General features: G+C 45.2%; 1 protein-coding gene across 5 annotated transcripts; it reads right to left on the bottom strand.

The window, feature by feature from the left end:
• Positions 1 to 6,842: 6,842 nt before the first annotated feature.
• On the bottom strand, positions 6,843 to 14,128 carry LOC123093391 (polyadenylate-binding protein-interacting protein 7). 5 transcript variants are annotated; one of them, XM_044515343.1, is made up of 7 exons: positions 13,770 to 14,128; positions 11,559 to 12,215; positions 11,401 to 11,480; positions 9,385 to 9,778; positions 9,223 to 9,290; positions 8,099 to 8,223; positions 6,843 to 7,400 (listed from the first exon to the last, which is right to left on the bottom strand). In XM_044515343.1, exons 2-7 carry the CDS (start codon positions 12,139 to 12,141, stop codon positions 7,124 to 7,126), a joined length of 1,527 nt encoding a protein of 508 aa, XP_044371278.1. In that variant the 5' UTR covers positions 12,142 to 12,215; positions 13,770 to 14,128; the 3' UTR covers positions 6,843 to 7,123. The 5 variants fall into 5 exon arrangements, with proteins under 5 accessions (XP_044371278.1, XP_044371277.1, XP_044371280.1 ...); XM_044515342.1 differs by having other exon boundaries at positions 13,932 to 14,128; XM_044515345.1 differs by having other exon boundaries at positions 8,099 to 8,220; positions 13,932 to 14,128.
• Between the last annotated feature and the right edge of the window lie 36,953 nt (positions 14,129 to 51,081).

Here is a 51,081-nt window from a genome sequence, read left to right as displayed (position 1 = left end):
TCAAACCCCGTCAGCAAACTTCCGACGGCCTCACACAACCCGCTTTCGGCGGACGAGATCCCATCAATCACCATACTCATTAATGTGCGGTGATCTTCTGAGATGGACGCCCTCTTAAGCAAATCCTGCAGCTCCACCGGCCGTACTCCAACGGGTGCCGAACTCTCTGGCCCCGCCGGACCCGGGGAGACCCTCCGCGACGACACCTCAGGGTCGTCCTCCCCACACGACGGGGCGGCAGATGGAGGCGTTTCGCTCTCCATCATATCCGGACGAAGGTCTCCCGAAGATGAGCTGTGCTGAGATGGGCTGAGATCCGAACTACAAGGTGAAAGCTTTGGTTACCCTTAGAAATTAAACAGGGATGTTCACTATTATAAAATTCCCCCTTTTTTACTTATGGCTCGCTAGAGGTCTGATTCCTTCGAGGAGACAGTACGGCCGGGGCTCTTCCCGGCACAGGACCTTCCGGTACAGATTTCTTTCCCCGCTTTGAGGCCTTGGCCTCCGGGTCTTCGGAAGTGGTCCTTTTCTCCCCCTGGAAGGAAGGACTCTCGATTCCTTCCTTACTGAAAGCCTCCGTGGCTGAGGTGGTAGATCCCCTGTGCCCTTCTTCGCCCTCCTCCGAAGGTGCAACCTCTAACATTTTGATTAACACGGGATCCTGCGTGGTCTCAGGGAGGGGGGCCGGACACCGTATCAGTTTTGCTTGCGCTATCCACTCCTGTCCAAGGGATAGCTGGTTAAAAGGCAAACCCACAGTAAATAAATGGGCGATGTGTCCGGACACAGGGCAACTTACTTGAGTATCTGGGCGATTGCAGTTTAGGCCAGCATCCTCGGTCAATTCCGGACTCATCTCTTGCGATCCGAAGAACAGTTTGTACATATCCACAGGTGTCAAACCCATGAAGTGTTGAAGAGCTCGTGGCCCCTCTGGATTAAATTCCCACAGGCGGAGGGGGCGACGTTTGCAGGGCAGTAGGCATCGGATCTACATAACCTGTACCACTACGGCCAGATTGATCTCCCTTTCTTGGAGGCCTCGAATCCGGTCCTGCAATAGGGGAACGTCCTTGGACGGCCCCCAGTCGCGCCCCTTGTTGACCCATGACGTCAGCCGTTGTGGAGGGCCCGAGCGGAAGACGGGCGGCAGCCTCTGCCTGCTGCCCCTGGGAGCGGTGATATAGAACCACTCCTGATGCCACAAGCTGAGCTCCTCCTGAAAAGAGCCCTCGGGCCATGGAGCATCGGCCCTCTTGCTTATAACTGCCTCGCCGCACTCTGCCTGACGCCCCTCAATCACCTTCGGCTCCGCATTGAAGGTTTTGAGCCACAAGCCGAAGTGAGGGGTAGTGCGGAGGAAGGCTTCGCAAACGACAATGAATGATGAGATGTGGAGGATAGACTCCGGAGCCAAGTCATGGAATTCCAGCCCATAGTAAAACATGAGCCCCCTCACGAAGGAATCCGTCGGGAAGCCTAAACCCCGACGGAGGTGAGGCACAAACACGATGCTCTTGCCGCGCTCGGGAGTAGGAATAACTTGCCCTCGGGCAGGCAGGCTATGCGAAATCTCGTAGGTTAAGTACCTGGCGTCTCTTAGCTTTAGTACGTCCTCCTCCGGCATCCACCGGCCTCGTAGGTCGGGGCCGGACATTGTCGAAGATCGAAGGTACCCGAATATGGAGCCTTGGGTGTTGGAACTCGGGGCGAGGGGCGGATTCGATAGAGGATTGAAGGAAAAGAACGGGCTTTGGTCTCGTTATAAAGAGGGAGAATACCAAGAGCCGTCCCCGTGACCGTTTGGAACCCGCCTTCGATGGAGGAGGCGTGGCAACGGGCGCTGTTGGGTTACCCACGTCCGTATTGATGGGAATCCCAGAATAAGGGGAACACGATCTCTGCTTCAACAAGACGTGCCAAGGAAACCGCCTCGCTAAAGGCGCTGAGGTGATACAATAAAAACAATTTGAAGGCTTGGTAGTGGAGTGACGTCGCGCCACAAAATACGTCAGCAGATTGGACTTGTGTAATATTATTCTCTCTACGGTGGTATGTGGGATTTATTTTGCAGAGCCGGACACTATCCTGGTGTTCACAATCTTCTATAAATTATTCGGAGGAAGAACCCGCCTTGCAATGCCGAAGAAAACATGCGCGCCGGACTCGTCATCATTGAAGCCTGGTTCAGGGGCTACTGAGGGAGTTCCGGACTAGGGGGTGTCCGGATAGCCAAACTATCATCATCGGCCGGACTCCAAGACTATGAAGATACAAGATTGAAGACTTCGTCACGTGTCCGGATGGGACTTTCCTTGGCGTGGAAGGCAAGCTTGGCGATACGGATATGTAGATCTCCTACCATTGTAACCGACTCTGTGTAACCCTAGCCCTCTCCGGTGTCTATATAAACCGAATGGTTTTAGTCCATAGGACGAACAACAATCATACCATAGGCTAGCTTCTAGGGTTTAGCCTCCTTGATCTCGTGGTAGATGCACTCTTGTAACACACATCATCAATATTAATCAAGCAGGACGTAGGATTTTACCTCCATCAAGAGGGCCCGAACCTGGATAAAACATCGTGTCCCTTGTCTCCTGTTACCATCCGCCTAGACGCACAGTTCGGGACCCCCTACCCGAGATCCGCCGGTTTTGACACCGACACACGTGTATTACGATTTCCGGATAATACAATTATAGCATGAATAAAGACAATTATCATGAACAAGGAAATATAGTAATAATCATTTTATTATTGCGTCTAGGCATATTTCCAACAACCACCTCGTTGAGGTGATATCCTCCGTTGTGTCTTAATACACAAACTATGGTGGCATGGAACAATCCTTGTACATGGGTTGCCAATATCCAATACAGGGACGACGACTAAGACTCATTTAGGTTGAATTTACACCCAGAAAATAGGATGTCGTCCAATAGCTGATCGATGTCACCTCGGGAGGGTAACCCAAGCGAATAAGTGTGCACTCTGGGTGGCTCTCGCGAGGAACATATCATTCCCTCAGAAAACCGCTCCCTTAGAGTGCCACCATTAACCCCTATCCCTCCTTGTCAGCTATCAGACAGAAATTGCTATGCTATGGCAATGTTATCAGCTAGAAAAATGGTCATGTTGCCCCTGTGCAAGGATTGCCATGTTGCAGCATAGAAGAATTGTGGTGCTACCTATTCAGTAATTGTCATGATGTGAGAAGAGCATTGTCATGGTGCGGGGAAAAGGGAGAATTGACATGCTACAAGATAGAGATTTGCCCTCCTACAGTATAGAGAATTGCCATGCTACAGTATATAGAATTCACATGCTACAAGATAGGGATTTGCCATCCTGCTGCTAGAGAATTGTTGGTACACTGTGAAAAGTTGTCATGTCATGTTTTTGAAAACAAAAATGGAGTTGCCATGCTATAAAAATATATAATTGCCATCTCTAAAAAACTATACGCATAATTTGCCATGCTATAGCACTGGCAATGTGTAAAAACTTTAAAACATGGAAACTTTGCCATGCTATAGCTGGCATGGTTGCCATATACAAAAAGCCTAAAAAGTAGAATTTGACATGTTCTATATAACTACTTGCTCATGATAAAGAAAAAATAATAAAAGCATGGAAAAACTTAGGCGTTACTAAGGGTGGTTTTGCAGCGAATCATTCAGTGATTCTTAGTCATTCCCTTGGGAGGGTGATGAGAGCAAACACTTTGAGATTCACGCATAGGATTTGACATACCTAAGAGCATTAGCTCGAAATTGCTCGATATTTGATGACATATCAATAGCATTCAGGAAGAAAAGTAGACAACATTTGGAACTAAAAATTATATTGAAAATGAGGATCTTGCTTTGGTATATGCTTAGGAAGTCATATTTACTAAGGATAACCTCCCTAGATGGAACTAGCTAGGGAGCTCAAACTATAGCTTTTATAATCATGGTGAGTCAATAGGCACTTTCTTCTATTGTCATTGTACAAGAGTTATCTGGCATATAGTTCCGGTGGCGTCCAAATTATACCCGCCCACGAAGAGTTCTAATATGCATGGTAATTGGATTTTTTTTTCAAAACTATGACGTATTTTGTAGCAATTTCGGAAACTATAGCACAGAATGAAAAAAATGCAAAACTATGACCCTGTCGGCCACGTGGAGGCCGAAAAGGTAGTTTTCGGCCAACTGTTGGCCGAAGTAGTGTTTTCGGTCGTGCCATGGCCGAAAAGTGCTTGAGCTGGCCGAAATGGCTGTTTTCGGTTTACACTAGGCCGAAAAGTACTTTTTGATCTACTCTAAGCCGAAAAGTACTTTTTGGTCTACACTAGGCCGAGAAGAACGAGAGAGAGAGAGAGAAAGGAGAGAAAGAAGAACAGCAGCGACACAGGAGGAAGAAGCCACCGCTCGGGCTTATCCAGCCTTTTCGGCCTACGGGTGGCCGAAGTACACTTCGGCCTGGGCTGGGCCGAAAAGGGCCCATTTCGGCCACCAGCTGGCCGAAGCTACTATTTTCGGCCGGGCCACCACCGACAGCAACTCTTCGGTCCACCACAGCTCGTTTTCGGTCAACCGTGGGCCGACGTCCTCTTTTCGGCCGAAGGCTGGCCGAAAAGTCCCTTTTCGGCCCAAGCGAGGCCGACAGGGTCATAGTTTTGCATTTTTTTCATTTTGTGATATAGTTTCCGAATTTGCTTCAAAAAAGGTGATAGTTTTGAAAAAAAATCTGGTAATTGGTAGACAGGGCTGCCTCATAGTTAGAGAGTTTTAGTTCTAGTCGGAGCAGCCACTTTTGTAGAAATAATATCACTTTTGACAAAATGAATAGTCATGTATATATCCGCTATGTTCATTCTCTATTCTTCGGTGAAGAGAGGGCCATGAGCTGGTTATGGTGGTGTGTTTGCAATTGGAGAAGGTGGTCACACGGATCAGTTTATCCAACATGGATGGCACCATAGTCTTCGCATGAAGGCATCATGAGTTTTCTATGCAGCATCTTGAGAGTTTTATTTCCTTGGTATCTCCGGAGACTTCTTTTTCATATCAATTGGTGTCGCTTGTATGATTTTTGTTGTACGCGTCCTGATGCAAAAGACGGGAGCTTGAACGCTTTTATGCAATTTGTATTATCCAGATATGTTGCTAATAATCAATAGAAACTTCCATTTAGAAAGAATAGGTAATACAAGGGGTAATTTGTTTTATTTAGCTACTCCTAGTTGCTTTATTAGAGCATTGACAATTAGTAATGACTAGGACGGATGCATTTAGTAGTGACAGTTTTCTCAAGCTATATAGTTGAAGTTTTTTTTCCTCAAAAAAAATTGTATGGGTTTTTGCCAATAAAATGATGTTTTGTCTTGTTCTACCATTTAATATTGATTTGCTAAAATGAATTTAGCTTAGTTTAAGTGATCAACATGTTGTCCGTATTAAGTGTAGTCCTACTCAATTTGTTTGTGCTGGATCCTAGCTTGCTAGAGTGCCACTTGCCTTACTCTTTTTACATAAATGTCTAGAGATAGCAAATATTTTATACCCAAGACCTTTTCTATCAATGCACATTTTTTAGTTAATTTATTAGTAGTTGGCCTTGTGTGGTGATAACTATTTTGAATGATTTGGATGCAACTTCTTATCAGAGATATTTATATCTCATGTCTGTTGTCTTTAATTTATCGACAAAACCTCACTTGTGTTAACTATCGACCTACGTACATCGTCCTTCGAAATGAACCTCGCATTACTTCTGATCAGATGACTTTTCACTGTCAAACTTGAGTAGGGACATGTTACTCCAAAATTTCAGTCTACAACATTGACTTTTCAATTTTCATTTTACACGCTTGAGACAGAGCAGACACGTGAATAGATTAAAACAGCATTGAACAATTTTATTTGTTATTTTTAGTATAATCTACTTCCTCCATCCCACAATATAAGATGTTTTGCAATATATGTTAGCTTACAAAAACGTCTTATATTATGGGATGGCGAAGTAGTAATTTTCTAACTACTCCCTCCTATCGGGTTTAAAAGTGTCACACATATCCCTAGATCGACAATTTGACTAATTTAATAAGAATTGTATGTCACAGAAGTTATACCATTCAAAAATATAACATTTGAAGCTTCTAAGTATATATTTTATGATAAATTATCCATGTTAGGTTGGTCCAATTATTTATCTAGGGATCGCGTGGGCCTTTTAAAGCGGAGTAGTAGGGCGTTGAGTTTTTTCCTATAGCTAGTTTTGTCCAACGTTAGGCATGTGAAGAGGTTAGAACAGCTTTTGACAATGTTTGTTTCCAGGGACTTTTTGGTGTAGGGACTAGAAAAAGTCCCTAGCAAACCAAACAGGGTGGGACTTTTTTGGGACTTTTTGCTAAAAGTCCTTAGAAGCACCTCCTTGAGAGTCTTTTTTAAAAAGTCCCGGGGACTAGAAAAAGTCCTAGGACTAGAGAAACAAACACCACCTTAGTTTGTTGCTGACTTCTTCCTGTAGATACTTTAGCACGACGTATAGTTTATAAAATAAGCTTAGCATCATGTATCTAATGTGTTGCGTATTTACTGTAAGATGCTGGTACTAGAACCGTATTAATTGAGAAGCCATATGTAGCTAACCAAATTAGCCTAATGCACCTGTCTCTTCGCTTAGTTTAACTGTTGCAGAAATCCCCACAACCATCCAGAAATACCTGTCATTGAAATGGATATATCTAGATGTATTTTAATCTTAGATACATCCATTTTCATCCATTTTAATGACAAGTAATTTCGGACAGAGGGAGTAGCACACAAGCTGGGTGCAACACAAGGAAGGAACCAAACAACATATGTGCCTTTAAACGCAGCAGCATCGACACGTGCATGCGACATTTCCACTACTACTGTTGGACAACATATCGCCTAACTCCGCAAATTTTACAACGTATTTGCCGACAAAAAAGCCCTGATATACCAACATTACAACCAACTATTGTTGCTGTATCATCTCTATTCTGCTACTCATCTCTGCCATATACAGAAGTACAGGTCATTCTTTTTTTTTTGGTTCATTTCATCTGATCGTGTCCACAAACACCTAGGCGGTCCCTGCTAGTTCACTGCAGCAGGACGCGGAAGAGGCCTGGCTGTGCCTGCGTGTACTGAAGGCCGTGCTCCAGGAGGTACTGCTCGATGGCGGCGGTCAACCTCGCAGGGGTACGGGGGTTAGAGATAATGATGGCCTGGAGCCGGCGGCCCGTGGAACGGGCAATCTTCCTCCGGTTGTTGAGTTCGTTGTTCAGGACGTGCATCGCCTCACTTGCATGAAGGCCACAAAGATCGATCGCGGGATTCTGCTCCTGGATGAGGCCTTGCAACTCTGGCATCTGGAATCTGGTGAAGGTAATCAAGAGAATATTAGCCAACAATTCTTTAGCATTTAGTAATCTAGAGCAGATAGATCATGATGTGAGAATCATTTCACAACAGAGCATCGTGGTTGATCCATTAGCGGGGTACTGGACTAGGATATAGTAGATGGGCAGTTACTGGCACTGATTTATTACTCCCTCTGTTCCTAAATATAAGCCTTTTTAGAGATTTTAATATGGACTACATACGGAGCAAAATGAGTAATAATATTAAGCAATAGCACTGACTGACTCAAAAGGAGATATACAGGATACTCCATAATGGTACACAAAAGATCTGTCTGGTACTGTAGAATTTCAAGATCTTAAACTTGAAACTTCAATGCAAGCTACCCATACAAGTTGAATTATAATATGCAGAACATACTATTTTGAAAATATCTGAAAATTTCCTTATCCTAAACATCATTCAAATAAAACAGGTAGGTTTTCAGATAATAATAATGCATGCAAACCAAGTATGTTTAAAGAAAATCTTCTACTGTTCACTCGGATAAAAAGCCCAAGCACTGCATGCTCACCAAGAAGAAAGCCTGGTGTGGCATTTAGAATTATGCAAAATTATAGACAGAACAGTTTGTATGTGCAGATGTGTTCATTCTTACACAAGATAACATTATCGGAACATATAAATGCGACAGGGAGGAAATTAGTGCTGACCTCTGTTGATATATACTTTCTCTAGCCTTCTCCTGAGCTAATCTGCTTTGGATAGAGTACAGCTCCTTAATATTTAGTTCCTTTGCTAAAGGATTGCCACCAGTTAGAAAAGCTTGCCTATCCTGCTAAAAAAAATTGTGGACGGCAGCACTGTGAGCGAACATAACCACAAGTTGGGAAAACAGTGCTCGCAATACAAGAGATATTTTGAGAGGCTGCTATGAAGTGGTGTAAAAATCCGCACCAAAATCAGAGTATTTAAGATTCTGTGCAGTCCTTGAATACCAACAGAAAACATAAAATAAAATGTTCATAGGAAATTAGTCCATATAGCGTAGCTCACTAACAAGAACTCTCTTGCTGTCAAATATTAGTTGACAATGAGATGTAGTTTTACTGGCAGCGAGTTCATTTTAAAAGCCATGAACAACTATAGTTTCCAGGTCTAGGTCCCTGTAATTGTTACTACTCCCTCTGTTCCTAAATACTCCCTCCGTCCCATAATATAAGAACGTTTTTGCCACTACATTAGTGGCAAAAACGTTCTTATATTATGGGACGGAGGGAGTATTTGTCTTTCTAGAGATTTCATCAAGTGACTACATACGGAGCAAAATGAGTGAATCTACACTCTAAAATATGTCTATATACATCCTTATGTGGTAGTCCATTTGAAATCTCTAAAAAGACAAATACTCTCGCCGCAAAATCATGAACATTTTATTATGATACATACAGAGCAAAAGTGGGGTATAACTTCTGCCCCCGCCGCAGTCGGTCTCGTTGGTTAAATTTACGGTCAAACTTGGATCTCGGAAAGCGCGGGCACACTACATTATGGAATGGAGGGAGTATTTGGGAACGGAGGGAGTACATGGTAAGTGATGACCATCACCTCATACAGCAGTAGAATAAAAGATGCTACCAAAAAATATGGTAGTAATTAAATTATGTGTATTATCACAAGTATACAATGGCTACTTTATACAATGGCTACTTTCACTAACATAGAAATTACCATATATACTCTCTTGCGGATTAAAAAGACTACGCTACGGAAAATATCATTCACAATAATTATGGCTCAATTCCAACAATCTGGTTCCTCAGAGTAGTATATCTACCTGTTCAACAAGTGCATGTCTTAGACTTGCAAAATCATGAACTTCATCCTTCTCCAAAAACATGTTAGCTGTCATAAGAAAATTCAAACAATGAGGCAACTAGGCATCCGTGCTGCCACAGGTTCAAGAAGAAAAACATGTATCATAATTCAAGAACACTACCCGTAGCATCTGTGTCGAGCCAAGTTGATCCCGTTTGAACTCCAGCAATGTTTTGCAGTGTGTTGTTTGAGATCATATCATGATTACCGTTGTATGAGCCAGCCAACAGATGAGAGCCTCTGCTTGAACCAAGACTAGTAACAGGCAAATTAGTTGTCTTGTACCTCCCCCTCGGAGAATCTAGGGATAAGCGTTCCCTGCCAGCTGAAGGTGAAATTATATCATCTGTGAGTATGGCTGAATGAGATCTGTATGGACTGTTCGGCAGACCAAAAGCCTCTTTGTTATAGTTGGCAAGACCATTTTGAGCATATGATACTGGTGATGGGGGACTTGAATGTCCAAATGACAGTGACCTGAGATTCTGATTGAGTCGTCCATCAACTTTATTCTGCTATTGAACATATAGTGGTATCAGACAAGTGTTTCAAGTAGATTTCATGCAGGTAAACAGATTGTAGCTATTGCCATCAAATATTCCAAAGTAACCAATAAAAAAATAATCAGAAAATATGGCATATCCAGTTTTGTTAACCCACAGGCAGATCAGATACTTTGTGGATGACAGACATTTGACCACAAAACGTAAGGTCACAAAGTATATTTGTTAACTAAGGTGGTTGGATTGAATAAAATAGCAGATTTTATCAGGAGATTGACCTCATAAGAAAACAATTAAACTATGTTCCGTACATTCTAACGTAATACACTTAACTTGATTGGTTTGAACTAATAGAGCGTGATACCTGAAACGGAGAATTAACACTGCTATATAGTTATTGATACAAAATAGGAGTTATAAGTCAGTTTCTTCTATAATGGAATGGCTCCACAGATAATCAGAGTGATCTGTCATAATCACTGTAAATACAAGTCATCCTAGTTTGTGGGCTTCATAGGAAGTCCAACGAAATGCAAGTAATCCTATGAGACCCACCACAACATGTTTCGTGAGACTGATGCATCAATTGCACAGATAAATAGCTGTCTAACAACATGATATTTTCTTTTTTATCAGTGGCTTGCAGTCTTGTACACCAAGTGAAAGTACCTATTAATTGTTGCAACTGAGAACATAAGAATTCACCAAGTTTTACATTGCGTTCATATCATTACTCAAATAACTCATACGATACGTAGTCTCACAATATATACTCGTACTCGTTTTATATATAGCTCAGTTCGGATACCATGGCAGACTAGTTTCTGTTGTAGGACGGTGTTTAGTTGCTTGCCACAATTTACCACACATGAGTTAGGCATGTTTGACTTTCTTAGGCCAGTGTTCGGATCTTTTCCAACTTGTAGCACACTACACCATTACAGCACCGTACCTCACATGCCATAAATATAATTTCTTGCCAAATCTTGCCACTGGCAGGAGTGGCTAACAGATGGCCATGACACAGATTGTTGGTCGCCAAACAATTTGCATAAAAAGATGGCAACAGATAGAAGAAACCAATAAGGTCAGAGACACATGAGATCCCTATTGCTTGTAATCCATTACAACATCAAATTGAATATGCATTCCTAACTAGGGAGTGAAAGTCCTAGGCTCCTAGCTGTAGAAACCAAAGGTCGAATAAGGAACTAAGAATGGCAATACATGCAAAACTTGACGAGTAAAAGCATAAGCGCGGGCGACATCAACCTGCATGCACGTGGGCGGTGAGTGGGGGGGGGGGGGGTGATCTTGCTAAAAGTTCCATGTTTTTTATAACAGACATCTTAGCTGGTATTAAACCTCTGCATGGTTGATGTAAACTGTAAAACTATACAATGCATGTACCTCATGACCATTTTTAAAACATATCAAGACTTTTGCTGTTCTAACATATGAGAAACACACCAGTTAGCTTACAGATGTGAAAATAGGGACCTGGTTAGTTACATATCATTTATTTTTCTTTTATGTTGGTTGTGTACCTAGGCTTAGGGACAGTTGGTGCCTCGGAAGATTGTAATTTCAAAACAATTTGAGATGTATAGGATGATGCATTAATGAAGACAGACCTCCAGCTGAGTCATGATGTCCATACTTGACCTAAAGCTACGCCGGTTTCTGTAATAAGCATCAGACTGCAGTGGGGATCCTGAAATTGCAAGGGGAAAGATTAGGGTTAACAGAACCACCTTCAGTATAGAATATCACACTCATCAAATAAATGTACCAATGCTAGAATCTCCATTGTAGTGACTAGCATCCCTTCTGTTTGTACCATATTGTCCACCGTTTCTTACTGTCTTTACCCATGGAGCAGCAGTTGGACTCATAGTACTAGCAGTGGGACTCATAATAGTAGCTTGCGGCTGTTCTTGGCCAGGAAATTCAAACTTCCCTCGTGTACTTCGCGTGTCCCTAACAAATGGAGAAGCATGGTGCTGCATTCTTGATGTCTGGTTTGGAGAAAATAGTGAAGCACCAAAGCCATCATTCACTGACAAGCCCGTGAGTGAAAGACTGTCAGGTCCAGGAGTCTCATCTTGGCCAAGAACGTTGAAATCAGGAGTGATATCATCTGGAAGCTGTTGTTGCCAATACCGATGTGCTTCTTCATCAGGGTTGCTTGGTACAGACTCTGGTTGGTCTGCGCTGATTTCCTTGGAGGACTCTGAGACAGGAATCTTGGTTGTGTCCGATCTGTTTGAAGCATCACTCACAGATCTAAGGCATGAAGGAACAAATTCTACCGCATTAGGATTTAACGAAGTCGTCCTGTTTATCAAACTAATTTTCCTTTCTTCAATGGACATCTTGCTAATGAGCAGACGCAGCAATTCTGCAGATTCAGAATTTGACACAAGTGTCTCGGGAGATTCTTCTAGTCCTATCAGATAGAATCGTGAAAGGTAGAGTTAGATTTGAGACACAGCAAAATTAACAAAGACACAAAGTGTTTTGGAAGAAATACAAAATGATCTTAAGGGCCACAATTATGTGGAACTCAAAACGTATCCACCAAATCATGATGAAGAAACCTCAGGGTACCAACTTCTGAGAGTGTGGTTTGCACACACACAAAAAACGCATTGCACATATACGCAACACAATATCTGTTGTCTTTCTAATTAGATATCTCAGTTCAACTGGATAGATGAAGATGGGCTGGTATTCGTATAAAATATGGAAGTCGACATGGAAATCAGACTGTTCTACGAAGTACAATTGGTACACTTTCTAGTATCGACTGAGGATAATAAGTTATGAAACATTTATGACATATCAAACTCTGCCATGTGAGGCTGCAAATGGTTAGCAAAATCAAGCAATCAGAAATTAAACAAAATAACTATCCAATAAGCTGTAAATCCAACATAGCAAGCAAAATGCACGGGCAGGGACTGAGACGTGTACAAAAAGCTCTATTTAACATAGAAATTGGCTCCTTCCCCTTTTGCTGTGGACAAAAAGTGGAAATGCTTGCCTGCGAATGATTCTTAGAAGTTCACACCCGAGACAACGAAGCCGACACACCAAGGTTCCACTTGAGAACAAGCAAAAGGGAACAAAACAACAGACTCGCTGACAACAGAGAGAAACTAAGCTACTGAGCTAAGCATCTCAAACCATTCCTAGTCACTCCGCAATGGATTTCATAATATGCATGGAGAAAGAACAAAATGCACACATTTGATACTTTTGGAAACAGAAGTACCAGAGCACAGAAGCATTTCTCGCGAGGGGTTAAATTACGAGCAACAAGTCCAGTAAAAGGAAAAGGCTAACAATTATAATCACTAAATAGCTGCAAACATTTCTAACCATAAGGCAGATGATAATAAGCAGGATACTTGACGAATCACAATAGAAAAACAATGAAACATCCACAACCAGAAACCAGTGGGATTCCCCACCACCATCGCATCCAGAAGCATCTAGAACTAAGCTAGAAAAGGCTAAGGACATCAGTTCATTCAGTTCCAACCCGCAGCTCAGCGATTCCCATCGAACTGATGTGGTGCTTCCATGAGGAAATCGAAGCAAGCGAGTAACAAATAACAATAGCAAGTCGAGCGCAACAGCAAGCACTGAAGCAACTAAATTCAGCAGGCTTTTAACCCGCAAGCGGGCTGTACCAGACGCACGCACGCACACCTACCGAATCCAATCCAATCATTATAATACCAGCTCGCCGCAGCTTAAAAAAACCTACACGGGCACTTAACAGCTTGAAAACGAACGAAATCGAGCGCGGAAACAGCTGAATTCAGCAGCTCCGTCACTGAGCCCACAAAACCCCACGCGCGAATCGAGCGCTCGAAGCGCAGGTCAATGCAATCGGCGAGCGTCCAGAAGGATCTAGCAGCGCCGGGGGGGCCCTCAGCTCCGACGAGATCGACGGAACTGGCGGCGCGCGGCGGAGGCCCGGCCCGTGACGTACGTACGTGCAGACACGCGACGGCGCTCGTCGTCCACCCCCCGCGTGCTAAGCTGGCGCCGCCACCTAAAACCACCGCGGCGACGCGGCGCGCGCCCGCGGAGAAGGGAATTGCTGGAGGGTCCCGACGAACCCAGAAGCTTCCAGAAGGATTGGAGATCTCACCTTCGCTCGCCTCCCCTTGCTTCTCCGCCTCCTCCCTCTTCCTCTCGCCCTCGCAATAATTTTGCAGTGATTTTTTTTCCGGCCCTCTCTCCCTATCACTCTTGTTCGCTGTGTTGACTCGCAGCCTTATATTATTCGGGGACGCGATAATGTCCCACGGGCGCGCCCCGACCGTCCGATCCGCCTGCGGGCGCGCATCCGGCCGTCCGTCGCCCCCGCGGCCGCAGATCGAGCGCGCCTCCGGAGCCACCGAGCCGGGTCTGGGTGACACGCGGGGCCCGCGCGAGGAATGGCGTCTGCTGTGCCGTGTCTGTTTGTCCCGTGAGGGGAGCCGCGGGCCCGGCCGCCGATTTGACGGGTCCGGGGTTGGTAGCGGGCGTGTGCCGCTGGGCGGTGGGGCCGGGCGGCGGGGCGGCCCGCGTGTCAGCGTGTGGGAAAAGTTGCGCGCGGCCTGGTGTGGTGGCCCTTTGTATTTATTTTTTCTGGTTGGAGTCGCGTCACGTCCCCCTGGAGGTGCGAGGGGCGAAGAGTGCATGCATTTTTTGTACCGAATGATTCTCGAGAGTAGGTTGCATGGGATCCGTGTGGATCCTGGCTGGCACGTCTCGTAGGCCAGCACGAACAGACAGGCCTATTGCGATGCGGTTTTGTATTTCGAGTTTTGTATTTGATCAGCAAATCACGCATTGCTATAATTTTAGTTATTGTAAAATTTTTCTTTGACTGAGAGCTCAGATTATTGATGAGCAGCTCAAGACTATATCTTTATGATTATTAAAATGACGCCTGAAAGACTGATGCAGCCATGATCACAAACCTGACCATCATCTGCATAGATGGAATGCACACAGTTAACACCAATGCACACACAAATACGCTGGCAAATAGATAAGACCAAATCTATGCCTTAGGGTGAGAAAAAAATCTGAAGCGATCAAATCCGCAGTCGACAAACTATAGTTATGCTCATATCCGCATCAACCCTCATGACACCACAAGAACACGAACTTACTTCGACAACAACGCCTTCAGAAAGAATGTGACGGTTATGCGTCGCCGTCACCAAATCCAATCAGTAAAAGTCAAAATCTAGGTTTTCACATCGAAGAACCAGACCGAGCATATCCGAGGAATGCCTTCAACAAGTTGACACCGAAAAAACATCGGCATTGTCAGATACTTATGACCAGCATGGGTCAGACCTAGGGTTTCATCTCGGATCTCGTCAAAGTTAATCAAGTGTTGTCGCCAGAACTTTTTCACGATTCCAACAGCTACATGTGCTAGCATAGAAAACCAAGCGCACTGCTACACAATGATACCCTCTTTGTCAAGCCATTGTCCGTAGATTGCATCACGCCGATGAAGGCAACCACCACATCTCAAGAGAGGAAACCTCACGAAAATCTTTCGGTGGCCACCACAATTCGCATCGGTGCCGTCACCGCAGTTCGGAGTGGTCACCTTTGCCTCTTCGACTCAAAGGACCTTTATAAGGGCTTTGAAGGATTAAAATCTTTAGAAAAATGTCCCTACGTTGGTCATTTCATTTGTAGGATTGAATCATATAGGATTTTTTTGCTAATAATATTTTTTACTATATTTTATAGAAATCTAACATCCACTCCAACCTCTTAGAGAAAATCCTTTGTTTTTATGTGATGCAATTAAGTAAACTCAAATTCTATAGGATTCAAATGAGCATGAGTACCAATTTTTTTTATGTTTCCATATTGTTACAATCCTGCGGATTGAAGATTCTTCAAGGAACAAGGGAGGGAGAGAGGGAGGGAGGAGGGGCAAGTAGGGGGCTCGAACTAATCTTGAGAAAGGTTTGAAAACTACACCATACCTCAACCAAAAATGTATGGATAAACTTGGCAGACCAAACCGAACTAAACCTATTTGATATTCTGATCAACCCAACCAAAACCAAACCTACTTGACTTTTCACCCAAACCGAACTAAAACTGAGTGCTCGTCTGTGGGTTGGAACCCATTCCTGAAATGGTTTGAAAACCATTTGTGCAACATGAGACATTATAATTGGTTTGCTACCAATATTTGGCTTGCCAAATGTTGGCATTGCCAAATATTGGCAATACCAAGACTTGCCAACTATTGACAACTTTATGTGAGATAGGCAAAACAACTCGTAGCCAACCAAGCAGTTGCCAATATTTGGCACAATACCAAATGTTGGCATGCCAATTTTTGGCACCAAACCAATTATGCTCTAAATATGTCTTCCCGCGAACGCGCTCGTGACGGGTGAGCGCATCCGGCGGTGCCACTCGACCTCCTCAGTATAATAGGTCCTAGTCAGCTGGCTATAACATGTTTCATGTCAGCAAAAATTTAGCTGGAAGAGTGAGAAACGAAGAGAGAGAGAGAGAGAGTGCAGCCGATGCTTCGTGTATCGCCCGGCTACAACTCAAGCTACGAGAAACTAAAGTCAGCATGCAGCCGGCGTGCTACCTAAAAGCGGGCTCTTCTATTAGAGCATCTCCAGCCGGCCCCATGAGAGCCCCCCCCCCAAGAGGCCTTTTTCATCGCCGGCACGGATTTTTTCGCCCAGTCACGCCCCCAAACCCTCAGATAGCGCCGGATTTAGCTAAAGTTACGACCGGCGGTCCCAACCCGAACCCAGAGAACCGGGGGGCAGCTGGGGGCGCTGACGCTCTCTTTTGCATGCAAAAGCCCCACAAGTCAGCCTTTCTCCTCCCTCTCTCCTCTTTTCCTCCCAGGGCCACCACGTGCATGGCCTCTCTCCTGCAGCTCCAGCCACGCCGGGAACCCGTCGCCCTCGTTCGTGTCGCCACAGCCGAAGGCCACGCCGGGGAGCATCGACGAGGAGTGTGGTTGTGGTCCAGGCGACCGGCGAGGCCTGCCACGGGCGGCCCCGGCACCGGGCGCACCGAGCATGGGCGGCATCGAGAGCGGAGGCCACGGGCGGCCCCGGCACCGGGCACACCGGCCCCGAGCGTGGAGACCACGGGCGGACCCGAGCGCGGAGGAGGCCACAGGCATCACGGGCGGCCCCGGCCCCGGGCGCGCCGGCCACGGGCGGCCCCGGCGACGATGAGCCACACACCGGCGGACGACCAGGGCGGGAGGCCAGGCGGCGCGTGGAGCGGTTCATGATGGGTATTTCTCCCATGTAGGAACGACGCCGCACGGCCGCTGTGGCGCGCTCCCGTCGGGGCTGCTTCACCGGGCCGGCCAAGGGCCATCTCCACCGCGCCGAAGGGCCACCGCCGGCTGACGCCGCTGCTCAACGCTGTGTGCGCAGCCGCACCACCGTTCACGCAGCGGGAACCGCTCCGCGTCGGTGCTGTCCGCGGCAGCGGGCTCAAGTGTTGGCCCCCTACGGCGCGGCGCGGTCTTCCAGAGAGCAGGGCTGGCGGGGGCGCGGAGCCGGTCGGCTGTTGCGGCCGCGGGCGGAGGCGACTCGGCGGGGGCTCGCAGGGCGGAGGCCGGGCGACGCGCAACCATAGGCCGGAGCGCGCGTGGTGGTGAGGTCGGGCACGACGGAGCGATGAAGCGGGCCGCGATGAAAGCAAGACCGCAGCATCGGGGGCCGACTGAGGCGTGGCGTGGGCGTGGCTGGAGCGGCGCGGAATTGGCCTGGGCGGCGCGCGCTGTTTGGGCAGATGTGCGCGTGGGGGGAACGACGACTGAAATAAATCTCACACCCAAAGCAAAAATATCGTCGGGCCAACCCCAGGAGGCTGAAAAAATGCCTCCTGGGGGGCGCAACGGCCGGAGATACTCTTAGCCATGCTCTCATTCCAGCCAGCCCTGCATCCACCTCGACCAGATCCATGATCCCCACCGCACTATCTCTCTTCTCAACTCGGAGCTCTGCTCCCTCGTGCTCCGGCCATCCGTGCGCACCATGGCTGCTCACCCCCGCACCCGGGCCGTGTTAGCGCTGCAGGTAGCGGCAACAACGGCCGACCCTCTGCCTGTGTTGGCAAATTTGACAATTTTGACCTGTGGACGAAATCAATTCACAGAATGAACTGGTTGTGCAACTATTTCACACCCCTGACCCTTTTGTGTAGCGCCCGCGACGCCGGTGCCACACCCTATGGTGCAGCGCCTAGCTAGCGGGCATTGCATGCCAGTCCATCATGGCAGCCTGATAACCCACAAATGTAGGGGATCGCAACAGCTTTCGAGGGTAAAGTATTCAACCCAAATTTATTGATTCGACACAAGGGGAGCCAAAGAATATTCTTGAGTATTAGCAGTTGAGTTGTCAGTTCAACCACACCTGGATAACTTAGTATCTGCAGCAAGGTATTTAGTGGCAAAGTAGTATGATAATAATGGCAACGATGGTAAAAGGTAAAGATAGTAATAGCAATATTTTTGGTATTTTGTAGTGATTGTAACAGTAGCAATGGAAAAGTAAATAAGCGAAGAACAATATATGAAAGCTCGTAGGCAATGGATCAGTGATGGATAATTATGCCGGATGCGATTCCTCATGTAATAGCTATAACATAGGGTGACACAGAACTAGCTCCAATTCATCAAAGTAATGTAGGCATGTATTCCGTAAATAGTCATACGTGCTTATGGAAAAGAACTTGCATGACATCTTTTGTCCTACCCTCCCGTGGCAGCGGGGTCCTAGTGGAAACTAAGGGATATTAAGGCCTCCTTTTAATAGAGAACCGGACCAAAGCATTAACACATAGTGAATACATGAACTCCTCAAACTACGGTCATCACCGAGAAGTATCCCGATTATTGTCACTTCGGGGTTGTCGGATCATAACACATAATAGGTGACTATAGACTTGCAAGATAGGATCAAGAACACACATCTATTCATGAAAACATAATAGGTTCAGATCTGAAATCATGGCACTCGGGCCCTAGTGACAAGCATTAAGCATAGCAAAGTCATAGCAACATCAATCTCTGAACATAGTGGATACTAGGGATCAAACCCTAACAAAACTAACTTCATTACATGGTAAATCTCATCCAACCCATCACCGTCCAGCAAGCCTACGATGGAATTACTCACACACGACGGTGAGTATCATGAAATTGGTGATGGAGGATGGTTGATGATGATGACGGCGATGAATCCCCCTCTCTGGAGCCCCGAACGGACTCCAGATCAGCCGTCCCAAGAGAGATTAGGGCTTGGCGGTGGCTCCATGTCGTAAAACGCGATGAAACTTTCTCCCCGGTTTTTTCTCTGCGAGACGGAATATATGGAGTTGGAGTTGAGGTCGGTGGAGGTCCAGGGGGCCCACGAGATAGGGGGGTGCCCCCTGTCTTGTGGACAGGCCCTGGGCCCCCTGGTGTATTTCTTTCGCCCATGAATTCTTATTAATTCCAAAAAGTGCCTCCGTCGATTTTCAGGACATTCCGAGAACTTTTCTTTTCTACACATAAAACAACATCATGGCAGTTCTGCTGAAAACAGCGTCAGTCCGGGTTAGTTTCATTCAAATCATGCAAGTTAGAGTCCAAAACAAGGGCAAAAGTGTTTGTAAAAGTAGATACGTTGGAGACGTATCAACTCCCCCAAGCTTAAACATTTGCTTGTCCTCAAGCAATTCAGTTGATAAACTGAAAGTGATAAAGAAAAACTTTTACAAACTCTGTTTGCTCTTGTTGTTGTAAACATGCAAAGCCATCATTCAGGTTTCAACAATATTATAAACTAACCATACTCACAATAACGCTTAGGTCTCACAATTACTCATATCAATAACATAATCAGCTAGTGAGCCATAATAATAAAACTCGGATGACAACACTTTCTCAAAACAATCATAAGATGATATAACAAGATGGTATCTCGCTAGCCCTTTCTGAGACCGCAAAACATAAATGCAGAGCACCTTTAAAGATCAAGGCTAAACATTGTAATTCATGGTAAAAGAGATCCAGTCAAGTCATACCCAATATAAACCAATAGTAATACACGCAAATGACAATGTGCTCTCCAGCGGGTGCTTTTAATAAGAAGGGTGATGACTCAACATAAAAATAAATAGATAGGCCCTTCGCAGCGGGAAACAGGGATTTGTAGAGGTGCTAGAGCTTGATTTTAAAATAGAGATTGAATAACATTTTGAGCGGCATACTTTCGCTGTCAACGCAACAACTATGAGATGGTTGTATCTTCCATACTAAATGCATTATAGGCAGTTCCCACGCAGAATGGTAAAAGTTTTTACTCGCCCAACCACCAACAAGCATCAATCCATGGCTTGCTCGAAACAACGAGTGCCTCCAACAAACAACAGCCCTTGGGGAGTTTTGTTTAATTATTTTGATTTGCTTTGATCTTTTTGGATCATGGGACTGGGCATCCCGGTTACCGGCCCTTTCTCGTGAATGAGGAGCGGAGTCCACTCCTCTGAGAATAACCCACCTAGCATGGAAGATATAGGCAGCCCTAGTTGTAACATGAGCTGCTCGAGCATACAAAACAGAATTTCATTTGAAGGTTTAGAGTTTGGCACATACAAATTTACTTGGAACGGCAGGTAAATACCGCATATAGGAAGGTATAGTGGACTCATATGGAACAACTTTGGGGTTTAAGGAGTTTGGATGCACAAGCAGTATTCCCGCTTAGTACAGGTGAAGGCTAGCAAAAGACTGGGAAGCGACCAACTGAGAGAGCGACAACAGTCATAAACATGCATTAAAACTAATTCACACCGAGTACAAACATGAGTAGGATATAATCCACCATGAACATAAATATCGTGAAGGCTATGTTGATTTTGTTTCAACTACATGCGTGAACATGTGCCAAGTCGAGTCACTCAATTTATTCAAAGGAGGATACCATCCCATCATACCACATCATAATCATTCTAATAGCATGTTGGCACGCAAGGTAAACCATTATAACTCAAAGCTAATCAAGCATGGCACAAGCAACTATAATCTCTAAATGTCATTGCAAATATGTTTACTTCATAATAAGCTGACTCAGAAACGATGAACTCATCATATTTACAAAAACAAGAGAGGTCGAGTTCATACCAGCTTTTCTCATCCCAATAAGTCCATCATATATCGTCATTATTGCCTTTCACTTGCACGACCGAACGATGTGTATAATAATAAGAGTGCACGTGCATTGGACTAAGCTGGAATCTGCAAGCATTCAACTCAAAAGAGAAGACAAGTAATATGGGCTCTAAATTAAATAAACAATCATGCATATGAGAGCCACTAAGCATTTTCAATATGGTCTTCTCGACCCCCAAAGGAAAGAAAAGAAAATAAAACTATTTACACGAGAAAGCTCCCAACAAGTAAGAAGAAGAACTAGAAATCTTTTTGGGTTCTTCATTTTAATTTCTACTACAAGCATGGAAATTAAACTAACTAATTTTTTTTGGTTTTTTCTCAAGGTTTATCAAACACACAAGAAGAAAACTAGAAAAAGAAATTTAAACTAGCATGGATAATACAATGAAAGAGTATGAGCACCGACGACTAGTGTGTGAACATGAATGTAAAGTCGGTGAGAAATACGTACTCCCCCAAGCTTAGGCTTTTGGCCTAAGTTGGTCTAATACCAAGGATCGCCTGGCTGATATCCATAAGTGAAACCGGGGTTGTACTGAGATGCAGCGGCAACCGCCTCCTGAGCTGCAGTGTGTTGGCGAGCTGCCTCCACTCCCCTCTCGTATTCAGCTGCTTCCTCCCTGGTGACAACATATCTTCCTTTTGCCTGATAATCAAAAAGGTAGGGAGCAGGAAGAGTAACAGGAACGACGTTGCTTCTGTCATAGATTAGTCGATAATGGAGGAATTGTTCATTCCTCTCAAGAAAATGATGATTAAACATAGCTTATTTATCCAAATAAACAGGGGGTAAAATCATATCCCCCTCTCGTGGGGCTATATTAAGATAATTAGCCACACGGGTTGCATAAATTCCTCCAAAGAAATTTCCCTTTCTACTATTATTGTGCAACCTTCGTGCAACTATTGTCCCCAAGTTATAACCTTTATAACCTAACACAGCACTCTTGAGGATACTCAGATCAGGGACACACATGTGACATGCTTCATCCTTACCATTAATACATCTACCAATAAAAAGAGCAAAATAATGTATAGCAGGAAAATGAATGCTCCCTATGGTAGCTTGTGCTATGTCCCTAGATTCTCCCACAGTAATACTAGCAAGAAAATCTCTAAATTCAGATTTGTGAGGATCATTAATATTACCCCACTGCGGGAGTTTGCAAGCATTTGTAAAATCCTCTAAGTCCATGGTGTAAGATGTATCATAAATATCAAATAGGACACTAGGAGAATTACGCGTACAGTTATATTTAAACCTCTGCACAAAGGAATCAGTCAATTGATAGTACTGAGGACACTTATCTTGTAAGAAGTCCTCCAGCTCAGCATTACGCACATACGCGTCAAATTCCTCCTTAAAGCCCGCTTTGACCATAAAATCATCGGATGGCCACTCACAAGCTCGTACATCCGCGTTCCTCGGCAATTCAACATCTTGCTCACGTATAGCAATCCTGGGCCCTTTCTTCACCGAGGAACCACCTTGGTACATTCTCCTAAGCATATTTCTTTTTCTGAAAATTTCTGAAATTTTTAGTAACTTCAAAATAAAAGTGCATAAAACTAAACAAGATTGATAGCAACTACTCCTACAAGTGCCTAGAGCCTATATCATGCATTGGAATTGCTTGGGACCTCAAAAATTTAACATGCAAGCTCAAGAACATGGTCACCTATGCAGCAAAAATTTGCAATGAATAAAGCACTAGAACAAAAACTAATTGGACCAATGGAGGAGTCACATACCAAGCAACAATCTCCCAAAGCAGTTTTGTGAATGGAGCTTTGAGCTAAGAGATCGAAAATCGCAGCAAAATGAGCTAGAACTCGGGCTTGAGCTGGATGGGGATTTTTTTGGGTAGAAGATGAAGTGTGTGGGTGCTGGCATAAGTGGAGGGGGCCACCAGGGGCCCACGAGACAGGGGGCGCGCCCTATAGGGGGGGCGCCCTCCTCTCTCGTGGCCTGGTGCTTGCCCCTCTTGCAGTAATTTCAGTGCCTAAAATCCTCAAATATTCCAGAAAAAATAATACTAAATTTGTTGGGAATTCGGAGCACTTTTATTTTCGAACTATTTTTTAATGCACGGATAATTCAGAAAACAGACGGATAATACTATTTTTGCTTTATTTAATCTAAATAACAGAAAGTAAAAAGAGGGTACAGAAGGTTGTGCCTTCTAGTTTCATCCATCTCGTGATCATCAAAATGAACCCACTAACAAGGTTGATCAAGTCTTGTTAACAAACTCATTCCGAATAGCACGGAACCGGAGAAATTTCGAATAACACTAAGTTACCTCAACGGGGATATGAAAATCCCCAACAATAAGAATATCATACTTTTTCTTGACAGTAGGGAGAGGAAATTCAAAACCTCCAAAAATAATAGTTGGAACTTTCTCAATAGTATTTATGCTATGAACTTGGATTTGCTTCCTCGGAAAGTGTACCGTATGCTCATTACCATTAACATGAAAGGTGACATTGCCTTTGTTGCAATCAATAACAGCTCCTGCAGTATTTAAAAAGGGTCTACCAAGAATAATAGACATACTATCGTCCTCGGGAATATCAAGAATAACGAAGTCTGTTAAGATAGTAACATTCGCAACAACAACAGGCACGTCCTCACAAATGCCGACAGGTATAGCAGTTGATTTGTCAGCCATTTGCAAAGATATTTCAGTAGGTGTCAACTTACTTAATTCAAGTCTACGGTACAAGGAAAGAGGCATAACACTAACACTGGCCCCAAGATCACATAAAGCAGTTTTAACATAATTTCTTTTAATAGAGCAAGGTATAGTGGGTACTCCGGGATCACCAAGTTTCTTAGGTATTCCACCCTTAAAGGTATAGTTGGCAAGCATGGTGGAAATCTCAGTTTCAGGTATTTTCCTCTTATTAGTGATGATATCTTTCATATATTTAGCATAAGGGTTTGTTTTAAGCATATCAGTTAAGCGCATGCGTAAGAAAATAGGTCTAATCATTTCAGCAAAACGCTCAAAGTCCTCATCATCCTTTGACTTGGATGGTTTAGGAGGAAAGGGCATGGGTTTCTGAACCCATGGTTCTCTTTCTTTACCGTGCTTCCTAGCAACAAAATCTCTCTTATCATAACGTTGATTCTTTGATTGTGGGTTATCAAGATCAACAGCAGGTTCAATTTCTATATCATTGTTATTACTAGGTTGAGCATCTACATGAACATCATTATTAGCATTATCATCAGGTTCATGTTCATCTCCGGATTGTGTTTCAGCATCAGAGATAGAAGTATTATTAGGATTCTCAGGTGTTTCTACATTAGGTTCACTAGAAGTTTGCAAAGTCCTATCATTCTTCTTTTTCTTCTTCTTAGAAGAACTAGGAACATCTAGATTATTATTCTGAGAATCTTGTTCAATTCTTTTAGGGTGGCCTTCAGGATACAAAGGTTCCTGAGTCATTCTACCAGTTCTAGTAGCCACTCTAACAGCAAAGTCATTTTTATTATTTAATTCAGCAAGCAATTCATTCTGAGCCTTAAGTACTTGTTCAGCTTGAGTAGCAATCATGGAAGCATGTTTACTAGTGAGTTTAAGTTCACCTTTAACTCTAGCTACATAATCATTCAAGCGTACTATCGTATAAGCATTATTCTTCAATTGTCTACCAACATAATCATTGAAATTTGCTTGTCTATTCATGAAATCATCAAATTCATCTAAGCAAGGGCTATGAAATTTAGTAGATGGGATTTCATCTTTATCATATCTATAGAGAGAATTTACCTTTACTACCTGTGTCGGGTTATCAAGACAATGGGGTTCTTCAACAGGCGGTATATTAAGACCATGTATTTCTTCAATAGGAGGTAAATTATTAACATATTCAGCTTTAATACCTTTTTCTTTCATTGATTTCTTTGCCTCTTGCATATCTTCAGGACTGAGAAATAAAACACCTCTCTTCTTCGGAGTGGGTTTAGGAATAGGCTCAGGAGTTGGCTCAATTGGTTCAGGAATTGCCTCAGGAATTGGCTCAGGAAGAGTCCAATTATTTTCATTAGTCAACATATTATTCAATAGTAACTCAGCTTCGTCGACTGTTCTTTCCCTGAAAACACAACCAACACAACTATCCAAGTAGTCCTTGGAAGCATCGGTTAGTCCATTATAAAAGATATCAAGTATTTCATTTTTCTTAAGAGGATGATCAGGCAAAGCATTAAGTAACCGGAGAAGCCTCCCCCAAGCTTGTGGGAGACTCTCTTCTTTGGTTTGCACAAAATTATATATTTCCCGCAAGGCAGCTTGTTTCTTATGAGCAGGGAAATATTTAGCAGAGAAGTAATAAATCATATCCTGGGGACTACGCACACAACCAGGAGCAAGAGAATTATACCAAGTCTTAGCATCACCCTTTAATGAGAACGGAAATATCTTAAGGATATAAAAATAGCGAGACTTCTCATCATGAGTAAACAGGGTAGCTATATCATTCAACTTGGTAAGATGTGCCACAACAGTTTCAGATTCAAGGCCATAAAAAGGATCAGATTCAACTAAAGTAATAATCTCAGGATCAACAGAGAATTCATAATCCTTATCAGTAACACAGATAGGTGAAGTAGCAAAAGCAGGGTCAGGTTTCATTCTAGCATTAAGAGACTGCTGCTTCCATTTAGCTAATAATTTCTTAAGATCATATCTATCATTGCAAGCAAAGATTTCCTAGCAGCTTCTTCATTCATAACATAACCCTTAGGAACAACAGGCAATACATAATCATTGGGAGAACCTTCATCATCACTATCATCAATAATAGCATCTTCAATATTTTCATTCCCCCTAACTCTAGCAAGTTGTTCATCAAGAAATTCACCTAATGGCAAAGTAGTATCACGCACAGAAGTAGTTTCATCATGCATAGCAGAAGTGGCATCATCAATAACATGCGACATATCAGAATTCATAGCAGTAGCAGGTTTAGGTGTCGCAAGCCTACTAATAACGGAAGGAGAATCTAGTGCAGAGCTAGATGGCAGTTCCTTACCTCCCCTCGTAGTTGAGGGCAAAATCTTGGTTTTAGCGTCTTTCAAGTTCTTCATAGTGATCAACAGATATAAATCCCAAGTGACTCAGAGAATAGAGCTATGCTCCCCGGCAACGGCGCCAGAAATTAGTCTTGATAACCCACAAGTGTAGGGGATCGCAACAGCTTTTGAGGGTAAAGTATTCAACGCAAATTTATTGATTCAACACAAGGGGAGCCAAAGAATATTCTTGAGTATTAGCAGTTGAGTTGTCAATTCAACCACACCTGGATAACTTAGTATCTGCAGCAAGGTATTTAGTAGCAAAGTAGTATGATAGTAATGGTAACAATGGTAAAAGGTAAAGATAAATGTTTTTGGGTTTTTGTAGTAGTTGTAACAGTAGCAACGGAAAAGTAAATAAGCGAAGAACAATATGTGAAAAGCTCGTAGGCAATGGATCAGTGATGGATAATTATGCCGGATGCGATTCCTCATGTAATAGCTATAACATAGGGTGACACAGAACTAGCTCCAATTCATCAATGTAATGTAGGCATGTATTCCGTAAATAGTCATACGTGCTTATGGAAAAGAACTTGCATGACATCTTTTGTCCTACCCTCCCGTGGCAGCGGGGTCCTAGTGGAAACTAAGGGATATTAAGGCCTCGTTTTAATAGAGAACCGGACCAAAGCATTAACACATAGTGAATACATGAACTCCTCAAACTACGGTCATCACCGAGAAGTATCCCGATTATTGTCACTTTGGGGTTGTCGGATCATAACACATAATGGGTGACTATAGACTTGCAAGATAGGATCAATAACACACATATATTCATGAAAACATAATAGGTTCAGATCTGAAATCATGGTACTCGGGCCCTAGTGACAAGCATTAAGCATAGCAAAGTCATTGCAACATCAATCTCTGAACATAGTGGATACTAGGGATCAAACCCTAACAAAACTAACTTGATTACATGGTAAATCTCATCCAACCCATCACCATCCAGCAAGCCTATGATGGAATTACTCACACACGACGGTGAGCATCATGAAATTGGTCATGGAGGATGGTTGATGATGGCGATGGCTGTCGGTGTCAAAACCGGCGGATCTCTGGTAGGGGGTCCCGATCTGTGCGTCTTAGGCTGATGGTACCAGGAAGCAAGGGACACAATTATTACCCATGTTCGGGCCTTCTCGATGGAGGTAAAACCCTACTTCCTGCTTGATTAATATTGAAGATATGAGTAGTACAAGAGTAGATCTACCATGAGATCGTAGAGGCTAAACCCTAAGAGCTAGCCTATGATGGTATAATTGTAATTGTGATCGGCCTTCTAAGGACCATCCTCTCCGGTTTATATAGACACCGGAGAGGGCCAGGGTTTACATGGAGTCAGTTACAAAGAAGGAAATATAATATCCAGATCGCCAAGCTTGTCTTCCACGCAAAGGAGAGTCCCATCCGGACACGGGCCGAAGTCTTGAGTCTTGTATCTTCACGCTTCAATAGTCCGGACGATGTATATAGTCTGGCTGTCCGGATACCCCTTAATCCAGGACTCTCTCAATAGCCCCTGAACCAGGCTTCAATGACGATGAGTCCGGCGCGCAGTCTTGTCTTCGGCATTGCAAGGCGGGTTCCTCCTTCCGAATACTCCAAGATTATTATCGAACACGTAGACCGTGTCCGGATCTGCAAAATGATCTTCACATACCACCGTAGAGAGAATGATACTTCAGCTGACAACTTTTTAGACGACGTGATATGCCATTACGGTCAGGTCATTATTCGAACCGTTTTTTCACAACCAGCCAGAGCGCGTATTGCGAGGCAGTTTCCTTGACACGTCTTGTCAAAGCAGAGATCGTGTCCCCTTATCACGGGATTCTCATCAATATGGGTATTGGTAATCCCACTGTGCCATCAATCGTGGCGCTTGGGAAGTAAGCGATTCTCAACGGGCTAGTGGGGAGGCGCACCACTTTTGCGGCCTCTATAAAGGGATAAGAGTTCCCCATTTTTACCCACGCCTTCTTCCTCCTTTGCCCACTCTTGCCCCCTCGAGCTCCAGTGCCCTAGTCCAAGTCTTTTCCGCACAGCTAAACATGTCCGGAGCAGGAGGCAAGTGGGTGGCTTCCACCGTGAAGGAGAAGCACATCGCGAATCTTTAGGCGGCCGGATACTTGGCCGCAGACATAGCACACCGGCTACCGAACGACGGGCAGGTCGCTCCAACTCTGGGACCCCACGAGAGGGTTGTGTTTCTTGCCCACTTTGTCCGTGGACTAGGGTTTCCACTCCACCCCTTTGTCCGCAGGCTCATGTTCTACTATGGGCTAGATTTCCATGATCTAGACCCAAACTTTGTCCTCAACATCTCGGTGTTCGTCGTCGTATGCGAGGCTTTTCTCCGCATCAAGCCTCATTTCGGCTTGTGGCTGCAAATCTTCTGTGTGAAGCCGAAGATAGTGAGCAGCCAGCAAGCGGAGTGCGGAGGAGCCATGGTGGGCAAGATGCCTAACGTCACCTGGCTTGACGGATCCTTTGCGGAAACCGTGAAGGGGTGGCAATCGGGGTGGTTCTACATCACCGAGCCGCGCGACGCCAACTGGGCGGCTGCCCATGAGTTCTGATCCGGAACCCCCATGCGGCTCACCTCCTGGGAACAGAAGGGCCTGTCCTGGGGCGAATCTACAGAGCTGACCGGACTCATAAACTGCATCAAGGGCATGAAGGACAAGAACATCAAGCTCATCAACGTGATCTAGGTCATGCTTATTCGCCGGATTCTGCCGTGCCAAAGGAGGGCATTCAATCTGTGGGAGTTCGTCCCGGCCGAACACCAGATGCTTCAGAGGCTCTACGGCATGAAGCACAAAAACGCATGGAAGGCGTTATTCAAGGCCTCCGAAGTACCTACTCCCATATCCGAGGATCGTGGGCTCCATGCCACGTGGCCTCCTAGTCAGGTGAGTTCTCAGGCTGCCATCGGATTCGGTTCTTCCCAATATATTCATGGGGGAGCCTTAAGTAATTGTGCATATTTATTCAGGATTATGTGGAGACAGCGGAGCAGATTGACTATCCGGCTCCGCTGCCGGAAAGCCCAACTAACGCTCTACTAACGAAGATGCTGGTCCCGGCGCCCTACAAGGGGCCGGAGAAGAAGGTCGATAAGAAGCCCCCGGGGATCTGAAAGGGTCTCCGACGCAAGGTTGTGCCAGAAGCCTCGTCCGAGGACGACAAGGCACACTCCTCCCCCGAAGGGGAAGAAGAAGAAGAGGAGGCCGCCCCATCCGGAAAGGATGAGGGGCCTGAGAGGGCGGACCAGGGGGCCAGGAGAGGCCCCCGGTGCAAGACCAGATGACGACGAGGCAGATTCGTCCTGCGGAGGCGGGGGAAACAAGAAGAAATTCCACCTCCCCGTATTGGGGGGGGGGGAAGAGGAAGGCCGCCCCGGAGGGGGAGGCTGGGACGTCCAAGAAGGGAAAGGCATCCCTTCCGGACTACTCCGCCACCGCCACCGATAGCGAGGAGGGGTGGCTGCCCAGGAAGAAGCCCCTAGTGCGATCTTAAGTATCCGCACTCTATCATAATGTTGCTTCATTGTTTTGTTATAACACCGAACTTGTATGTAGTCCGGCTAGGGCCCATCCCGAAGCATCGTCTTCAGATGGATCCTTGAGCGATTCGGCGATGAACTCACTCTCGACGGCCACTACTCCTTAGCCTACCGATGACATGGAGGTGTTATCCCAAAGGCTCCCAAAGCGGGGGAGGTGGCTCTGGAGGCGCCCTAAGGCGGCATTCCAGACGTCGGACACGCGGGGTTCAAGATCCTCGCGGATCGTGTTGATGAGAGCCGCGGTAAGCCGGACTCTCAGCCAAACACTATTCTGGAGCCTTCAGTGGTTCCGGACTCAGGCGGGCAGCCCCTCATTAGGGAGGGAGGGCCGTCTGTGTCGGGGACTTCCGTTGCGCCCGAGGCGCCGGATTGTCTATTGGAAGTGCTTCGCGGCGCTTCCATGGATAAAGAGCACCGTACTCTTATGAGTGCGGTGATTCAGAAGGTTTCGTCCGCCAAGAGCAGACTAACCGAAGCCTACACCAGCCTCCTGACAGGCTTTGAGGTAAGTAATAAAAATGTGTGAAATTACCACCCGATAGGTAGTAGCCCCTGATACTCTGTTTGGTGTTCGGTAGGAAAAACCAAACAGAGGGTCAATTATAATCCGCGGGAGTCTAATCAATGAGTTTTAATGTGAATAAACAGGCTGTGCTGCTTACCGCGGAGGTCCGTACGGCCGAGATCGCCGGCCTAAAATAGGACTTGGAGCAGGTGCAGGGAGAGCTCGACTTCACGAGGAGGCAGCTCGAGTAGAGCAAAGGTGAATGATTCCCCTCTCTCATATAGTAAAGTATAGATAAGATTGGTTATTCTAACGACGAGGCGTCGTGATTTGGTAACAGAGGCCACCACCGAAGTGGCGTCTCTCAAGAAAGCGTTGTCCGAGGCCGAACACAAGGCGGCCTTGGAACACAAGGAGGGCAAAAAGCAAGAAGCTAGAGTGGGAGAGGTACAACAAGAGCTCCAGGATCTCGGCAAGAAGTTTGAGGCCGTGGAGTATGAGCTTAAGGCGAAAGAGGACGAGCTTACAAAGGCCAGGAAATCCATGAGGCCAAAAAGATAGCGGCGGGTAAGAAATTCTTTATGCAAAGCAAACATGTGGAGGAGGCATTTCTTTTACTTACCAGAGTCCGGAGCTCTCCAGGGGCATTCGCAGATCTGCCACGCAGCATATCAGATGTCGCGGAGTTCTACCATGCCCAGGAGGGGAGCTCAACGGAGAAGCTGTTCTGGTCCCAGTATGCTGGGGCCGAACATCCAACGTCTCTAAGTGACCAACTGAAGCAGTTGGTCGAACTCCACAGGGCGGCCGAAGTGGCTATGAAGGATTTCATAGTCCAGATGTGGCCTGGTGAGCCCCTACCCACCAGCTACTTCGACCTGATCAAGCGGATGGTGAGTGCCTGTCCGCGACTGGAAGTCATCAAGCGATCTGTTTGCATTGAGGGTGCCCGCCGGGCCTGTTGTGGAACGTAGTAATTTCAAAAAATTTCCTACGCACACGCAAAATCATGGTGATGCATAGCACCGAGAGGGGGAGTGTATCTTCATACCCTTGAAGATCGCAAAGCGGAAGCATTTATCAACGCGGTTGATGTAGTCGTACATCTTCACGATCCGACCGATCCAAGTACCGAACGCACGGCACCTCCGAGTTTTGCACATGTTCATCTCGATGACGTCTGCGCCTTCTTGATCCAAAAAGAAGGGCGAAGTAGTAGATGAGTTCCGGTAGCATGCGGCGTGGTGACGGTGTTGGTGAAGAACAATCTCCGCAGGGCTTTGCCTAAGCACTACGAAAACTATGACAGAGGATAAACTAGAAGGGACGGGGTTGCCGGCACACGGCTTGGTGTTTCTTGATGTGTCTTTGGTGCTAGACCTGCCCCTCTATTTATATGTTGAGCCCTGGGGTCGAAACTTGGAGTAAAAGCCTCCTCAAAGTCGGTTTTGCCCGAAAGGCAAGCGTCCTACACGGACTCCAGGGCTAGACGCCAGGGTTCCCGGTGTCTACCCCCTAGACGCCAGGGTTCCTGGCGTGTAGCCTCTGGTCTCCGCAAAACTTCCTTTTGCACTTTCCAAAAGCCTAGTGGGCTTTCCCCTTTGGCCCAAATAACGCGTTCTCGTACCCAAACATTTCGGGAAACATCCGGAACCCCTTCCGGTGAATTCCGGAACCCTTCCGGAGATCAAACACTATTATCCCATATATCAAACTTTATCTCTGGACCATTCCGGAGTTCCTTGTCATGTCCATGATCTCATCCGGGACTCCGAAGAACATTCGGTCACCGACATTCATAACTCATATAATACTATATCGTTAATGAAACGTTAAGCGTGCGGACCCTACGGGTTCGAGAACTATGTAAACATGACCGAGACACATTTCCGGTCAATAACCAATAGCGGGACCTGGATGCCCATATTGGCTCCCACATATTCTACGAAGATCTTTATCGGTCAGACCATAACAACATACGTTGTTCCTTTTGTCATCGGTATGTTACTTGCCCGAGATTCGATCGTCGGTATCTCAATACCTAGTTCAATCTCGTTACCGGCAAGTCTCTTTACTCATTCCATAATACATCATCCTGCAACTAACTCATTAGTTGCAATGCTTGCAAGGCTTTAAGTGATGTGCATTACCGAGTGGGCCCAGAGATACCTCTCCGACAATCGGAGTGTCAAATCCTAATCTCGAAATACGCCAACCCAACAAGTACCTTCGGAGACACCTGTAGAGCACCTTTATAATCACCCAGTTACGTTGTGACGTTTGGTAGCACACAAAGTGTTCCTCCGGTAAACGGGAGTTGCATAATCTCATAGTCATAGGAACATGTATAAGTCATGAAGAAAGCAATAGCAATATACTAAACGATCGATTGCTAAGCTAACGGAATGGGTCAAGTCAATCACATCATTCTCCTAATGATGTGATCCCGTTAATCAAATGACAACTCTTTGTCCATGGCTAGGAAACATAACCATCTTTGATTAACGAGCTAGTCAAGTAGAGGCATACTAGTGACATTCTGTTTGTCTATGTATTCACACATGTATTATGTTTCCGGTTAATACAATTCTAGCATGAATAATAAACACTTATCATGATATAAGGAAATAAATAATAACTTTATTATTGCCTCTAGGGCATATTTCCTTCAGTCGCCCACTTGCACTAGAGTCAATAATTTAGTTCACATCATCATGTGATTCAACACCAATATTCACATCTGTATGTGATTAACACCCATAGTTCACATCGTCATGTGACCAACACCCAAAGGGTTTACTAGAGTCAATAATCTAGTTCACATTGCTATGTGATTAACACCCAAAGAGTACTAAGGTATGATCATGTTTTGCTCATGAGAGAAGTTTTAGTCAAGGGGTCTGTCACATTCAGAGCCGTATGTATTTTGCAAATATTCTATGTCTACAATGCTCTACATGGATCTAATCTAGCTAATTGCTCCCACTTTCAATATGTATCCAGATTGAGACTTAGAGTCATCTGGATCGGTGTAAAAGCTTGCACCGATGTAACTCTTTATGACGGGCTCTTTTATCACCTCCATAATCGAGAAACATCTCCTTAGTCCTCACTAAGGATATTCTTGACCGCTGTCCAGTGATCTACTCTTAGATCAAAATTGTATTCCTTTGCCAAACTCAGAGCAAGGTATACAATAGGTTTGGTACACAGCATAGCATACTTTATAGAACCTATGACTAAGGCATAGGGAATGACTTTTCATTCTCTTTCTATTTTCTGCCATGGTCGGGTTTTGAGTCTTACTCAACTTCACACCTTGCAAAACAGGCAAGAACTCTTTATTTGACTGTTCCATTTTGAACTACTTCAAAATCTTGTCAAGGTATGTACTCATTGAAAAATCTTATCAAGCGTCTTGATCTATCTCTATAGATTTTGATGCTCAATGTGTAAGTAGCTTTACTGAGGTCTTTCTTTTAAAGAACCCCTTTAAAACATTTCTTTATGCTTTCCGGAAAAATTCTACATCATTTTTGATCAACAATATGTCACTCACATATACTTATCAGAAAGGCTGTAGTGCTCCCACTCACTTTATTGTAAATACAGGCCTTTCCAAAAGTCTGTAAAACCATATGCTTTGATCAACTCATCAAAGCGTATATTCCAACTCCGAGATGCTTGCACCAGTCCATTGATGGATCGCTGGAGCTTGCACACTTTGTTAGCACCTTTAGGATTGACAAAACCTTCTAGTTGCATCATATACAACTCTTCTTCAATAAATCCATTAAGGAATGCAGTTTTGACATCCATTTGCCAGATTTCATAAAATGTGGCAATTGCTAACATGATTTGGACAGACTTAAGCATCGATATGAGTGAGAAAATCTCATCGTATTCAACACCTTGAACTTGTCAGAAAAACCTTTTGTGACAAGTCGAGCTTTGTAGATAGTAACACTACTATCAGCGTTTGTCTTCCTCTTAAAGATCCATTTATTTAACATGGCTTGCTGATCATCGAGCAAGTCAATCAAAGTCCATACTTTGTTCTCATACATGGATCATATCTCAGATTTTATGGCCTCAAGCCATTTCACGGAATCTGGGCTCATCATCGCTTCCTCATAGTTCGTAGGTTCATCATAGTCTAGTAACATGACTTCCAGAACATGATTACCGTACCACTCTGGTGCGGATCTTACTCTGGAATACCTACGAGGTTTGGTAGCAACTTGATCTGAAGTTTTATGATCATCATCATTAACTTCCTCACTAATTGGTGTAGGAATCACTGGAACTGATTTCTGTAATGAACTACTTTCCAATAAGGGAGAAGGTACAATTACCTCATCAAGTTCTACTTTCCTCCCACTCACTTCTTTTGAGAGAAACTTCTTCTCTAGAAAGGATCCATCTTAGCAACAAATATCTTGCTTTCGGATCTGTGATAGAATGTCACAGCCCTAGAATATTGATTGTAAATAGTTGCATCTTCATCCAGGCATCATATTTAAATTTCTGAAACTTGAACTGAGGAATTTTGGAAGCCTCAAAACTTAAAATAAAAGAGGGGCAAAGAACCCTGGTAAATGCATTCAATGTTTTCAAAATGGCCTTAAATAATGTTGGTTATATTTTGCCAAGGGTTCTGCACCATACCAAAAATAATGAACATTTTTGAGGAATATTTTGAGCACTGAATTTAAATCATTACTTTATTTGCATTTGGAACTATATTCATAACTTGTATAGAATATATTTCCAAATACCCTGAAACATTTTATGTGCTTTTGGAAAAGTCCATTAAGCAGCATAAATATTTTCAGAGGAGTTTTTGGCATTGTCTGAATTATTTTTAAATTCAAAACAGTGGCAAAACAGATTAAATAAAAGAAAAACAGAACAGAAATAAAAGACAGAGAGAGAGAAGGAAGTTACCTGGCAGCCCACCCGCAGCCCAACACTGTGCAGCCCAGCAGCGGCCCAGCCCACCACCGCCTCCTCCCTGTCGTCTTCCTCCCTCGCCAGAAGGACGGAGGCGCGTGGCCGCCCCGCGCCGGCCACCTCCTCCCTCCCTGCCTGCCTGGCTCTTCCCCGGCCCCTCCTAGCGACGCCACGCACCTCCCTGCCTCTCTCCCTCACTCTCCCGCTTCCTCATCCTCTCCCCTGGACCTCTCTCTCTCACTCGCCCGAACGGAGCCGCCGCCACCGACGAGCTCCCTCGCGGCCACCGCCACCCCCGAGCCGCTCCGACACACCCACGAGCTCCGCCCCGACCCCCTCTTCCTCCCCACCGAGCCAAGCCCCTCGGGAAGCTCTGCTTCGCCTCCACGCCATCGTCTTCGTCCTCGACCGCCGCCGATGGTCACCGTCGATTCGTCGCCGTCCGAGCTTCCCCGAACACGCCGAGGCCACCACTGCACTCCACGTGAGCTCCTAATCATCCTCCCCCTCTCCGTTTTCTCTCTAGCATGCCGTAGCCGCCGCGCCTCTCTTCCCCGACAGTACTCCGCCGCACAAGCTCATCGCCGACGAGGCTCCGGTGGCCATTTGGTCCCGTGCGTGCCTCCGTTGGGTTCGTGAGCTTTTGTAGAACACGTAGATGCTAACCGTAGCTCCTCCCGTGCATGGTGTCGTTGTTTCCATCGGCACCGAACTCCGGCCGCCGCCACAACCTCGCCTCCGGCGAACTCCGTCCACCCCCGCACCTCCCGATGGTTCCCCTAGATGCGCGCGGGCACGGGCTATCCTCTGGTGCCCCCGGCGCATCGAACCGTCGTCTCTGGCGCAACTCCGGCGAGCCACCGCCGCTCTGATCGTCGCCATCGTCCAACCGCCGGCGCATCTGACGTGAACCGTCATTAGCGGCTAATCCCCCTCCCATTAACACACTAACAGACACTGACAGCGGGCCCCGTAGCGGGTCAAAGCCCGAGTCAACGCGGGATTAGCTTCTGTGTCACTGACGTGTGGACCCCACACGTCAGGTTTGACCCGAGCCAGCCCAGTTGACCCTGCTGACGTCATGATGATGTCATGCTGACGCAATAAGTATTTTCTGGATTTAAAAATAATCAGGAAATTCCAGAAAATGCCTAAAACTTCTAAAAATCATAGAAATTCAACCGTAACTCCAAATTAAATAATTTATATATGAAAAATTATCAGAAAAATTCAAGGAATCCATCGGTACCATTTTCATGCATGTTAGAACAACTTATAGCTGCTGTTTAGCACAAATCAATTAAAGGGCAATTAAATAATCACATATGGAGTTTGAATTTGAATCTTGTATTCAAACCAACTTCATTTAATCTGTTGCTAGTTGCATTAGCTCAAAACACATTCATTTTGCCATGTCATGATCATGCATCATATTGTGCATTGCATTGATTGTGTTTCCTTCTGTGTTGCCGGTATTTGTCCCCTCTCGATAGACGTGATACCGATGATGTGATCGTTGACACTGATGAAGACTCAATGTTATCTTCAGAAGTGCCAGGCAAGCAAAACCCCCTTGTTCATTCCGATACAATCCCACTCTCTCGCTCCTGCTCTCTTTTACTGCATTAGGACAACATCGATTCATCTGTTACTTGCTGCGGTAGCTGAACCCCTTTATCCTTTGCATGACCTGTCATTCCACAGTAAATAGATGAAACCCACTAGCATGAGTAGGAGTTGTTTGAGCCCTGTTGTGCCTACTCATTCATGTTTGTTTGTCATGCCTGCTACTGCTTAGAGTTGAGTCAGGTCTGATTCATCGGGGATGAATCAGAGGTGTGTGAACATGTCCTACTATGTGTGAGCTAAGTGTGTGAACACGATTTGGTAAAAGGTGTCGGTGAGAGGCCATGTAGGAGTACATGGTGGGTTGTCTCATTGAAGCCGTCCTTAGGAACTGAGTTCTGTGTTTGTGATCCATGATTCAGCTACTACCATGCATTGGGCCCTGAAACATGACCCCGCTCGACTTCTTATTCACCCTAGTCCTCTGTCCAGGAGTTGCAAGTAGTTTCTGGTGTTTGTAGCTTATTGGAGGCCGTGGACAGCGCTGACCGTAGGGGTGGGCTGTGATGCGGTAGGTACATGGCACGGTGTACCGGATGCCCGTTTGGTATCTCGGGAACCCTGTTCACATCGTTTGGGGCTGTGAGCGAAACTCCGGCCGGATCTCCTCATGGATGGAACCCGAATAGGCGATAAACCTGGACTAGAGACTTGAGTGTTTAGGTAGGTCGTGGTCTACACCCACGTCGGCTTTCGCTTGAAGTCTGCCGAGCACATGTCGTGTGCAGACGCTAAGTGGTGGAAACATGTATGAAGAAGTACACCCCTGCAGGGTTAACATCATCTATTCGAATAGCCGTGTCCGCGGAAAAGGACTTCTGGGTTGCTTATATCAGTTCATAGACAAGTGAAAGTGGATACTCTAAAATACGCAAGATAAGCGTGAGTGCTATGGATGGCGCTCTCGTAGGGAGACGGGAGCGGATCCATAGTGGGGTATTGATATGGTGAATATGTGGACTCGTGTGCGCCACCTCAAAAGAGTTGCTTGCAGTCGTAGTTTAGGATAGCCACCGAGTCAAAGCTGGCTTGCTGCAGTTAAACCCCACCATCCCCTTGTTGAAAATGATGCATATGTAGATAGTTCTGATGTAAGTCTTGCTGGGTACATTTGTACTCACGTTTGCCTATTTTATGTTTTTGCAGAGAGACTTCAGTCTCACTAGTAATTCCGTGTGGTCTTCGACGTTTAGCTTGATACCTCAGCTACGATCTTGTGCCCTCGGCAGGATCTGATAGATAGTCAGGCTTCTCAGCCTTTTCATTTATAGATGTCTGTACTCAGACATGATAGCTTCCGCTTGTGCTTTGATTTGTATGCTCTGATTGTTGGGTCATGAGACCCATGTTTGTAATATCTCGCTCCTCGGAGCCTAATGAATAAAATACTTGAGTCGTAGAGTCATGTTGTGATACCATGTTGTATTTGCACATATCGAGCATATTGTGTGTATGTTATTGAAATGCTTGGTATGTGTGGGATCTGACCATCTAGTTGTTTATCTTTAGTAGCCTCTCTTATGGGGAAATGTCTCCTAGTGTTTCACCGAGCCATGGTAGCTTGCTACTGCTCCGAAACACTTAGGCTGGCCGGCATGTGTCCTTCTTCGTTCCTGTGTCTGTCCCTTCGGGGAAATGTCACGCGATGAATACCGGAGTCCTGCCCGGAGTCCTGTAGCCCAGTGCTACAGCCTGGATTCACTCGCTGATGACCGACACGTTCGATGCTGGGTCATGGATGCCTGTCCCTGTAAGTCTGTGCCACTTTGGGTTTACGACTAGCCATGTCAGCCCGGGCTCCTTATCATATGGATGCTAGCGACACTGTCATATACGTGTGCCAAAAGGCGCAAACGGTCCCGGGCTAAGGTAAGGCGACACCCGTGGGAATACCGTGCGTGGGGCCGCAAAGTGATATGAGGTGTTACATGCTAGATCGATGTGGCATTGAGTCGGGGTCCTGACAGCGTTGGTATCAAAGCTTGACTGCCTGTAGGATTACCAAGCCAAACTGGTCGAAGTTGAGTCTAGAAATGCTTTAGTTATATAAGGGAATTGATTGTGGGATGGAACGTAAGGCTCTTTTTACTCCTTATACCTTATGCCCCTCTGATCTGAGTCATCTTATCTTTCCTACGGGGTTAAGGAACTAGGCTATCTCTTCTTTCTATTAGGATCACGTGTTACTAATCAGTGGACTTATAAGATTGTTGGATTTAAGCCTCTGTTCAGTTTCTACTGCTTCCGTATGTTAATTGTTGATCTCGAAACCGTGATATTGTGCTTCTGAGTGGTTATGCCACCATTTTTGTGAATGTCTCAAATCTTTCTGAGCATTTACAGCCGTTATGCTGTCCGAGTCATCCCAGGTTTCTAAGTAGTCTGATGCAATTGCAAATCCTTTCTTCCCGTTTCAATGTGCCCATGGGCCAGATTAATCACACTAATTGTTGAGTTGAGGTATTCTATTGCCTTGACTTTTATGTTGGAGTTACTATTATGACCCTAGGTATTTAGGGAGTCACCTAGTAATCTAGCAACGTTTTGTGTTCCCAGTGTGAGATTCTGGCCTTTATTCTCGAAAGCATCCCGTGATGCTACTTAGTAGTAGGTATTCTACTCCTGGGTTCTGAACCCGAGATTCACTCTACCTACTTCATGTTGATAGTAATTGCTAGTGCCTTTAGGATATTAGTAACCTTTGCGATAGTCCTTGAAGTCCGTGGTATCTTCTTCTTCCAAATACCATGAACTACTTATGGCAGAAGTTCCTCGTTGAACTGAAATATCACAACAGGATTATTTTTGATGAGTTCTCCATTATATATTGTGGCTCTGCCAGTTCTACCTTTCCGCATGGGTTATCCGAAAGAAATATGTTGAACTTGGTTCGACGTACTAATCTATGCATCCACAACTCAGAAAATTATATGTTCCTTTGAGTTGTTCTCTTTAGTTGCATTCTGACCTTCGTCTATCAATTGATAGTCAAGAGTATGCGTGTGTTCGTTTATCGATGCCTATTACTTTTGTGGTCCGTCAAGCCATTCTATCGTGGAATGACTAGGAGAAACAAACTCCAGTACCTCATCCATATCTAGGATTGGGTCAAAGTAGTTGTATTCCGCAGATCAAATGCCAATCCAGCTTTTGCTCTGTTCTACCTTGGAGTATTACCATCTTTTATATCGGGATTGTTATAGGAATTGCACACCATCCTATGAACTCTTGGTACAGTGATACTTTTGCCATCACTATTCATTCCTCGGTTCCTGTGTTATTGCAACCGGAATACCGACAAATGAATTGTGATGTGTGAAATCAATACTCCCAGCAACATCGTTCTTGGTAGTTAAATGGACGATAACCTCATTCTTAGCGTGTTGGTTTTTGAATCATCTTTCTAAGACTGATCGTGCTACCTAGTCCTTATTTCGGTGCACCCTGCGATTGATGAGTTAGGATCTTGTCAAGTCCTCACTCATTTGATCATATCGTCTTGCCCTCAAAAGCGAGATTGTTCTCGAGCTTAGTAACATACCGGTGGTTCGTGATTTTCTGAATATCTTCTCAGAAGTATTACCAGGTTGTCACCTGACCGCTATGTTGAGTTCGTGATCAAGTTGGTTTATTCCTGTAAACCACCCCTTCTCCAAGAATCCGTGTTGGATACCCTGAGCTAGTTGGTTAAGCTAGACAACAACTTGGAGAGTTGGAGGATAAAAGCTTGCCTGACTTAGTTCGTTCCAAAGGGATAATCTTGTGTAGTGTGTGTTGAAGAAAGATGATATCTTCATCGATTGGTCCCTGTGATCAGTTGCTGGACCTATTGTCTTATCAATCCTTTGATTTGAGTGTGGGCTATCGTCAAATCAAATCAGTACCAATGATGCTCGTAATGTTGTCTTATTCGTGGTTGATCCCTCGAGCATACACCATTACATCTTTGGCCTGACCAATGCTATCACCTGTTCACTTAACTATGGAATTCCTTTTAAAAGGAAACCCGGATGAATTGTTGTTGAGCCCATTGACAACATCCTTATCCCTCCATGATTTGTTGAACATTAAGCCAGTGTTGGAAACTTTTGAAAGCATTTCTTCATGCTAGTTCATGAAGCATATGTTCGGATGTAAGAAGTGACTTCCTCCAGTTCATGTGCATTTGATGCAAGTTGCCGCCGTGGATTCGAGAAAGTCAATGTTGTTTCCTTTGGAATCATCCCAAATCAGTCATGCATACGTGCGAAGTATTCTGTGGTCTGGAGACTTGCAACCTTCATTCCATATGTATACCCTAGCACACCAAGCCACTGATTGATTTGTTCAAGGAAAAGGAGTTGATGTGCTAATCCTAGGTCATGCACAAGACTTCAATATCCTCGATTATGGTTCCCAACCAGAACTCGGTAGTGTTTTATTGTAAGACTACCATGTGATAATGTTTGTCTAGGACAGCGTGTTCACATGTTTGTAGCAGAACCAGCTCATGTTTTGGAGCTTGCTATCGTAGTTCGCTCCCCGAGAATCTCGCAACGTCATCTCGTCGATTTGTGTTGCAAACTTTCATTCTTCTTCCTAGACTCGATGAGTCTGGAATATCCTGACACCAACCAGATCTGAATCTCAGGCAGATATGATGGTTGGAACATTTCCCAAGAATTATAATATTGGTCTCTCAATAACCGGCAAGGTGGATGTCGTGGCCAACACACCCATCCGGTAGACCTATTATTATAGTATCTTGTTTGAGGAAGTTGGCCACCTCCCCATAGGGATTTCGTAGGATTTACTCCCTAGTTGCCCCTATGGATTTTGAGATCCCGAAGTCCGACCTTTTTACTTGATGTTCTAGATATCAAACCATATCTATGAGTGGGTTACACTAGCACATCAAGGAGAACATTAGAAGCGGAGTGCTAAATGTCTCTCGGTTGATCATCCAGATTTTATTTCCTTGGCCCCGCCAAGGGTGAAATCTGAGAAGGTGTTATCTTCCTTTGCATCTGCATCATTCATCATGGTAGCAAGTTGTGTTGCCAGGATCCTTGACACGGATATTGGTAGAATCTTGATGATTGTGGAAATGGTCAAGTTCTTGAGAGCACGCACAAGCGCTACGTGTTATCCTCGGCACTAGCTGGGTTTGCTCTCAGTCCCCTCGGCAATGCTATGACCTACTCAAACAGTGAATTCACTCTCTATTGTTGGGTTCTTCCCCAGTTACTAGAATCATTCCCAGCATTTGCATTTTGTTCCCAGCTTGCACCGCCAATGTGCCATTCTACCACAGGTCTCTTCCATCTCCGGTGATAAGGAAATTCATCCATTGCGTTGTCTTCAACAAGGTAATCCACATCATCCAAGTCCGAGTATGCCATTCTACCGACCCCCTCCAAACGATCGCTCGAGAATTGCCTTAGGCTGGTTTAAAGAGTTTCAATGATCTCTGAATCAAAAGTAATTCTTTTTGCCACTTAAGGGGATATATCTACAAGTCACCTTCCCTAAGGTGCATCGTTATGGTATCATGGCAATTCAACTCCTCGCTACGTTGACAATTGTTTACCACCTTCTTAAGCGTGAAATTGTTGTCTACCTAGTGAACCTTCGTCATCTGCTTCACTCCATTCCTATGGATGTGTGCTTCGCCTCTCAGCTCGAGAGATGTTGCTATGTCTCATTCCGTGAGTTAATCCTGAGTTGTTCGACCTTCGAGAAGAACCATTCTTTTAGGGTCTCTCTTTTCCTCTCGTTGTCATGTTAGTTGGAGTTCTCAGAGCAAGACTTCGAGACAATGATGGTGAACGAATCAACGTCCATTTGAAGTGCAACTGGATCGTGAAGATTGTGCTAGTTTGCGTTCCCCCTTCACCTTACCCTACACTTGAATCTCGGGACGAGATTTTTGTTTAGTGGGGGTGAGTTGTCACAGCCCTAGAATATTGATTGTAAATAGTTGCATCTTCATCCAGGCATCATATTTAAATTTCTGAAACTTGAACTGAGGAATTTTGGAAGCCTCAAAACTTAAAATAAAAGAGGGGCAAAGAACCCTGGTAAATGCATTCAATGTTTTCAAAATGGCCTTAAATAATGTTGGTTATATTTTGGCAAGGGTTCTGCACCAAACCAAAAATAATGAACATTTTTGAGGAATATTTTGAGCACTGAATTTAAATCATTACTTTATTTGCATTTGGAACTATATTCATAACTTGTATAGAATATATTTCCAAATACCCTGAAACATTTTATGTGCTTTTGGAAAAGTCCATTAAGCAGCATAAATATTTTCAGAGGAGTTTTTGGCATTGTCTGAATTATTTTTAAATTCAAAACAGTGGCAAAACAGATTAAATAAAAGAAAAACAGAACAGAAATAAAAGACAGAGAGAGAGAAGGAAGTTACCTGGCAGCCCACCCGCAGCCCAACACTGTGCAGCCCAGCAGCGGCCCAGCCCACCACCGCCTCCTCCCTGTCGTCTTCCTCCCTCGCCAGAAGGACGGAGGCGCGTGGCCGCCCCGCGCCGGCCACCTCCTCCCTCCCTGCCTGCCTGGCTCTTCCCCGGCCCCTCCTAGCGACGCCACGCACCTCCCTGCCTCTCTCCCTCACTCTCCCGCGTCCTCATCCTCTCCCCTGGACCTCTCTCTCTCACTCGCCCGAACGGAGCCGCCGCCACCGACGAGCTCCCTCGCGGCCACCGCCACCCCCGAGCCGCTCCGACACACCCACGAGCTCCGCCCCGACCCCCTCTTCCTCCCCACCGAGCCAAGCCCCTCGGGAAGCTCTGCTTCGCCTCCACGCCATCGTCTTCGTCCTCGACCGCCGCCGATGGTCGCCGTCGATTCGTCGTTGTCCGAGCTTCCCCGAACACGCCGAGGCCACCACTGCACTCCACGTGAGCTCCTAATCATCCTCCCCCTCTCCGTTTTCTCTCTAGCATGCCGTAGCCGCCGCGCCTCTCTTCCCCGACAGTACGCCGCCGCACAAGCTCATCGCCGACGAGGCTCTGGTGGCCATTTGGTCCCGTGCGTGCCTCCGTTGGGTTCGTGAGCTTTTGTAGAACACGTAGATGCTAACCGTAGCTCCTCCCGTGCACGGGGTCATTGTTTCCATCGGCGCCGAACTCCGGCCGCCGCCACAACCTCGCCTCCGGCGAACTCCGTCCACCCCCGCACCTCCCGATGGTTCCCCTAGATGCGCGCGGGCACGGGCTATCCTCTGGTGCCCCCGGCGCGTCGAACCGTCGTCTCTGGCGCAACTCCGGCGAGCCACCGCCGATCTGATCGTCGCCGTCGTCCAACCGCCGGCGCATCTGACGTGAACCGTCATTAGCAGCTAATCCCCCTCCCATTAACACACTAACAGACACTGACAGCGGGCCCCATAGCGGGTCAAAGCCCGAGTCAACGCGGGATTAGCTTCTGTGTCACTGACGTGTGGACCCCACACGTCAGGTTTGACCCGAGCCAGCCCAGTTGACCTTGCTGACGTCATGATGATGTCATGCTGACGCAATAAGTATTTTCTGGATTTAAAAATAATCAGGAAATTCCAGAAAATGCCTAAAACTTCTAAAAATCATAGAAATTCAACCGTAACTCCAAATTAAATAATTTATATATGAAAAATTATTAGAAAAATTCAAGGAATCCATCTGTACCATTTTCATGCATGTTAGAACAACTTATAGCTGCTGTTTAGCACAAATCAATTAAAGGGCAATTAAATAATCACATATGGAGTTTGAATTTGAATCTTGTATTCAAACCAACTTCATTTAATCTGTTGCTAGTTGCATTAGCTCAAAACACATTCATTTTGCCATGTCATGATCATGCATCATATTGTGCATTGCATTGATTGTGTTTCCTTCTGTGTTGCCGGTATTTGTCCCCTCTCGATAGACGTGATACCGATGATGTGATCGTTGACACTGATGAAGACTCAATGTTATCTTCAGAAGTGCCAGGCAAGCAAAACCCCCTTGTTCATTCCGATACAATCCCACTCTCTCGCTCCTGCTCTCTTTTACTGCATTAGGACAACATCGATTCATCTGTTACTTGCTGCGGTAGCTGAACCCCTTTATCCTTTGCATGACCTGTCATTCCACAGTAAATAGATGAAACCCACTAGCATGAGTAGGAGTTGTTTGAGCCCTGTTGTGCCTACTCATTCATGTTTGTTTGTCATGCCTGCTACTGCTTAGAGTTGAGTCAGGTCTGATTCATCGGGGATGAATCAGAGGTGTGTGAACATGTCCTACTATGTGTGAGCTAAGTGTGTGAACACGATTTGGTAAAAGGTGTCGGTGAGAGGCCATGTAGGAGTACATGGTGGGTTGTCTCATTGAAGCCGTCCTTAGGAACTGAGTTCTGTGTTTGTGATCCATGATTCAGCTACTACCATGCATTGGGCCCTGAAACATGACCCCGCTCGACTTCTTATTCACCCTAGTCCTCTGTCCAGGAGTTGCAAGTAGTTTCTGGTGTTTGTAGCTTACTGGAGGCCGTGGACAGCGCTGACCGTAGGGGTGGGCTGTGATGCGGTAGGTACGTGGCACGGTGTACCGGATGCCCGTTTGGTATCTCGGGAACCCTGTTCACATCGTTTGGGGCTGTGAGCGAAACTCCGGCCGGATCTCCTCATGGATGGAACCCGAATAGGCGATAAACCTGGACTAGAGACTTGAGTGTTTAGGTAGGTCGTGGTCTACACCCACGTCGGCTTTCGCTTGAAGTCTGCCGAGCACATGTCGTGTGCAGACGCTAAGTGGTGGAAACATGTATGAAGAAGTACACCCCTGCAGGGTTAACATCATCTATTCGAATAGCCGTGTCCGCGGAAAAGGACTTCTGGGTTGCTTATATCAGTTCATAGACAAGTGAAAGTGGATACTCTAAAATACGCAAGATAAGCGTGAGTGCTATGGATGGCGCTCTCGTAGGGAGACGGGAGCGGATCCATAGTGGGGTATTGATATGGTGAATATGTGGACTCGTGTGCGCCACCTCAAAAGAGTTGCTTGCAGTCGTAGTTTAGGATAGCCACCGAGTCAAAGCTGGCTTGCTGCAGTTAAACCCCACCATCCCCTTGTTGAAAATGATGCATATGTAGATAGTTCTGATGTAAGTCTTGCTGGGTACATTTGTACAAACGTTTGCCTATTTTATGTTTTTGCAGAGAGACTTCAGTCTCACTAGTAATTCCGTGTGGTCTTCGACGTTTAGCTTGATACCTCAGCTACGATCTTGTGCCCTCGGCAGGATCTGATAGATAGTCAGGCTTCTCAGCCTTTTCATTTATAGATGTCTGTACTCAGACATGATAGCTTCCGCTTGTGCTTTGATTTTTATGCTCTGATTGTTGGGTCATGAGACCCATGTTTGTAATATCTCGCTCCTCGGAGCCTAATGAATAAAATACTTGAGTCGTAGAGTCATGTTGTGATACCATGTTGTATTTGCACATATCGAGCATATTGTGTGTATGTTATTGAAATGCTTGGTATGTGTGGGATCTAACCATCTAGTTGTTTATCTTTAGTAGCCTCTCTTATGGGGAAATGTCTCCTAGTGTTTCACCGAGCCATGGTAGCTTGCTACTGCTCCGGAACACTTAGGCTGGCCGGCATGTGTCCTTCTTCGTTCCTGTGTCTGTCCCTTCGGGGAAATGTCACGCGATGAATACCGGAGTCCTGTTAGCCCAGTGCTACAGCCTGGATTCACTCGCTGATGACCGACACGTTCGATGCTGGGTCATGGATGCCTGTCCCTGTAAGTCTGTGCCACTTTGGGTTTACGACTAGCCATGTCAGCCCGGGCTCCTTATCATATGGATGCTAGCGACACTGTCATATACGTGTGCCAAAAGGCGCAAACGGTCCCGGGCTAAGGTAAGGCGACACCCGTGGGAATACCGTGCGTGAGGCCGCAAAGTGATATGAGGTGTTACATGCTAGATCGATGTGGCATTGAGTCGGGGTCCTGACATAGAAGGTGTACCCAACAGTTTCCTTTGGGTATTCTATGAAGACGCACTTCTCCGATTTAGGTTCGAGCTTATCAGGTTGAAACTTTTCACATAAGCATCGCAGCCCCAAACTTTAAGAAACGACAACTTTGGTTTCTTGCCAAACCACAGTTCATAAGCCGTCGTCTCAACGGATTTCGATGGTGCCCTATTTAAAGTGAATGCAGCTGTCTCTAATGCATAACCCCAAAAAGGATAGTGGTAAATCGGTAAGAGACATCATTGATCGCACCATATCAAATAAAGTGCGGTTATGACGTTCTGACACACCGTTACGCTGTGGTGTTCCAGGTGGCATGAGTTTGTGAAACTATTCCACATTATTTTAACTGAAGGTCAAACTCGTAGCTCAAATATTTATCTCTACGATCAGATCATAGAAACTTTATTTTCTTGTTACGATGATTTTTCCACTTCATCTGAAATTCTTTGAACCTTTCAACTATTTCAGACCTATGTTTCATCAAGTAGATATACCCATATCTGCTCAAATCATCTTGTGAAGGTCAGAAAATAACGATACTTGCCATGAGTATCAACACTCATTGGACCACATACATCGGTATGTATTATTTCCAACAAGTTAGTAGCTCGTTCCATTGTTCCGGAGAACGGAGTTTTAGTCATCTTGCCCAAAAGGCACGGTTCGCAAGCATCAAATGATTCATAATCAAGTGATTCCAAAAACCCATCAGCATGGAGTTTCTTCATGTGCTTTACACCGATATGACCCAAACGGCAGTGCCACAAATAAGTTGCACTATCATTATCAACTTTGCATCTTTTGGCATCAATATTATGATTATGTGTATCACTACGGTCGAGATCCAACAAACTATTTTCATTGGGTGTATGACCATCGAAGGCTTTATTCATGTAAACATAATAACAATTATTCGCTGACTTTAAATGACCGTATTGCAATAAACATGATCAAATCATATTCGTGCTCAACGCAAATGCCAAATAACATTTATTTAGGTTCTACACTAATCTGAAAAGTGTAGGGAGTGTGCGATGATGATCATATCTATCTTGGAACCACTTCCAACACACATCGTCACTTCACCCTCAACTAGTCTCTGTTTATTCTGTAACTCCTGTTTCGAGTTACTAATTTTTAGCAACCGAACAAATATCAAATACTCAGGGGCTACTATAAACACTAGTAAGGTACACATCAATAACCTGTATATCAAATATACCCTTGTTCACTTTGCCATCCTTCTTATCCACCAAATATTTAGGGCATTTGCGCTTCCAGTGACCATTTCCTTTGCAGTATAATCACTCAGTTTTAGGCTTTGGTCCAGCTTTGGGCTTCTTCTCTTGAGCAGCAACTTGATTGCTGTTCTTCTTGAAGTTCCCTTTCTTTTCCTTTGCCCTTTTCTTGAAACTAGTGGTCTTGGCAATCATCAACACTTTGATGCTCTTTACTTGATTTTTACCTTCGTCGATTTCAGCATCACGAAGAGCTCGGGAATCGTTTTCGTCATCCCTTGCATTATAGTTCATCACGAAGTTCCAGTAACTTGGTGATGGTGACTAGAGAACTCTGCCAATTACTATCTTATCTGGAAGATTAACTCCCACTTGATTCAAGCGATTGTAGTACCCAGACAATCTAAGTACTTGCTCACTAGTTGAGCAATTCTCCTCCATCTTTTGGGCAAAGTATTTGTCAAAGGTCTCATACCTTTTGACACGGGCGTGAGTATGAAATACTAATTTCATCTCATGGAACATCTCATATGTTCCGTGACGTTTCAAAAACGTTTTTGTCGTCCCGGTTCTAAGCCATAAAGCATGTTGCACAAAACTATCAAGTAGTCATCATATTGAGCTAGCCAAACGTTCATAACGTCTGCATCTGCTCCTGCAATAGGTCTGTCATCTAGCGGTGCATCAAGGACATAATTCTTCTGTGCAGCAATGAGGATAAACCTCAGATCACGGACCAAGTCTGCATCATTGCTACTAACATCTTTCAACTTAGTTTTCTCTAGGAACATATAAAAAACATAGGGAAGCTATAACACGAGCTATTGATCTACAACATAATTTGCAAAATACTACCAGGACTAAGTTCATGATAAATTAAAGTTCAATTAATCATATTACTTTAAGAACTCCCACTTAGATAGACATCCCTCTAATCTTCTATGTGATTACGTGATCCATATCAACTACACCATAACCGATCATCACGTGAAATGGAGTAGCTTTCAATGGTGAACATCATTATGTTGATAATATCTACTATATGATTCACGCTCGACCTTTCGGTCTCAGTGTTCCGAGGCCATATCTGCATATGCTAGGCTCGTCAAGTTTAACCTGAGTATTCTGTGTGTGCAAAACTGGCTTGCACCCATTGTAGATGGACGTAGAGCTTATCACACCCGATCATCACGTGGTGTCTGGGCACGAAGAACTTTGGCAACGGTGCATACTCAGGGAGAACACTTTTATCTTGAAATTTTAGTGAGAGATCATATTATAATGCTACCGTCAATCAAAGCAAGATAAGATGCATAAAAGATAAACATCACATGCAATCAATATAAGTCATATGATATGGCCATCATCATTTTGTGCTTGTGATCTCCATCTCTGAAGCACCATCACCATCGTCACCGACGCGACACCTTGATCTCCATCGTAGCATCGTTGTCGTCTCACCAACTATTGCTTCTACGACTATCGCTACCGCTTAGTGATAAAGTAAAGCAATTACAGGGCGATTTCATTGCATACAATAAAGCGACAACTATATGGCTCCTGCCAGTTGCCGATAACTCGGTTACAAAACATGATCATCTCATACAATAAAATATAGCATCATGCCTTGACCATATCACATCACAACATGCCCTGCAAAAACAAGTTAGACGTCTTCTACTTTGTTGTTGCAAGTTTTACGTGGCTGCTACGGGCTTAGCAAGAACCGTTCTTACCTACGCATCAAAACCACAACGATAGTTTGTCAAGTTAGTGCTGTTTTAACCTTCTCAAGGACCGGGCGTAGCCACACTCGGTTCAACTAAAGTTGGAGAAACTGACACCCGCCAGCCACCTGTGTGCAAAGCACGTCGGTAGAACCAGTCTTGCGTAAGCGTACGCGTAATGTTGGTCCGGGCCGCTTCATCCAACAATACCGCCGAACCAAAGTATGACATGCTGGTAAGCAGATTGGCTTGTATCGCCCACAACTCACTTGTGTTCTACTCGTGCATATAACATCTATGCATAAAACCTGGCTCGGATGCCACTGTTGGGGAATGTAGTAATTTCAAAAAAATTCCTACGCACACGCAAGATCATGGTGATGCATAGCAATGAGAGGGGGAGTGTATCTTCATACCCTTGAAGATCGCTAAGCGGAAGCGTTTATCAACGCGGTTGATGTAGTCGTACGTCTTCACGATCCGACCGATCCAAGTACTGAACACGCGGCAGCTCCGAGTTCTGCACACGTTCAGCTCGATGACGTCCTCGCCTTCTCGATCCAGCAAGACGGGTGAAGTAGTAGATGAGTTCCGGTAGCATGACGATGTGGTGACGGTGTTGGTGAAGAACAATCTCCGCAGGGCTTTGCCTAAGCACTACAGAAACTATGACGGAGGATAAACTAGAAGGGACGGGGTTGCCGGCACACGGCTTGGTGTTTCTTGATGTGTCTTTGGTGCTAGCCCTGCCCCTCTATTTATATGTTGAGCCCTGGGGTCGAAACTTGGAGTAAAAGCCTCCTCAAAGTCGGTTTTGCCCGAAAGGCAAGAGTCCTACACGGACTCCAGGGCTAGACGCCAGGGTTCCGGGCGTCTACCCCCTAGATGCCAGGGTTCCTGGCGTCTACCCTCTGGTCTCTGCAAAACTTCCTTTTGAACTTTCCAAAAGCCTTGTGGGCTTTCCCCTTTGGCCCAAATAACGTGTTCTTGCACCCAAACATTTCGGGAAACATCCGGAACCCCTTCCGGTGAATTCCGGAACCCTTCCGGAGATCAAACACTATTATCCCATATATCAAACTTTATCTCCGGACCATTCCGGAGTTCCTTGTCATGTCCATGATCTCATCCGGGACTCCAAAGAACATTCGGTCACCGACATTCATAACTCATATAATACTATATCATCAACGAAACGTTAAGCGTGCGGACCCTACGGGTTCGAGAACTATGTAGACATGACCGAGACACGTTTCCGGTCAATAACCAATAGCGGGACCTAGATGCCCATATTGGCTCCCACATATTCTACGAAGATCTTTATCGG

The sequence above is a fragment of the Triticum aestivum genome, chromosome 4B (assembly GCF_018294505.1).
Source record: "Triticum aestivum cultivar Chinese Spring chromosome 4B, IWGSC CS RefSeq v2.1, whole genome shotgun sequence".
In the NCBI taxonomy this organism is placed as follows: Eukaryota; Viridiplantae; Streptophyta; class Magnoliopsida; order Poales; family Poaceae; genus Triticum; species Triticum aestivum.
Note: the sequence above shows the minus strand (reverse complement) of the source record. Positions and strands in the feature narration are given on the sequence as shown.

Coding starts and splice junctions, on each gene's coding strand:
- LOC123093391 (XM_044515343.1), bottom strand. CDS start 12,141: ATGTCCATTGAAGAAAGGAAAATTAGTTTGATAAACAGGACGACTTCG. Junction 11,481..11,558: donor CAATGGAGATTCTAGCATTG/GTACATTTATTT, acceptor TTGCAATTTCAG/GATCCCCACTGCAGTCTGAT. Junction 9,291..9,384: donor GCTCGACACAGATGCTACGG/GTAGTGTTCTTG, acceptor TTCTTATGACAG/CTAACATGTTTTTGGAGAAG.